Source organism: Peromyscus californicus, unplaced genomic scaffold, assembly GCF_007827085.1.
Source record: "Peromyscus californicus insignis strain IS unplaced genomic scaffold, ASM782708v3 Scaffold_9__1_contigs__length_137607984, whole genome shotgun sequence".
Classification (NCBI taxonomy): Eukaryota; Metazoa; Chordata; class Mammalia; order Rodentia; family Cricetidae; genus Peromyscus; species Peromyscus californicus.
In genome coordinates, this window is record NW_026294617.1 from 67,628,370 (window position 1) to 67,690,115 (window position 61,746).

The following is a 61,746-nucleotide window of genomic DNA, read 5'->3' on the forward strand; positions in this document are numbered from 1 at the left end:
TAAAATCTCACCAATGTAACTGTTCAAACATGAGCTGAACAAGGATGACACCAATGGGCATACCAAAATGGATGGGGGAAAAGCCCATGAGGCCTCACCCTTACACAAAGAACTGTAGGCAACTGAGGAAAGCTTAGGGCAAGAGATGGTCTTCCCCAGGGAAGAGCTCACCAATTGGTCGTCCAGTGCCAAATGGTCAGTCCTGAAAACATGCACACAAATAACATTATACAGACTGAGCGGGTTATATTTAGGAATATACATGCGTGTACATAAACATATACGAATGCACTGACAATTAGTAAAAGAAGAGGTCATGAATTTGAAAGAGTAAGGGGGTATATGGAAGGCTTTGGAGGGAGGAAAGAGAAGGGAGAAATGTGATCATAATCTCAAAACAGCATTCATATACATCACTTTTTAGAAACACAACTGAAGAAAGAAAGGATTTATATGAGCTCATAGTTCAAGGTACAGTTCATCCTGGTCTGAAATCAGAACAGCAGGATCTTGAAGTAGCTGCATCTACAATCAGGAAACAGTAAGGGCCGAATGCAAGGCTGTGTGCTCAACCCCACTTTATGCAGTCCAGGAGCCCCTGTCCAGGGAATGGTCCCACCCACGATTTAAAAAGGTCTTCCTACATCAGTTAACATAATCGACACAACCCCCACAGGCACGGCTAGAGGCCTATCTTCCGGGTGACTCTACCAGGTTGACATTTAACAATAACTATCTTAGAGCCTTCTCAAATGTCTGCCATGAGGCTTTGAGCTTTGGCCACCGCGGCTTGCGTGACATGGGGAGAAGGGAGAAAATATAGGTCAGAGAAGCCTAGCCCACACTATGCCCGCCCGCTCCTTTTCTCACCGTGGTTGTTATAATTGTCTTTATTAGTGAAGCCGTATTATCTGTCCTCTGTGCCACTGAAGTAGCTTCCCAATTAGTCTGTACCCAGTCCTCCCTCTCTCCAGGCCCCTGCTGTCATCTTTTCTAAAGCATAAGGCTGCTGTGACCTGCGTCTAAAGGGTTGGTAGTTGCTCACCAGCTGAGGTCTCCGTGCCTTGGCAAGGTGCCTACAGACATGTCCTTCTCCCTGGCTGACCTTTTCTCCACATCACTAAGACAAGCCGAAGGGCCCTAAATATTGTTACCCATACTGTTCCCACTGTGTGGGACGCCCCTCGCCTTGAATCTGGTAAATTCTTCCACTTTCAGCTTTGATTATGAGGGGCCAGAGGCACAGCTCCATGCTGCCACTGTAGCAGCCTGAGTTCATTTCAGAGACCTCCACCAGGTGAAGCCAGGATTCTGATTTTGCTCCAGAAAAGAATTTCAGGACAAGTCAGAATGAAGCAGAACTGGAGTTTTATTAATAGGAGCTTTGAGGATAGATTTAAGCACAGCTGTTAAAAGGGGAAAAAAGAGAGTACACACCCGAGCATGGGTGTGGGCTTCTGCGTGACTCATGCTTTTTGTGCCTTTGTAATAACCATATATCAGATTTCGACGGCTTCTGAAGTTACATCGAAGGTTGCCAAGGAACCTAAGGGATCATAGGTTGGTTGTCAAGGTGCACAGGACGAGGTCACACGGCAGGGAAAGCCATAGGCAGACATGAAGATTGCATAAGACAGTTGAACGATGTTTTTTCTGTAAACAAGGATCATATTCTTATTTGTGAGATTCCCAGGAAAGGGGCTTGGCCTTTGTGGCAGGGGCTGCCCAGAGCACTGACTGCCCTGTGGGAGTCTGCAGAAGTACACCTGCAAGCAGGCAAACTTGCCTGCTGTCTTGCGCTGCAGAGCCTTCAAAGGGCACTCTCCTGTGTTCCCAGGTGCTGGGGCTCCAGGGTCAGGAGAGTGTAGATGACTTAGATGGCCCCTTACAATTCAGCACTTACCAAAGACGCCACAGGATGGGATCCCTAAGGGACTTGGGGAATGCTTAGGCTTTCACTCCACATTGCAGGTACATATCTGGAAAAGGAGGAGCAAGGCCAGATTGGAAGACCCACATATGCTCAAGTCTTAATCATGTATGGTTCACTGGAATTTGAAGATGTTTTTCTTTCCTTTTTTTTCCATTTGGCAATTTCATATATGTATATAATGTGTTGTGATCAGTTCATTCCTCATATTGTATCATTCTTACTTGAAATATTTCTGTATAAAAAGAATATTATCGGGGCTGGAGGGATGACTCAAAGGTTAAGAACACTGGCTCTTCTTCCTGAGGTCCTGAGTTCAATTCCCAGCAACCACATGGTGGCTCACAACCATCTGTAGTGAGATCTGGCGCCCTCTTCTGGCCTGCAGGCGTACACTCCTACAGAACACTGTGTGCATAATAAATAAATACATCTAAAAAAAAGAATATTATCTCTATATTAGCTCTGTAGGTAGTCTTCACATCAATTTTGTTAGTTGTGTAGAAAGTCTTTTTTTAAAATGATTTATTTAGTTTCATTTTATGTGCATTGGTGTTTTGCTTGTGTGTGTGTCTGTGTGAGGATGCCAGATCCTGTGGAACTGGAGTTACAGACAGTTGTGAGCTGCCATGTGGGTGCTGGGAATTGAACCCAGATCCTCTTGAAGAGCAGACAGTGGTTTTAACTGCTGACCCATCTCTTCAGCTCCAGGTAGGAAGTCTTAACTCTTAGGTGGTGAAGAGATTTCAACCAGACTCCATGGTGAGGGGCCCCATTTGTAGTTCTTAATTTTTTTAATTTTAATTTTTTTTTTACTCTTTTGGATCTTTGGGGTCTGCCATCTAGCTCCCAAATTAATATATAGAGGCTTATTCTTACTTATGAATGCCTGGCCTTAGCTTGGCTTATTTCTAGCCAGTTTTTCTTAAATTCTTCTGTCAACCTTTTGTCTGTGGGCTTTTCCCTTCATCTTCTATATACCTTTCATTACTTCTTACTCCATGGCTTGCATTGTAGTTGGGTGGCTGGCCCCAACATCCTTCTCTCCTTCTCTTGCTCCTTGATCTTCTCTTTCCGGATTTCTCCTATTCATTCTCTCTGCCTGCTAGCCCCGCCTATCCTTTCTCCTGCCTTGTTATTGGCCGTTCAGCTCTTTATTAGACCATCAGGTGTTTTAGACAGGCAAACTAACACAGCTTCACAGAGTTAAAACAAATGCAACATAAAAGAATGCAACACATCTTTGCATCATTAAACAAACGTTCCACAGCAGAAACAAATGTAACACACCTTCAACTAATATTCCGCAGCACCATTCCCTACCCATGCCCTTTTAATTAGATCTGTTTTTTTTCTTTTTGGTTTTTCGAGACAGGGTTTCTCTGTGTAGCTTTGCGCCTTTCCTGGAACTCACTCTGTAGACCAGGCTGGCCTCGAACTCACAGAGATCCGCCTGGCTCTGCTTCCCGAGTGCTGGGATTAAAGGCGTGCGCCACCACCGCCCGGCATAGATCTGTTTTTCTATCTTGCCTCAAGATCAGCTGAAGCCTCCGCTAGGAAGATCTCTGCCCTCCACCCAGTGGTTTTCTCCCTCAGTGCTGCACTGACCTCCATACCACAGCACCCTCTAGAGAGCATGTACATATTTGTCACCTAGAAAGGAAGGGCAGCGGCAGGGACTATTTGATAAAGCCAACTGAGCAGAGTAGGGGCCGTGTAGAAAGAGCACATCAAGGAACTGCCCCAAAGCGATCCCTAGTGTCCCTACCTGGGAGAAACTACGAAACCCAGGATTCCCTGCGGCACGACCGGAAGCGTCCCATCCCGGTGTGACTGCGGTGAGGGGTGGTGTCCCAGAGGCGGGAGATTCAAAACTGGCAGGAGAAGGGACATGGAGCCGTGTGCGGCAGACCGGGCTCGGACAGCCTGTGAGTTCGAGAGGGATCTGAGGGGAGTGGAGCGGGGTTGCTGCTGGTGGGGCTTGGCCTTCGCGGGAGGGGCTGCCCGGAGCTCGGCTCGGTGGGGAGTGGGCCGGTGTGCGCAGGGTAACCGCGCTGCCGAACCTTCATAGGGCGCTCGCCCTTATTCTCAGGTTCTGGGGCCCCAGGGTCGGGGGATGTAGACGATCTAGATGGCCCCTTAAAATTCTGCAGTTACCATACCCGCCAAAGGGTGTCACGGGATGGAATTCCGCACGGAGGAGACACCCCCTCTCAAACTTCTTGGTTCCTGATCACCTGGCCACTTGTTTAAAATGCAGAACCTGGAGGGCGGGCTTGGTGGCGCACTCCCTCCGGTAATTCCAGCAGTTGGAAAGTGGAGGCAGGAGGTCAAGAGTTCATGGTCATTCTTAGCTACATAGTACTTGGAGGACGGCGTGGGCTACCTGAAACACTGCTTTCTTGGAGAGAAACTCAGGTTTCTGGGAAGGGTCAGCGAAAAGAAAAACAAAACCTGCTTTCTTTACCCCATCACCACCAGGACATAAAGAGCAAAATAGGTGTCCACTCACCTCATGAGGGAATGCTAGTTCCAGAAAAACCATTTTGTGGTGGCTGTTGTTTTTGATTTTGTGTGTGTGTGTGTGTGTGTAGGGGGGGGCTTTTTGTGGTGGTGGTTGTTGGTTTTTTGAGATACTGTGTATATGTGCGCGCGCGCGCGCTCCAGGCCCCGCCCATTCCATCCCGCTGAGTCCCCAGCTCATAGCTCTGAGGTGATGTCACTCACTTACGGGTTTATTTTCCATTCTTGAACAGCCAACTCTTGTTCCTTGTAAATTCCCTCAGAGGAACCCATGAGTTTTCTGCCGTTGGCCAGGACTTTCAAATCTGTATTTGGAAGTGTGTGTGTCTGTGGGGTTGAACTTTTATAACTGCCAATTCAAATAAGCCCAGCCCTTCCTGAAATCACACAGCAGGCTCTCCAAGATGAGGAGAGAGCATAAAGAGTGAAAATGACTGCTGCCCAGTCAAAGACAAACCGACCAAGCTGTCTCCTGCTTGTTCGCTGAGCTCATTGTCGTGCATGCACGCAACTCTTCCTCACCATGCTTAATTTTGTGTTGTGTTCCCCATGAGAAACAGAGAGATAGAGACTGTGGCTAAGGCAGAAGAGGAGTGCTATCCCCATTTAAGGCATTCCCTGTTCTTGAGTTTGGAGGTCAGAGTGTTATCTACATTTTGTTCGGCTTGAAGATTGCTTTCCTCCTCGGGTGAGCTATAGAAAAAAGGATAGCGATGATACCTGTGTGATCAATTTTAAAATTCCCTTTGTCCTTCCCTTTAATCTCGTGAATAGTGTGGATCCCTCTGCTGGGCCAGCTGCTCCTCTTCAACCTGCTTGTCATGCTACGAAGCTCGGAACAGTTTGCTTCCTTTGCTAGCCCGAGATCTTATTCATGGCTAACTGCACCCCTCACTTCGGGTTGGAGTTACTCACTTACATGGTTTTCTCTTCTAATAATTGTCTCTGTTCTCTCTCTCTCTCTCTCTCTCTCTCTCTCTCTCTCTCTCTCTCTCTTTTTCTCTCCCTCTCCCTCCCTCCCTCCCTTCCTCCCCTTCTTCCATCTCTCTCTCTCTCTCAGTATTATGTTTTACTTGCATGTATGTCTTTTATATTGCAAGAATGCCTGGGGCCAGTGGAGGCAAGAAGAAGGCATCAGGTCCCTGGAACTGGAGTTACAGACAGTTGTGAGACACCACATTGGTGTGGAGAATTTAACCCAAATCCTCTGCAAGAGCAGTCTTTTTCTTCCTTTGTTTTGTTTGTTTGTTTGCTTGTTTGCTTTTTGTTTTTTCGAGACAGGGTTTCTCTATAGTTTTGGTGCCTGTCCTGGATCTCATTCTGTAGAACCAGGCTGGCCTTGAACTCACAGAGATCTGTCTGCCTCTGTCTCCCCAGAGCTGGGATTAAAGGCGTGTGCCACCACCGCCCGACCTGTATTTTTTTAAGAGTAGAGGTTCACTAGCCCAGGGCGGGACAGAAAGACAGTGAGTGACTGAGTGTTTAATCGTTGACTGTGTCAGCCATACTTCCAAGGGAGCCCCTGTGACGGCACGTCTTTGAGAAGTTAGCACATAATGAAGGGTAAGACTGAAACTAAGGTCCCAGCTGAGGAGGGCTTTGGATAGCCCTGCTGGTGGCACTGAAGGGCGCTCTTGAGGCAGACTTGGGAAAGAGAAAGACAGGAAGATGGCTGCAGAGGAAAGAAGGAGGTGTCTCTGGCGAAGAAGGATGCTCCCTGATAATGGGTGAACTGGGACATGGAGAGTGCTTCTGTGCTCGGAAGGGGCTGCCTGGGGGATATGTTCAAAAACAGCTGCAGAGCTCAGGCTCCTGTCTATTTTTGCTCTTTAAGATTTATTTTTATTTATGCGCATGTGTCTGTGTGTCTATATGCCTTGTGTGTGTGGGTGCCCACAGAAGCCAGAAGAGGGCGTTGGCACCCCTGAAGCTGGTTGGTTACAGAAAGTTGTGAGCTGCCCAGTGTGGGTGCTGGGATCCCTAGCCGAGGCTGCATTCCTTGACTATGTCCCCTCACACTGTAGATGAACGCCTCACGGCCGAGGAGATGGACGAGCAGAGGCGACAGAATGTTGCCTATCAGTACCTGTGCCGGCTGGAAGAAGCCAAGCGGTAAGCAGGGTCCGGAAAGATGGACTCCTTTTGGTCCCCGTTTCCTGCCTCTCCTGTTCCAGGCACCTGTCTCCAAAGCAAATGCAAACAGACAGGGGCTTTGCTGTGGGGAAGGGCACGTTAAAACGTCTTGTCATGCCAGGCATGGTGGTGCACACCTCAATCTCAGTGCTTAGAGGGTAAGAGAACAAAAAGTTCAAGGCCAGCGGCAAGGGGGATGGCTCAGTTGGCAAATGCCTGCTGTGCAAGTATGAAGACCTGAATTCAGACCCGCAGTACACATAAAAAGTCAGGTGTAACAACATGTGCTGTAATCCCAGGGCTGGGGAGGCAGAGGCAGGCAGATCCATAGCGCTCATTGGCTGACCAGCCCAAGCCATTAGTGAGCTCTAGGTTCAAATGAGAGACCCTGCCTCAAAAAACAGAATGGGAAGTAATCATGGAAGATGCCTTATATCAACCTCTGCCCTCTGCATGAATATGTACACACTTGCAGGTGTGTACCCTTATGAACAGGCACACCCCTCCCTACACACACACACACACACACACAGAGTTCAACATCTGCCTCTACTACTACATAGCAAGCCTGAGGCCAGTCTGGACTTCATGAGACCCTGTCTCAAAACAAGACAGAAAAGAAAAATAGCATTTTCTGTTTTTTAAGGCCAATCCAACTATTACACTCTTCCCCCGTATCCTTCATATATAGCTCTGTAGTCTTTGGGTACCTCTTTACCTACCACAGTGTCGTAATGCCCAACTAAATTACCTGTGAATGCCTGGGAAATCAGGAACCAGGCTATTAGCCAGTTTCATTCATTGTCTAAAAAGAAAAATCTGTCTTTCTATAATAAAGTACCATGTACAATGACTATGTATAGTGGAAAATTTAAATTAAAAAGAAGTAAATCTGTTTAATTAAAAGAAGAGTCTAGCCAGGCTGTGGTGGCACACCCGTTTAATTCCAGCACTTGGGAAGCAGAGGCAGGAGAATCTCTGAGTTCGAGGTCGGCCTAGCCTACAGAGTGAGTTCTAGGACAGCCAGGGCTACACAGAGAAACCCTGTCTCAAAACCTACCCTACCTGTATCAGAAGTTTCTCCAGTCCTACCCGGTCCCTGCCCAGCCCCCACCCTGCCCCACAGTTCTGAAGTCATTTATAAAATAATCATTCAGAGGCTTGATATTAATTGGGAATTATATGGCCTATGGCTCAGGCTTCTTACTAGTTAGCTCTTATAACTTAACTCAACTCTTAGTCTATATATCACCACGTGTTCCGTGGCTTTACCTGCATCCCATTGCATGTTGCTCCTTGGGCAGCTGGCTCGCCTCTCCCACTCTGCCTTTCTCCTCTCACTGTCTCCCTTGGATTTTCCTACCTGGCTCCATCCTGCCCTGCCATAGGCCAATGCAGCTTTATTTATTAGCCAATGGGAGCAATACATATTCACAGTGTACAGAAAGACATCCCACAGCACCCACCCCCCCAAAAAAAGAAGAATCTAAAAGTTTACACATGGCACTTGCCTCTTAGGCCTTCTTTAGCCAGGAGCACCTCTCCCTTTTTCGGTTTTTTATGTCCCTGACCTTTTTAAGAAACTGGATCACTGACATTCTGGCTTCATTAGCTTCTTATGTCATTCAGCTTGTGCCCCCAAGCCCCATATTTCCTCTAATGGATGTTGGCTCTTAAAGGCTTGATTAGTGTCAGGGTCAATGGAAGACTTCTTGGTGGTAGCATGTGCTTCACATCACACTTCACAGGAGGAATATAGCATCTCCTTATGCTGCCTTTAGCAATTTGAAGTCTGATGTGAGAGAGAGTTTGTGTGATGGTGGTCTCTATCTCACAAATCTCCCCATTAGCTTTCACCACGCGACTTCTTGTTGGCCCTCATTGGAACCCATTATTGAGGATGCAAGATGCCTGCTTGGTTTTTTTGTTTGTTTGTTTGGTTTCCCCCAGTGCTAGAGACAGAATCCAGGGCTTTATGCAAAACAAAATGACCATTTTCCAATGCTATCATGTCTTCTTCATTAATTAGCTGAAATTTTTTCTTGAGCAATGACTTCCCAGGCTGGGGTGATAGGTCACTGGGTAAGAACACTTGCTGTGAAAACACGAGGAACCAGCATGTAAAAAGTCAGACGTAGCCAGCCTGGTCTACAAAGTGAGTTCCAGGAAAGGCGCAAAACTACAGAGAAACCTTGTCTCGAAAAACCAAAAAAAAAAAAAAAAAAAAAAAAAGTCAGACGTAGCTATGCGTGCCTTAGCCTCAGAAACGAGGAATTGGAGGTGGGTGGATCCTGGGAGCTCACTGGCCTGGCCGCTTAGTCAAAACAGTCAGCTTCAGGTTCAGTGAGAGACCCTGGCTCCAGGCAATAGGGCAGAGAGCAATAAAGGAAGACACCCAGGATACTCCTGGCCTCTGCATATGTATGAGATTTGCATTATGCATCCCTGCACACACTTAAATACCACACAGAGCACACATGCAGCTTTATTCTTTCATCATCTGAGGGCTATTTGGTTACCTTATGATTCATTTTACCAAGGAAGGGCATGACAAATACATTGTGTGTGTGTGTGTGTGTGTGTGTGTGTGTGTTATTGTGTTTGGTGTATGTATGTGAGGTGTGTATAGACATCAGAAGAGGATGTCAAATGTCCTGGTGTGTCTCTCTCCACTTTATTTCCCTGAGACAAGGTCTCTCACTAAACCTGGAGCTAGGCTAGTGGCCAGCATACCCCAGCCATCTTCTGGGGTTTTATGAGGGTGCAGGGGATTTGAGCTCAGACCTGTGTGGCAAGCACTCTGACCTACTGAGTCATTTCCCCAGTCCCTTTTTCTTTCCTTTAAAAATGTTTTAAATTTATTTATTTATTTATTTATTTATTTATTTATTTTTGAGACAGGGTTTCTCTGTGTAGCTTTGCGCCTTTCCTGGAACTCGCTTTGGAGACCAGGCTGGCCTCGAACTCACAGAGATCCGCCTGGCTCTGCCTCCCGAGTGCTGGGATTAAAGGCGTGCGCCACCACGCCCGGCTATTTTTATTTATTATTATTATTTATTTTTGAGACAGGGTTTCTCCGTTTAAGAGTCCTGTCTGGCCGGGTGGTGGTGGCACATGCCTTTAATCCCAGCACTCAGGTGGCAGAGGCAGGCGGATCTCTGTGAGTTCGAGGCCAGCCTGGTCTACAAAGTGAGTTCCAGGAAAGGTACAAAGCTACACAGAGAAACCCTGTCTCAGAAAAAAAAAAAAAAAAAGAGTCCAGTCTGTCCTGGAACTCGCTCTGTAGACCAGGCTGGCCTCAGACTCACAGAGATCCACCTGCCCCTGCCTTCCAAGTGCTGGGATTAAAGGCGTGTGCCACCACCGCCTATTTTTTTTTGCCCCCTGTGGCTGGGCGAGTTCCAGAACAGCCAGGGCTATACAGAGAAATCCTGTCTTGAAAAACCAACCGAATGAATGAATGAATGAATGAATGAATGAATGAATGAATGAATCAGGTGTAAATAAATAAATAAATGAATCAGGTGTCTAGCAGGGATAGAATGAAGCAAGGTATACTTGGCTCTCTTTGGAAACATATCTGTAGTCCTCAGTGTCTGGAGAGTCTACCCAAGGAGTCATTATGCCTGCCCTGTATAGCCACCAGCGGTAAAATGCATTTATTTATATTCCAAGTGTGCTCAGAATCGCCAGCTCACCGATTCTGGCAGCTGCCCACTGAAGCCGGCAGTACCAGTGATGTCGGCCTCATTTTTGCCGAATGCAATTGAGTTTCAGAGTCGAAGTGAGGGAGATGGGTTGGAAAGTCTGATTCTAAGAGGTCTGGCCTTTCTGTCCCGTGTGCTGTTTCATCAACCCACAGGGCCCCTAACGCCCCTGTTATCCTCAGAACTGAACTGTGAGCTGTGGAGATCATTCCCTCAGACAAGGGCTTTCTGCACCTAAGTTTTCAGAACCATGCAGAATGAGAGAGGTGGCAGATTCCTTTTGGGTTGAGTCAGGTATTGTAGCCAGACAGTGAGGGGTTCCCTTACATAACAGGGTAAGAGTCTGGCTACACCTCCTTGAAGACAGGCAGGTGTGGGAACCACTGAGGGAGACTTTCCAGGATGAATGAGGCAAAGGTTGGCTTGTTGAGGCATCTGTAGCGGCTTGGGGGAAGTGAGGAACAGCAAAGCAATAGGGAGAGAGGGGAATTTGGGGTAGGGAAGGAATGGTGCATCAGGGCACTTGAGGGATGGGCAGGTTCTACAAGTACCTGTGTGGCCTGCCAGTGGGTAAGAACTGCTCTCCTGCTCACAGCTGGATGGAGGTGTGCTTGAAGGAGGAGCTTCCTGCCCCAGTAGAGCTGGAGGAGAGCCTCCGGAATGGAGTGCTACTGGCCAAGCTGGGCCACTGTTTTGCACCCTCTGTGGTCCCCCTGAAGAAGATCTATGACATGGAACAGCTGCGGTACCAGGTGGGCACAGTGTGGTTAATCCGTCTGCCCTCTCTCCCTCCCAAGATGCTCCTTGTCACAGCTGTGAGGGTATAGTGACCCTGTATCTTGAGAGTCTGTACATGACCTGAGGCTGAAAAGAAGTACAAGTAATGGTACTAGGGCAGTAGGTGTTTGCCAGTGCCACTCTGCCGGGTGGGTGCTCTGCTGGCAGGGGGTGGAGGGTGGGGTGGGGTACTGCTGCATGGGCCTTAAGATGCCCCGAGGTGCAAATGGTGCTCACTCCAAGGCTCATGGGCTTTGCCACCCTGAAGGGCTTTTCTGGGCATGTGTCCCTTTTCTGCATTCTAGCCAGCCCAAGCCTCCTGTCCTATGCCAGCCTTCCCATTATCCAGCTGGCTCACCCATTCCTGGTGGTTTCAGCTGTTTTTCTGTTCCGTGGGGCGGGGGATCCACAGAATGGGGTCCTTTGGCTCTGTCTACCCTTCCCCCATGAATCTTCAAGCTGGCATCTGAGTTCCACCCATAGGGCACCCTGAAAACTGTAGAAACATTCTCTTTTCTCCCTTCAGGCAACGGGCTTGCATTTCCGGCACACAGACAACATCAACTTTTGGCTTTCTGCAGTAGCACACATCGGCCTGCCTTCGGTAAAACGGGGTGCCAAGATGGTTATCTGTCTGCTCTAAGGGCCCCGTTCCTTGGGGCTCTGTGCCCTCGAACCAGGCTGCTTGGGCTCTGCCTTCACCTCCCGTGGATCCTGGGCTGAGGGGCATCAGCACTGTCCTGTAGTGGAGCGCAGGTGTAGTGTGGGTGGGGCTCATGTCAGCCAGGCACAGAATTTCAGAGAGAAGCAAGAACCTGCCCCATCCCCAGGTGGGAGACTTCCGACTGGAGCCTTAGGTCCGAGACCATCTGTACTCATGTTACACGTCCTTTCCCTCTGTGAACCCCAGCTTGTTTCTCACCTATAAAGTAGGTGTGATAATTCCCACCTATGATGTTGGTAGGAGAATTGGAGGGCCTGTGTAAATTCCCTTTGTAAAGCACTATACCAACTAAGGCTAGGCAGGATTCTGCAGTGTGGGGGTCCTTCCCTGTAGAAGGTAACTATAAAAATGAGGTGAGCTGGGCGGTGGTGGCTCATGCCTTTAATCCCAGCACTTGGGAGGCAGAGGCAGGTGGATCTCTGTGAGTTCCAGGACAGCCAGGGCTACACAGAGAAACCCTGTCTTGAAAATAAACAAACAAACAAAACAAAAACAAAAAGATGAGGTTCGATGGCTCCTCAGGTCAAGCAGCTTGCTGCTGAACCTGACAATCTGAGTGTGATCCCCAGTTGCCACATGGTGGAAGAAGAGAACCAACTCCTGCAGGTTGTGCTTACACACACACACACACACACACACACACACACACACACACACGCGCGCATGCACACATGTGCATGGAAATAGTAGCCAGGACATTTTGGTGGGTGTAGTGATGCAAATCTAAAATTGTGACATTGAGGCCAGCTGCATTATCTAGTGAACCCTTTTTCAACAACAACAAAAGGCATGTCCTGGTGGCACACGCCTTTCAGCCCAGCACTTGGGAAGCAGAAGCAGGCAGATCTTTGTGAGCTCAAAGCCAGTCTGGTCTACCGAGTGAGTTCTGGTCCAACCAGGGCTACATAGACAGACCCAGTCTCAAAAAAAAGAAGAAGAAGAAAGAAAGGGAGAAAAAAAAAGGGTTAATAGCACAGCTACTCAGCTGGGCGCTGGTGGTGAACACCTTTAATCCCAGCTCATGAGGCAGAGGCAGGCGGATCTCTGTGAGTTTGAGGCCAGCCTGGGCTACAGAGTGAGTACCAGGACAGGCTCCAAAGCGACACAGAGAAACCCTGTCTCGAAAAAAAAAAAAAGAAGAAGCTGAATGTATTGTAGGATGTGCTGAGCTTAGGTTTCAATTCTTAAAGGGGCTTCTACAGATCAGAGGCCTCTGCCTGGGCAATCCATGCCTCGTTGGGCCTTCCCTGGGAGCATGGTCAACTCCCCAGCACATCATGTATGTGGTGGAAATCTCAGGTCACGGACCGGGCTCACGGAGACAGAGTGCCTGGGGTGTGTGTTTCCTGGAGGCTATGGCCTGCATCCTCTGGCCCCTGAGGTCTCACCTAGTGGTCAGCTGACCCTGGACACTGGCTGTGTCTTGGCTCAGTAAGCCTTTTTCACATTGGACTGAATGGGGATGGTTATAGAAACTGATTGAGAAGCCCGGCTGTGGTGTTCACAGCTCTGGTTGGAGAGAGGTGCATTGCTCAGCCCACACCTCCTGTCCCACACCAGCCTGGAAGCCTTACTGCACTACCTTCCTCTGTACGGCAATTGTCTGGTTTCTCCTCTAGATCTTCCTCCCAGAGACCACGGACATCTACGACAAGAAGAATATGCCTCGGGTGATCTATTGCATTCATGCTCTCAGGTGAGACACCCCCGACTTTAGTCAGCCAGGTTCTTCTAGGTCACTGGTTCTCAATCTTCCTAATGCTGCATCTCTTTAATACAGTTCCTCATGCTGTGGTGACCCCCAACCATAATATTATTTTGTTGCTACTTCATAACTGTAATTTTGCTACTGTTATGAATTATAAATATCTGTGTTTTCTGATCATCTTAGGTGACCCCATGAGAAGGTCATTCAACCCCCAAAGGGGTCGCAACACATGGGTTGAGAACCACTGCTCTAGGCAGATCAATAGATGGATCAATCAATAGCAATAAATATAAAAGAAAAGAGGGAGGATAGCCAAAAGAGCAGTTTAGGGGAGGGTAAGATTTTAGATCTGCATGGGTATTTACATTCATATGTATGTGGGCACATTCATATGTGAGCCTTGGAAATGAAGGAACAGCAGGATAAAGTCCTTAGTTTGTGACTGGGACATGAATGAATCAGAACCAGGACCCATCAAGAGCATCACATGCAAGCCACTTATTACAAGCAGGGAAGGCCACTGGGTTCTACTCACAGGCAGGTATACCAGTTGGCTGAATCATAGAATGGGACCGTCCAGTTCCTGTGTCCGCTGTGTCATCTCTTTATAACTCCCCTTCCCATGCCCTTCTTTGCTTCCATCCCTGGCTTCAGCAGCTTTGTTTACTGTATCTTCCTCTTGTCCACCTGTGACGTTCCATTGCAGTGTGTCCTCTGTGGAACCATCCAGAGGCTCCCTGTGGCGTCTTATTTCTGTTCTGTAGCTCTTTCTTGTCGTGGCTGGTTATCTCTGTGTACTAGAGTGACTCAGGGCCAAGTGCTAAGTGCTCTTTACTTCTCGGCCTCCATTGCAATTTTACATACCTATTGTGGACAAGGTGTGGAAATCAGTAGATCCCAGTGTGTCCTTATGCCTTCCATTCTTCCCAGTCTCTTCCTCTTCCGGCTGGGATTGGCCCCTCAGATCCATGACCTGTATGGGAAGGTGAAATTCACAGGTAAGCCAGGTCCTTCCTCTGGTTCATAGACTAAGCAGGGGCATGGGGATTCTGAGCCTAATGAAGAATACCTCTGGTACCATTGCAGCTGAGGAACTCAGCAACATCGCCTCTGAACTGGCCAAATATGGCCTCCAGTTACCAGCCTTCAGCAAGATCGGGGGCATCCTAGCCAATGAGTTTTCAGCCGATGAGGCTGCAGGTAGGGCTTTGCCCTAGAGTAGGACATGGGAGCATGGGATGGGGTGTGGGTGGGGGACAGGACATGGGATAGGACGATGACAAGCCTTGTAGCCCTTGGATGGGCTTTGGCATCTCTTATATCCACAGGCAGAAGGGTCAGGCTCCCTGGCGCTACAGTTAGCTGTGCTCTGGTCTGGGTCCTCTCTGGCTTCTTGACCTTGTTCTCCTGCCCCTCCAAGTCCACGCAGCTGTTCTTGCCATCAACGATGCAGTGGAGCGAGGCGTGGTGGAGGACACTCTGACTGCCTTGAAGAATCCTAATGCTCTTCTGGGGAATCTTCGGGAACCTCTGGCAGCGGTCTACCAAGAGCTGCTGGCCCTAGCCAAGATGGAGAAGGCTGCCAATGCCAGGAACCACGTAAGGAGACACTTTGGGATATAGAGGGAATAAGTTGAGAGGCCTGGGGAGTCTTAAGTAGAGTGAAGACTCAGTTTGTCCTGCCTCGAGTTCCAAAGATATGCCCGTGACTTAGAGAAGTAGGGGAGGAGCCTGGATGATGTCTGTTGAGAAAGAAGGCTGGAGAAGAGTCTGGATGGCTGAACTGGCTCTGGAATGAAGCACGAGATGAGCCTAGCCTGGGGAATCCACAGGATGATTGGCTTAACTGTTGGTGCCAGGGCTTAGCCCCCAGGTTCTCCTCCGAGGCCTAAGCAGACTGGTCTTTGGCCTGGCCATTGATCTACAGAAGTGAGTGTGACAAGGGTAGGGAGGAAGATCGCAGTGTCTCCGAGTCTCTCCATCTTGCTTTTGCAGGATGACGGTCAAGAACAGGACATCTATGAGTCCTGCCTCACCCAGGCAGAGATCCAGGGCCATATCAACCTTGCCAATGGTAAGAGATGACTGGGAGAGCCTGGGAAGCTGGGAGATGACTGCTTTAATAAGCCCCATGACCTTATGTGAGCTAGTTCCTGCCTTAGGGAAAACTCATAGGCCAGGGATTCTATGCCCTGCTCTCTGGCCACATACCAGGGAGCTCCTATGGGATGGAAAATTATTATTAAGACAGAGGCAAATGGACAGGCCTTTCAGCTCCCAGTGCTGGGGGTGGATGTTTGGATTAGGGTCCTTCAAGAAGGGAGTGTAGCTGGGAGTAATACCACACACCTGTGATCCCAGCTGTCAGGGGGCTAAGGCAGGAAGATTAAGAGTTCAAGGACTCACAGGGCCATATTGTGAGACTTTCTCAAAAGAAAAGGAAGCAGGAAGAATAGAAGGAAGTCTGAGGATAGATGGAGTAGGGAGGATGGTGGACAGAGGGACAACCTGAAGACTCACAACGAGAGGCCGTTGGCCTGCTAGGATCAGGGTATTTTCAGGGTCACTCAGGAACAGTGAGATGGGAGGGCTATGAAGACCAAGAGGAAAATGTAGCCTGGACCACAGGAGCTCACTGTGTCAGAGGCCAAGGATAGAGGCAACTTTTGGAAGGCAAGAAGAAGGCAAATTCCCAGGATTGGCTGGGGATGGTACGAGGTAGTTTTCACACACTTGGAATTGGGCTGTTTTTCAGTCCAGGGGGCTCTAGAAGTTGTTGATGATGCTCTGGAGAGACAAAGCCCTGGGGCCTTGCTTGAGGCCCTTCAAGATCCTGTCCTGGCCCTGCAAGGGGTAAGAAGAGATTTGGCTGGCTGGTACCTGGAACAACTGAGTTCGGACAGAGAGCAGAAGTCACAGGTCAGGCTCTGACTAACACCTGTCTGCCTGTAGGGTAGGAAATGCCTTTTATGTGCATATCATCACTGACTCCATTTTTAAATGGCTGAATCATCCCCCAAAGCATAGTGGACCAGGCTGTCTGCTCTGCTTAGAGTCTCAGACTGGGAGGGAAGGACCAGGCCAGTCCATTAGGTAACGATATGCTTCTCATTGCTGAATTGGGGTCTTGATTTATCAACTTTATTTTCAATGCTTTGACCCCCCTCCTCCTGTATTTTTCATGCATGTATGTCTGTGGTTTAAGTGTGTGTCTCTATGTGTGTTCACACGGGGGAGGGCAAATGTGTGGGCGCGTGTATAAGAGGTCCAACATTGATGTCAAGAATCATCCGAAACCACTCCTCCACCTTATTCACTGAGGCAGGTTCTCTTAACTGAGCCCAGAGCTCACCAATGTGGCTAGTCTCACTAGCCAGGTTGATCTGGGAATCCTGTCTCTGCATCTAAGGCTGGAATTACAGGCAAGGCTTGCATGGGTTCTGGAGATCCAATCTCCAGTCCTTGTGCTTACGTGGGAAGCACTTTCACCAGGGAGCCATCTCTAGCCCTTAATGCACTGCCTTTCTGTTTGATGTTATTTATACTCACATCTAGTCTGTTGTTATTTTAGACATATGCTGGGTTTAAAAAAAAAAAAGAGAGAGATAGAAAGGTAGGCCAGGTCCTTCCACCTGAAGGGAGAGGCAGGACTGAGTCCTGGCAGCTCCTGATGCACGTTCATGGTCTGGGGACTCTCTTCTACTGCACCTCTGCCCTCTTGCAGGAGCTGGGTCTGGTGAGGCTTCTAGAAAAGGAGGAGGTCCAGGCTGGGGTGGCTGCAGCCAATGAGAAGGGCGATCAAGAGCAAGCCAGTAAGTCATCTCCAGGCAGGGGTTGGGGGTCTGCTGGCTCCTGGTAATGTACCTTGCTCCTTTACTGGCATATGTATTGGACGAAGCAAACAGCCGTCCAGTTCCAGGCCTAACAAGGAACTTTACTCTTCACCTCCTCTGCCTTCTGCATCCCCAGAGGGACGAATCAAAGGAAAGATAATGACGTCCTGTTGCCACTCAGAACCAGGCTCCTTCTGGGGAGTTTGCCTGTAATTTTGTTTCTTCCTGTTTATATTTCTTTGGCTTCTGAAATGTGATTTCTCAGGTAAGGACAAAACACATTCTAATTCAGTGTCCCTTAAAAAAACATTATATGAGCCAGGCAGTGGTGGCGCACGCCTTTAATCCCAGCACTTGTGAGGCAGAGGCAGGTTCATCTCTGTGAGTTCGAGGCCAGCCTGGCCTACAGAGTGAGTTCCAGGACAGCTAGGAACATTATATGTACGGCTGTAATGGCTCAGTGGTTAAGAACACTTGTTGCTCTTGCAGAGGACCAGGGTTCAGTTCTTAGTACCCACATGGTGGTTCACAATCATCTGTAACTCCAGTTCCAGGGGATCCAAACTGGATCTGCAGGCACGAGACACATGTGGTACACACACATACAGGCAGAACAATCCTACATGGATGATAAAAGAAACAAAACAAACAAACAAACAAAATGATATGCAGCCAGGCGGTGGTGGCGCACGCCTTTAATCTCAGCACTTGGGAGGCAGAGCCAGGCGGATCTCTGAGTTCAAGGCCAGCCTGGGCTACCAAGTGAGTTCCAGGAAAGGCGCAAAGCTACACAGGGAAACCCTGTCTCGAAAAACCAAAAAAAAAAAAAAAAAAATGATATGCAACTGTAACTGTGTATTCAGGGTGTGGATGAAGACAGAGTCCTGGGGCAGCAGCTACTGGGTGTGTAGTTTGGCCTCCACGTCAGGTTTGAAGTCACTCAGTCACCATATACCTCTGAGTAACAGCCTTCAAGTGGCAATCTCTCCCCGGACTGCTCCCGGCTGCTGCCTGCCCTGGGAGCCCACTTCATTTCTGATTGTTGTTGCCAGAGCGATCTTGGTGCAGATCTCTTAGTAGAAAAGCTTCGGCTCTCCACTCTTGCTTTGTTTTGTCTTTTGAGATAGGGTCTTACTGTGTAGCTCAAGCTGGCCTGGAGCACAATGTGATAGTTACTTCGCTTCCCAGGGGTAACCCTGAGTGCTTCTGTCACAGATGTGCGCCACCACACCCAACTGGCTCTTCCGTTCTTTTTTGAAGATTTGTTTATGCTGGGCGGTGGTGGCGCACGCCTTTAATCCCAGCACTCAGGAGACAGAGGCAGGTGGATCTCTGTGAGTTGGAGGCCAGCCTGGTCTACAGAGCTGGGGCTATACAAAGAAATCCTGTCTTGAAAAACAAACAACAAAGATTTACTTATTTTGTTTTTTTTTTTATATATTTAAGTCTATGAGTGATTTGCCTGCATGTATGTCTGCACCGTATACATACATTGCCCATGGGGACCAGAAGTGGAGGCTTGGGACTGGAGTTATGGGTGACTATGTGCCACTGTGTGGGTGCTGGGAACCGAACTGCCCCTCACAAGAGCAGCAAGTGTTCTTAGTGGCCGAGTCATCTCTCCAGCCCTGACTCTTTCATTCTTTATCTCACACTTTGGTTCCACCCCCTGGGCCTGGCAGGTGAGGCCTTCGGGTGCTCCCCCCTTGCTTTTCAGCTCACATTTCACCCAGTGCAGCTGAGCCACACAGGCTGTTCTTCCTTGCTCCCTTCCCAGCCCCTGGCCTCCAGGCCTCCGAATGACATTCCTCCCACATTTCACCTGTCAGAAGCAGGTGGAAACGTCTGCAGAGCTGTCTCCAGGGCTTCTCTGTAAAACTGTCTGCTTGCTCCCAGTCAGAAGCCCCTCCTCAGCACGGCCAGAGCTGGGGTGGGCCCACTTCTAGCCTGGCCTCGTCAGCTGGGCACTGCAGGTCTTGGCGTGTCCTTATTCCCCCCCCAACACGATTCTGTGCTCCTCGGAGCGGGTGTCCATTTCTGCTGGCACTTGACTGGCCCCAGAGTACGTCAACTCAGCACACTTGTGTGCTGTGGCCCTTTAGCTTCCTCTACCCCCTCTGGTGTAAATGGAGCTGGCTCTGTTTCTCTGCACTGTCACCAAGGCTTGGTCCCCAGAGCCCTTTGACTTACTTCATCTTAGTTATGCACCATCACCACCTGTCAATCCACGCTCGCTGCCTTGGGAACTCACCGCTGCTGTGACAGCCGCTTTTCTGCTGCATTCTAACCTACGCAACTTCTGGGCCCAGCGCTTTGCCTTTCACAGAGCACCTGTTTTTCAGGGTAGAATTTCACTGTGTAGCCCTGGCTATCCTGGGACTCACTCTGTAGCCCAGGCCGGCCTCAAACTCGCAGAGCTCTGCCTGCCTCTGCCTCCCAAGTGCTGGGATAAAGGCGTGCGCCACCACTGCCCGGCCATAGCCTCGCTTTTAAAGTACCCCATCCGCCTTTCCTCCGGAACATTTAGAAATGCATTTTGAATCTAGCAGAATGGCGGTCTAGAAGTGTTACAGAGCCATTTCCCATAGAGATCCCAGCAGAGCCTGGCTAATAAGGAGAGCAGAGAAGACAGGGAGCACTCAGCCTGTGGGATTTCTTGCTGTCCTCTGCAGTGCTCCAGGCGGTGTGGAGAATCAACAGAGCCATCCAGAGGGGGGTGGCCACAGACACTGTGAAGGAGCTCATGTGCCCAGAAGCCCAGCTGCCCCAAGTGTACCCCTTTGCCTCTGCTGTGTACCAGCAGGAGCTGGCTGTGCTCCAGAAGCAGCAGCAGGGGGTAAGTTCTGGGGCTCCCAAGCAGCTCAGGGGGTGGGGGGTGGGGGTGGTGCTCAGACAGTAGGATGGGCAGGGCTGCTTCCTTAGGAGCATCATGGCAGCCAGTAGCGCCACACACACTCGGCGTGGGCAGCAGCCCTGCCAGGTAAGTGCTGGTTTTCTACTTCAGAGGTAAGAAGAGGGTCGCAGACGTTGAGTGCTTGCCTGCTCGGCTGACTGGCAGTGCTGTGGCTGAATTCAGAGCTGAATACACTGGCGGGACATGCTTTAACCACGAGGCTGCCCCACCTCACTCCTGTCCACACAGCTCTTCTGAGAGTGAGGCACGAGCTTTGCTTCGGGTCATCCCTGTCAGCTGCAGGAGTTAGAGGCCACCCAAGGGAGGGGCCAGGCAGAGGTGGAGAGAAGAGCAGATGATGTAGGTGGAAGAAGATTGTACAGCAGTGACCAGGAAAATGGAGCAAGCAGTGCTGGGGGAAGTCTGGGAAGGCTTCCTGGAAGAGACTCCACAGTGAATTCCCCCAACAGCAGGTGTTTCTAGAACACTTAACTTCAGACATGACCCGCACACAGCAGTGTCTTCAGCAAGGGTACAGGACAGCACCACAGAAATATGGGGTGAAAGCGTAGTACTGAAGGATGACCTGAGAGGCCTGAGTTTAAATCTAGCTCTGCTACTTCTTAGATATGTGACATTGGCAGTTCATTACTTTCTCTGCTTCTCGGTTTCTTCATAAATGGTACCAACCTCACAGGATTGTTTCAAGGACTCTGTGAGTTAGCATATGTTGCTTGGAGAAGTTCCTTAGAGAAGTAAGTTTTAGCCATCATTATTGTTGTTTGTGGCTCTACTTGTAAAATGCAGGAAGAATGCTCCAGAAAAAGGGAGCCGTCTAAGCAAATATTTGAAGGGAAGCCAGAAAGAAAGTGGGTTGGAAAATGGGGCCAGGGCCTCTGACTATCTGACTCTGTGTCTGTCTGTCTCTCTCTCTGTCCATTTTGGCTTTTTGAGAGACAGGATCTACATAGCTCATGCTGGCCTTGAACTTATGGAGCTGATTATTCTGCCTCTGCCTCCCGAGTACTGGAACCACAGGCGTTCCTCCCTACAACTGGTTTCATATAGTTCTCGATATGACATGGGACCGGAAGGCTGTTGGCAGAGGTCACGTGCTGAGTGTAGGCTCTGCAATCAGGCAGGCACCATTTAACCCACATTACTAGCTATGAGCTGGGCTGGGAAATGGGGCTGTCAATGGTACATACCTCATTTGGCTTAGTTGTGGAAATTAAGACGGCACTGTGTGTGGTCTTCATGGTTGTGTTCACGGTAAACATCCCCAGGTGTAAAGACTAAACGTTGGTGAATGAATGCGTCCTAGGTGTTGAGCATGAGTAGTGTCGGTGCATGAATGTGGCCCAGGTGTTGACATGAATGGTGTTGGGGAGTAAATGGAGCTCCTGGAACTTGGGGATGGAGATGGGATATTGGAGAGTTGGGGTAGGCTGGCTCCAGTAGACCCCCAACTCCCTTCAGCTCTCTTCCTCTACAGGAGCTGGGCCAGGAGGAGCTCTTTGTGGCTGTGGAGATGCTCTCAGCTGTGGTTCTGATTAACCGGGCTCTGGAAACTAGAGATGCCTGTGCCTTCTGGGCCAATCTGGTGAACCCTGCTACTGGCTTGGCCCAGGTCGAAGAAGAAAATGCTCAACGGTGAGCCACGTGTCAGAAGTGAAGGATAGCATGAGTGCAGCCGACACCGGACAGCAGCCTTCTGTCCGGCACCCGCTCTGGTCCCAGCCCCTGGTCCTGTTCACAGCAGCCTTCTGTGCGGCACCCGCTCTGGTCCCAGCCCCTAGTCCTGTTCACAGTCCTGTTGCCTCTCCTGTGTTTCTTCCCCAGTGGGGGAGCACATGGTCATCCAGTTTCCTCTCCACTTTTTCAGAGCAAATGTTTGAGTGCCTACACACTGCCAGATGCCATCCTAGGTGTTGAAAACAGTGACTAAACCAAATCCCTGCTCTTGGCAAGCATACGCACAAGCAGGAGTCATGATGAAAACGGGACAGGGTGGGAGAGGGGCAGTTTTCCTAGTCACATAGTGTAGTGATAGATGGCTTTTGAGAGAGGTTCATATGGAGAAGGACCTAAGGAGCCTGAGTTATTCCTGTGATGCTCATCAGGACAGGAGAGTATCTTTGATGCACTCACAGGACATCAGGGGGAGCCTGGGAATAGCTCAGTGGTTGAGTGCTTGTGTGACATGTCTGGGGCTCTGGTTTAACTTCCCAAAGTTCCAAAAAACTAAAAACAAAGACTACCAGGAAGCCAGAGTGGCCAAATGGAGTGCTGCAGGAAGGAAGTGGGTTAGCAGAGACCAGCCAATGTCCTCAAGCATGGAAGGCAGCTATGGGGTGTTCAGCAATGAAGGAGTCCATTGGACCTGCTTACCAAGATCGTTCTGGCTGTGTGCTGAGACTCCACCACAGGGCCCGGGCCAGGGCAGAGCAGCAGGGATGCCTTTTAGGAGCGCTGCTACACCCAAGGGGGAAGTAGCAGGCATGGGAAGAAGGCGGCAATGTGAATGTGTTCTGAAAGCAGAGGGAACAGGGGGGAGATGAGTCAACAGATGTTTATCCAGAAGGGACAGGCTGAGGCACAAAGATAGACGGAGGGGATGGGGATGTCTGGCATTCAGGGGGAGATCCTCAGCAGTCCCTAGGGCCTATGAGGGATGTAAGTATGCTTTAGGGATTCGTTAGTGTAAGTCATGAAAGGCCTGGTGAATGGCTGAGATCTGGCATGAGGGCACAGAGGGAAGAGAGGACTGAAGCTTGAGGAACTCCATGTTCCACACAAGGGCCTCAGAACAGCATGTAAAGGGAGAAGACACCCTGTAAATTGTGGTGGCCTGGGGAGGAGCCTACTCAAAGCTTTCTCCACTTGTGGCTGTTCCCACACCACTCACATGGCTGCTCACATCACTCCTCTTCTCTGCTGCTAGTTACTTCGATGCCCTGGTGAGGGTGCAGCAGCTTCGAGGACTGGATAGAGCCTTCCTGAGCTGGAATGACCTGCAGGCCGCCGTGTACCAGGTCAATGCACAGGTCCAGGAGGAAACAGAGCGTGAGTACCCCCCTCGGACAACCTTGCCCTCAGTCTTGAGTCTGGGACTGCTGCTCATCTAGATGTCCTCCGCAGAGGTCCTCGCCATCAGCCTCATCAATGAGGCTCTGGACCAGGGCTTTCCTGAAAAAACCCTGTCTGCCCTGCTGCTTCCAGCAGCTGGCCTGGAAGACGTCAGCCTTCATGTCGCACCTCGGTATCATCTCCTCCTCGTGGCAGCCAAGAGGAAGAAAGCCAAGGTAAGGTTAGGGATAGATGGCTGGGTTAGACACTACAGCAAGGGGATTGGCCTCGGGCACTGCCCGGCATGCACTCTGAAACTGTTTCAGCCTCGTGGATACAGACTCTGAACCGGGTGAGGCACAGGCAGGATTTGACTGTTATAGCAAAGTGTGGACTTCATTCCAGGACAGTGTGGGAAAAGAGCAGGCCTAGAGATCGGGTGACTGGAGTCCCCACTCTGATCCCCAGTGATCATCTGATCTTGAGCAGTCCCTCAGTATCCCTGGGGTGTGTGTACTTACCTGTAAGACTCTACATGCTCTGCCCTTGCACCCCGTGCTGCGAATCCCGTGAGCTAACAGTGGAGCAGGGGATTCGAACTGACACACCCTGCGTTGTGTGGCAGCAGAATGAGGCTGAGACCTGGGGCCCTGTGCCAGATGACTGAGCTCGCATCCTGCAGTCTCACCCTGCAGCATCATGGAGCCTCCCTGTGCTGCCATCCCCCCACCCCCGCAAACCTGTGACAGGAACGAGCTTCTCTCACGGCTGTTGGGTTTGGAACCACGGCAGGAGTGCTAGTCGGCATTTATTGAGTTTACACTCTGTGCCCGGTACTGCTTGATGTGCCTCACAGGTACTGATTCATGAGGCTGGAGAGCTGACTCGGTGGTTAAGAGTGCTTGATGCTGCTCCAGAGGGTCTGAGTTCAGTTCCCAACACCCACCTCAGGTGGCTCACAACCCCAGATACAGGGGATCTGAGGATCTGATCCCCTCTTCAGGACACTTCATTCACATGTACACACCTCCACACAGATATATACATATACACCTAACTAAAAATAAAGTTCTCTAGAAAAATGAATTCACAAGAAAAGTCCTAGGAACAATACCTGATAGCTCACACCTGCAGTGAGTCTGAGGTTGGCTTGGCCTACAGACCCTCTTAGAAAAGACAGGGCCGGGTGGTGGTGGCGCACACCTTTGATCCCAGCACTCGGGAGGCAGAGGCAGGCGGATCTCTGTGAGTTCGAGGCCAGCCTGGTCTACATAGTGAGTTCCAGGACAGGCTCCAAAGCTACACAGAGAAACCCTGTCTCGGAGAAAAAAAAAAAAAAAAAAAAGAAAGTAAAGACAGGCAGGCAGCTGAGAGGAGCGCATTGAGTTGGGTTGGGTTCGGACTGACCACAGCAAGCACAGGCTTCCTTGACCTGTGGACGCAGTCTTCCTACTACTTTTTGGTGACAAGAAATGTGTAGCCAGGAGCCATAGAGTAAGAGCCGGGATCTGGCTAAGGGCTGTGACCTGAGGTAGAGGGAGATAGGGAGGGCTGCAGGGTAGGTGTCCCCAGGCGTGGCCGAGACACAAGGCTAGCAATAGAGCTGTCAGAAGGGGCTGAGTACTGAGGGTACGAAAGCTGGAGAGAGCCCTGAGGCCACACCGAGCCTGGCCTCATCTGAGCCATGCTCAGATTATGAAAGCAGAGTAAGAAAAGAGCCTCTGAGCATGGGGTCATGACTCCACAGGGGAGGGAGAAGGGAGCCTTCCCAGCTGCTTCCGGTGTCTGCTCTACTTTAGTTCCCTGCTGGGCTTGTGGGAGCCTGGGGATACCTGTTTGGGATCTTGTGTTTTTTCATCTTCTTTTTCTATTTGCCAGGTGACAGGAGATCCTGAGGCTGTACTGTGGCTGGAGGAGATCCGCCAGGGAGTGGCCAGAGCCAATGAGGACACAAACACAGCCCAGAGAAGTAAACAGCCAGGCACCGGGAGGGTGGAGCCCCACCCCTGTCTCGCCTTAGCCATAGGAAGCGCCTTTGCTTGCTGTCTATTGCTGGATAACACCGTGGATGAGAACGCCCTGGGGGGGCAAAGGGTTTAGTCTTACAATTCCACATCCCAGTCCGTCATCAAGGGAAGTCAGGGCAGGAATTCAAGACAGGAACCAGGAGGCAGGAACCAAAGCCGAGGGCATGGAGGAGTGCTGCTTCCTGGCTCGCTCCTCATGGCTTGCTCAGTTTGCTTTCTTAAACACCCCAGGACCACCAGCCCGCAGGTAGCACCGCTCACCATGGATTTCCACATCAATCATTAATCAAGATGTCCTACAGGCTTGCCCATAGGCCAATCCAGTGGGAGCATTTTCTCAATTAAGATTCCCTCTGCCCAGATATGTCTAGATTCATGGCAAGTCGACCGAAACCAGTAGGCACAGGGGGGCAGGACAGAATTGGAGCAGGAGGGTTCTTGGCCCACAGGGTAGATTTGCTGGCACACAGCTGGACAGGCGATACTCAAGAGTTTAGCTCCCACGGGAGCCTGTCCCTAACTGCTCCCCCTTCTCCTCACTGCTGCTGCTTCCCGAGTACCGCTGCGCCACCCTTGGCACTCCCCATGCCCTCCATCAGCCATGGCAGCTGTGTGTGTCTCCTGACTCCGACCCCACTGGACGGGACAGGGCTCGTGGGAGGGACCCCAGAGGACTGACTTTTCTCTCCTGATGCCCATCAGTAGCCCTGGGTGTGGCTGCCATCAATCAGGCCATCAAGGAGGGCAAGGCCGCCCAGACAGAGCGGGTGTTGAGGAACCCCAACGTGGCTCTCCGAGGGATAATTCCCAGCTGTGCTGACAGCTACCAGCAGGCCCTGGAAGAAGCCGTGGCGAAGAAGCGACGTCCTGGTAACCGCCCTGACCCAACCTTCCTCCGCTGCGTCTAGCCACCGCCTCTGAGCCCTCTTGGCTTACTCGAGTTTCTACTCAGGGGACACAGCCTTCTGGGTCCAACATGACATGAAGGATGGCACGGCCTACTACTTCCATCTGCAGACCTTCCAGGGGACTTGGGAACATCCTCCCAGCTGCCACCTCAATACCTCCCGTCTAACCTGGGAGGAGATCCAGGTTGGCAGGGATTGTGCGTGGGGAGAGGCTTCTACACACAAAGGACTCCTATTGGTGAAATTATTAAGGCCACTCCGCGTAGTTAAAAGGGAGGTTTATTTCGTGGTAACTCACAAATGAAGGGATAGGTAGCAGGGTCTGGGAAAGGTGTGGCGCAGTCCGGCGGTGTTCTCTGGAGAACTCTGCTTGGTCTACCTCCAGCATCCAGGGTCCAGGGAGCACCGGCACATCCTGATCTCGGGTCTTTAGGGTCCTCTCTCAGCCCCGCCTTGTAGGCGTGACAGTTACCGAAGCCTCAGTGGGGGTTGGAACTTCCAGATCAAAGCTGGAATGGCTACCCACTACAGACTCCTGTCTCCACAGTCAGTCATCACCAAGGTCACCGCTGCCCATGACCGCCAGCTCCTCTGGAAGGCCAACGTTGGCTTTGTCATCCAGCTTCAGGCCCGCCTCCGGGGCTTCCTTGTCCGCCAGAAGTTTGCTGAGCGTTCCCACTTCCTCAGGACCTTGCTCCCAGCCATCATCAAGATTCAGGTGGCAGCCTTGGCTTTCCCCAGGCCTGGGAAGATTGGAAATACAGGGTGTCCACCCTCCTTCCCTTCCCCTGGGTGGGGTTGGGATGATTCTTGGACCTCTAAGCAATAGTGATAAAAGGTGTGGACTCTGTAGCCAGACTACTGTGGTTAGAAGCCCAACTCCCTGACCTGTTAGCCATGTGGCCTTGTAAGCTGTTCTTTCTTTTTGTGCCTCAGTTTATTCCCTTCTCCCCCGCAAAAATGGGAATGGCAGTATCACGTTACAAGGTAGTGAGGACGATTTATAAGACAATATCTAGAGTGTTTCTGTACAGAAAAGCAGGACACGAGAACCAGTTATTGGCATCATCATCACTACTGGGGGAGAGTGAAGGGGGATTCGAACACTTTCTCTGGAACAGGAGTTGTGAGGAGTCATCCCTCTTCTGCTTGGCAGGCTCACTGGCGGGGTCATAGACAACGGAAGACTTACCAGCAGCGGCTGCAGTACTTTAAAGCAAACCTGGCTGCGATAATCAAGGTAACGACAATGGTCGGGATGGTTCCTTTCTCTTGAGGGATCCTCAGAGCACTTCCGTCTTCCCTTACCTCACCCTGGACTTGATTGCCCTGGCGAGGGTCTGAGGGTGGGTCTCAGCCTGACGTTCTGAATGTAGTGTCTTTTCTCTCAGATCCAGGCCTGGGCCCGAATGTGGGCAGTCCGGAGGCAATACCTCAGACGCCTTCGATATTTCCAGAAGAATGTGAGTGCTGCCCCTTCCCACCTGTCTTTACTCACAGATCAGAGCAAAGTGACGAGGACAGCCACCCTGTTCTCTTGTGTCCATGGTAGGTTGACTCCGTTGTGAAGATCCAAGCATTTTTCCGAGCCAGGAAAGCCCGTGATGACTACAGAATGTTAGGTATGCTGGGGAGATGGAGACCTGGAGCCAGACAAGTCCGGGGGATCCCTTTGGGGGATGCAGGCAGGGGCAAGGCCATCACAAGTTGTCAGAGGTGTGCAGAGCCCCCTCCTCCCAGCACCAGCTAGTTTTGTCATAGGCAAGACTCCTCTAACCAGGTACTTTCTGAGCAGGCCTAGCATATCCATCCCCCTGTGGTGGGCTCTTTCCCCTCCCTGAGCTTCCAGCTGTGCTGTTTGCCTTGAACTCCCACCTCCTGGCCTCTGTAGCATAGACACACAGGCCTGGCAATCTTTCTGCTGGAGCAGTAGGGGGTCACCAGCTTCCTGCCCTCTATTTTCTATAGTTGGGCACACATGTAAAGTCTTAAGGACGCGTGCGTGCGTGTAAGCCAGAGATTAATGTCAGGTGTCTTCCTCTATTGCTCTCCACTTTATCTTTATCTTCACTGACCCTGGAGCTTACTGATTTACTAGGCCTGATGGCCAGAAAGCACCCAGGATCCCCCTGTCTCCACCTTCCAGCCTGAGATTTCAGGTCCTTATGTGTGTGCAGCAAGAACTTTCCAGTAGAGTCCTTTTCCCAACCTAGCCCGTGTCCTGCAAGTCCGGAGTCCCAGCCTTGTGTGGGAATTAGCATACAGGTCCATCTCCATGTTCATCTCCTACTCTGGATTCCTGGAGCAGTGTCTCACTACTTAGCCCTCCTCTGGCCAGTGGCCTCTGGCAGTCAGCACAGGCTGCTCTCCTCCCTCCCACCATCTCCCCTGCTGTGACCCTGAGCTCACTGCTCTGCCTGCCCTTTATCTTCCTTCCTTCCCTTCGGTTCTTAGTGTTTCTGGGGGAAGTATTCTTCCAATGCCTCCTCCGACTTCCTCAGCCCCCCGAATCGGCCACTTCCTGTGTGGTTTGGTGGCTTCTGTGTTGAGGATTCCTTCCTATCAGAGACGCGGTCACCTGCCATCATTTCTGCAGCCATTTTAATCCACTAATCCCGAGTCTAAGCCGATTCTCGTTGGCTGATCTTGGTGTCCGTGGGGTTGAGGTCCTGCTCCTCGGTGCCGATTGGAGCGGGCTGTCCAGCTGAGCAGTTCTGCTTCTTGTCTCTTCCACTAACCCCTTGTGGCTCCCATTGCCTGAGGTCCAGCCACAGCACCTTCTAGCCCCTCCGCCCTTGATGCCCTGAATTCTCACACCTTGTCTTAGGCTCCTATGGCTATCATAAACACCATCACCAAAGGCAACTTGGGAGGAAAGGCTTTATTTTGGCTTACACTTCCATGCTACAGTCCAGCATTAAGAGAAGTCACGGTAGGAACTTGAGGCAGGAATCTGGAGGCGGGAACTAAAGCAGGCGCCATGGAGGAAGGCTCCTTACTGGCTTGCTCCTCCTGGCTTGCTCACTTGGTTACTTATATACCCCAGGGCCACCTGCCCAAGGATGGCCCTGCCCACAGTAGATGGGACCCTTCCACATTAGTCATTGATCAAGAAAATGCCCCACGGACTTCCCTACAGGCCAGTCTGATGGGGCCATTTTCTCAGTTGAGGTTCCTTCTTCTCAGATGGCTCTAGCTTGTGTCAAATTAACAAAAAGCAAGCGTGCCCTCATTGTGCTATACTCCAGCCACAGGGCACGTTCAGCTTCCCCTGACCTCTGCTGTTGCCCTTTCTCACCTCTCACCTGGTAGTGGGTGGGGCTGCACATAGTAGGTGGGACCACAGCCTCTGACAGTGTTTCTTTGCTCTCCTGCAGGAGTAGGGTCCACTTTTGTTTCCCCAAGCTCCCTCACGCTTGCCCCTCTCAAAGCAACAGCCATCATCTGCCTAGATCCTCACTTGATTCCCCCTAGCCACAGGGTCTAGATTCGTTCAGCCTCTAAATCTGACTGTTTCAGTCGTTACCAGCTGGGTAACCTAGGCCAAGTTACCTACCCTCTCTCTGCCTTTGGAAGCTCATCGGTAAGCTGGATACTACAGTGTCTGACCCATTGAATTTTTTTTTAAAAACACTTAGGTTTGGGGCTGGAGAGATGGCTCAGTGATTAAGAGTACTAGCTGCTCTTCAAGAGAACCCAGGTCCGATTCCTAGCACCCACAACTGTCTGTAGCTCCAGTCCCAAGGGATCTGATGCCTTTTGGCCTTTGTATAGTGCACAGACATATATGCAGGCAGAACACCCATACACATAAAATAAGATCAAAACAAAAACACTCAGACTCAGGCCTGGTGGCACCTGCCTGTGAGCCAGCACTTGGGAAGCAGGGTGGGAGGGTGGGGGGGGTTATCTTAAGTTCAAGGCTAGCTGGGCTGCATAGCAATACTGCCTGAGAAGCACCAAACCAGCAACAAGACACAAGGAATCCTGCCTATCTCAGTGAGCATTGCATGTATTGTCTTGTTTCCATGAAGCTTAGCTCAGAGGCTTCTTTGGGGGGTTTTGTTTTTTCTGACCTCTCCATTGAAAAGTGACCGCCTTAGCTACCTATACCCCATCCCAGCCGTGGACACTCCACACAAGTGCTACATGAAGCTGGCAGGGCTGTGACTGGCAGGTCAGGGGCATGAGGAGCAGGTCAGCCCAGCAGGAAGAGGAATGGGCGAGATAGAATGAGGATGCCTTTGAAGAGCATGAAAAAAGTGCAGGGGGACCTGGTTTTGGTGGGGGATGTCACTGGGGAGGCCCACATGCATGGTGCATGAGGGACAGAGAGGAACAGCTGTGTCGCTCCTAGGTGGGAGACAAGAGGTAGACCTGGCAGTTAGAAGAGGCTGGGATCGGGCACAGGGGTCCTCGTGCAGCAGGTACTGGCGAAGAGGCTTTATGACAGACACTCCCTGATCCACGTCTCCCCGGCAGTGCACGCACGCCACCCTCCCCTCTGTGTGGTACGCAAGTTCGCCCACCTCTTGAACCAGAGTCAGGAGGACTTCTCAGCTGAAGCGGAGCTGCTGAAGCTCCAGGAAGAAGTGGTCAGGAAAATCCGGTCTAATCAGCAACTGGAGCAGGACCTCAACCTCATGGACATCAAGATTGGCCTGCTGGTCAAGAAACCGGATCACCCTGCAGGTGAGAGGCCCCCTGGGCCACCCCTTTCCCAATCCACCTGCTCCTGAGAGAGAATCCTTACTTCATTCTTCATCCATTCTTCAACTAATAATTCAGTCCTTTCCAAAGGAAAGGTTGGTTCCCACCTGGCTCAGGTCCCTGTGACGGTGGTCCTCTGCCCTTGTGATCAGCCATTGGATGTGTGTGTAGTACAGAGCCCGTGGGAGAATGGGAATGACTGAATCTGCTGACTTCTATCGAAGGGGCTATAGGTGATCAGTTAACCTTGAAGTTGTGATCAGTTAACCTTGAAGTCTGTTCCTCTTTAGCTCGTTGGAATAAGGAGTTGCTATCACCATCCCATCTCCCCCCCCCCACCCCCAGAATGCAGAGACAGATATGAAAGCTCTGTAAATTACATTCAGATAAGGAGTAGCAGGCCAATGATGCTGTGGTGTCTCCACCCCCAAGGTTGTACATTAGTCAATAAGAACTAGTAGCAAACACAAGTAGACACAGTACCTCTGCCTGGGAACCCAGAGCTCTTTGAAGACTCACCCATGAAAGCAGAGATGCCAGATGGAGTTGTAGGGGCCCTCTCCTCTCGTGAGCCCTGGTTCTTCCAGACTCTGAGTCTGGACCATATATCTCATGGTTGGTACCAGTCTGGACGGGTCGATTTGCCCCTGCTCCCACATCTAGGAGGTGGTATCCCACTGTAAGAAGCTGACGAAGAAGAATAAGGAGCAACTCTCGGACCTGATGATCCTGGACAAGCAGAAGGGATTGAAGTCCCTGAGCAGAGAGAAACGGCAGAAGCTGGAAGCCTACCAGCACCTTTTCTACTTACTGCAGGTGAGCAGGACTCGCCGCAGAGGAGAGGCCTTGGTGGGGGAGCATTTGCCTTGTACGCACAACACGGGGGTCAGGGGGACACGACAAAAAAAACAAAAAAAACAATTTAAAAAGCCAAGAAGTCTCCATCACCTCCTGAGCTTGAGGCCTCTTTTACCCTTCTCCATGCCCTGGGTCATGCCGTCCCCAGGGACAGAGCCTACCTCTCCCCATTTGTATGGACTCTTTCCAGTGCCCTGGGAAGGCGATACTTTCTCCATGTCAGGAAAACCTTTGTAACCTGGGTCTGATCGCTAGTTCTCCAAGAGCATTCCCAGCCCTCTGTCTCCCCGATTGTTCGCAGACTCAGCCCATCTATCTGGCCAAGCTGATCTTTCAGATGCCTCAGAACAGAACCACCAAGTTCATGGAGGCTGTGATTTTCAGTCTGTACAACTATGCCTCCAACCATCGGGAGGCATACCTTCTGCTCCAGCTGTTCAAGACGGCGCTCCAGGAGGAAATCAAGTAGGTTCTCCTGACTCAGGAGCAGGGGGTGGGGATGCGGAGGGCATCAGAAGGCCATTCTTCTCCTCAGCTTATCGGAGGAATGTAAGGACAGCTCTGGAACAGCATGGAGGGAGGGTGTGGGCTGGCCCTAGCTGGACAACACCTAGACAGGGGGCCTCCCTTGGGGTGGATACTAGAGTGGGCTTGAAAAGACAAAACTCTGGAAAAGGAAAGACACGACGTCCTCCTTAAAGCAGGAGGCCAGTAACCTATTGCCCCACAGGTCAAAGGTGGAGCAGCCCCAGGATGTGGTGACAGGCAAACCCGACAGTGGTGCGGCTGGTGGTGAGGTTCTACCGCAATGGGCGGGGCCAGAGCGCTCTGCAGCAGATCCTGGGGTAAGGTTTGTCCAGGATGTGCTGGAAAGACAGGGCGGTCCAGCATCCCACACAGATCCTGTCCACATCTACAAGAGCTGGATCAACCAGGGGGGAGGCCCAGACTGGCCAGCGCAGGTGAGCCAGCAGCGGGGGAGCACGTGCTTCGATCAGGTCACTGCAGATCGGTAGAGAAGCCTGGGTGTGTTTGAAGGTGACATGCAGAGATGACACAGGCCTGCAGGAGATTTGGGCCCTGGCTTTCTCTGTCACCCCAGCTGCCAAGGATGATTTGATAGTAGCACCTGGGTATCTGCTTTTGAGTCTGACATGTCTCCCTGCACTTTTCAGCTGCTCTGGGGCTCCTGAGTCCTCCCTCTTCCCTCTGTGTATCCTCACTGCTGCAGTCCTCCCTCCCTCTTCCCCCTGTGTATCCTCACTGCTGCAGTCCTCCCTCCCTCTTCCCCCTGTGTATCCTCACTGCTGCAGTCCTCCCTCCGTCCTCCCCCTGTGTATCCTCACTGCTGCAGTCCTCCCCCAACCCCCCCATCCCCCACCCCGTGTGTGCTCACCTCTGCAGTCCTCCAGGTTCTGCCCTTTCCTCTGGCCCTTCCTCTTGGTGCACGGGTGTGTCTCGAGCCCCTCTTGGTGCGCGGGTGTGTCTCGAGCCCCTCTTGGTGCGCGGGTGTGTCTCGAGCCTCGCTGGAGAAGAGCAGATAGAGAAGAGCTGATGGGGAAAGTCAGGAAGGGAGGCAATAGAAGAGGACACCAGCTTTACCATCTCTCTCTGCCCACAGCTGTCTCCCCTATGATGTCACTCCTGAGCAGGCTTTGAGCCACGCTGAAGTCCAGAGACGGTTGGACATCTCCCTACGCAATCTCCTTGCCATGACTGACAAGTTCTTTGTCGCCATCAGTTCATCTGTGGATCACATCCCGTAGGTGTCCCTGCCTCCCCCAGGGCTACCAGTTTGGAAGGGGAGAGCAGAACAAGTGACCTCTGAGGGGAGGGATAGCAAGGAGGAGACAGAGGTGCCGGTCGGGGTCAGATGTGTTGAAGCCCTTGCCAGGGAACTGAGCTGGGCGGGTCTGTGTGGCTGGTCAAAGAGAAACCCAAAATGGTGACAAGTACTATTGTCTGAGGACAAGTGAAGAAAAGACGGGGCTCTTTGGCCCACAAAGCCAAAAAAGGGTACTATTTTAGATTAGATGCTAAAGTACTTCATAATTACAGTCCTCCCTCCATGCTTTCTTTTTTCTTCTTTTCTTTTCTCTCTCTTTTTTTTTTTTATTAGGCGGGGTCTATCTACATAGCCCTAGCTGTCCTGGAACTTGCTCTGTAGTCCAAGCTGGCTCAAACTCACAGAGCTCCACCTGCTTCAGCCCTCCCCAATGCTGGGATTAAAGGCCTGCGCCACCATGCCTGGCCCTTTTTAATTCTTTCTTTCTTTCTATCTATCTATCTATCTATCTATCTATGTATCTATCTTTTTGTTTGTTTGTTTGTTTGTTTGTTTGTTTTTGGGACAGGGTTTCCTGTGTGAGACCAAGCTGGCCTCAAACTCAGAGATCCACCTACTTCTGCCTCCTGAGTGCTGGGACTAAAGGTGTGTGCCACCATCTCCTGGCAAGTCCTTTTTTATTGTAAAGATTTTTTAAACGTGTATGGGGTTTTGCATGCATGCATATCTGTGCACTGTGTTTGTGCCGGGTGCCCTCAGAGACCAGAAAAGGACAACAGATCCCCCTGAGACTGGAGTCAGGTGGTTGTGAGCTGCCAGGTGGGCGATGGGAATCTTTCTCTGTAAGAGCAGCCACTTATTAACCACTGATCCATCTCTTCAGCCCCCAGTTCTCCTCTTTCTTAAGAACTGGCCACTAGGCTGGAGAGTTGGCTCAGGGGTTAAGAGCACTGGCTGTTCTTCCAGAGGACCCCGGTTCAATTCCCAACACCCACAGTTCACAGCTGTCTGTAACTCCAGTTCCTGGGGATCTGACACCCTCATATGGACATACATTAAATAAATAATTCTTTTTGGCCGGGCGGTGGTGGCGCACGCCTTTAATCCCAGCACTCGGGAGGCAGAGCCAGGTGGATCTCTGTGAGTTCAAGGCCAGCCTGGGCTACCAAGTGAGTTCCAGGATAGGCGCAAAGCTACACAGAGAAACCCTGTCTCAAAAAACCAAAAAAAAAAAAAAAAAAAGAACTGGCCACTAACTTGGAGGTAGAGGCAGGGTGGTCGGAACTATAAACAAGCCTTATACTTCTCAGTTTGAGCCCAACCTAATGAGACCCTGTATCACAATAAACAAGCAAACAAAAATCATTGAATAGGCCGGGCGGTGGTGGCGCACGCCTTTAATCCCAGCACTCGGGAGGCAGAGCCAGGCGGATCTCTGTGAGTTCGAGGCCAGCCTGGGCTACCAAGTGAGTTCCAGGAAAAGGCGCAAAGCTACACAGAGAAACCCTGTCTCAAAAAACCAAAAAAAAAAAAAAAAAAAAAAAAATCATTGAATAAATGTTTTGTTGAAAAATATTTGAAGCCAGGTAGTGGTGGCACACGCCTTTAATTCCTGCTCTCAGGAGACAGAGGTAGGTAGATCTCTGAGGTCAAGGCCAGCCTGGTCTATTGAGTGAGTTCCAGGACAGCCAGGGCTACACAGAGAAACCCTGTCTCAAAACAAAAGAAACAAACAAACAAAAAACCTTGTCTAATGAAAATGTGAGCAGGTAGGTGTCCTCTAGATCCAGCATCCAGCCACCGGCCTCGGTTCTCAGCGCTGAGGGCAGCTGAGTACCAAAGGGGAAACAGCCCCAAACCCAGAGATGGACTGATGCTTGGCAACTGGGAGTAAGAAAAGATTGCTTGACGTCTAAGAAGGGAAGTACACAGCGAGTTATAAATCTGCTGGTAGCCGGTAGCGGAAACAGCTTTTAAACGGAGTCTGGTTAGCTTTGCGGTAGCAAACCCATCACAGGAGTGACAGAGAAGTTCAGCACGTTGGAACAACACTGCTACCTTCACAAAAACCTTGTGAGACAGAGCTCACTCTAGTCGTCCCAGCCAGCGGACAGATGTGCAGATGGGAAGGAAATGGCCGAGAGTGGATCTCTGGTAGGCAGGCAGGCAGGCCCCGCCCCAGCCCAGACATGCTACTCAGGACCTCCAGGAGCTGGCAAAGTTGGCTGCCTTGGAGGTTCCTGGGCCGTCAGGTACCCAAGAGACAGCATAACGTGCATCTGTGGAGAAGATGGGAATACTATAAGCAGAGGTGGTCTGTGAGGAAGTGAGAGGGCCTCAGAGAAAAGGGTCCTGAGCTGGATGTGCTGGCACACAGCTGTACCAGAGGCACTTGGGAGGCACAGGTTGAGATCCTGAGTGTGAGGCGTGCATGTACTACTGCACGGCAAGACCCTGTCTCAGAAACAAGGAGTTGGAGGCAGGGAGAGCTTCAGGGGGCCAGCAGGGCCCTGTACCTGGTCCTGACACAAGGATGGGGGAAGGGCAAAGGCCCAGGGCCGAGGACTGCTGCAGGGAGCACCAGGAAGAAGAGGGAATGTGTGGGCTCCGCCCTGGTGTGGCCGAGACGGGGAGAGAGGCAGCCAGGCTCTCTACCGTGAGTCCCGGGACAGGGACGGGAAGGGCCCCACGTGCCTGTTTTGTTCCTGAGGTATGGGATGCGGTATATGGCCAAAGTCCTGAAGACAACCCTGGAGAAGAAGTTCCCCAGTGCCACGGAGAGCGAAGTCTATAAGGCAAGTGTTGTGTCTCCTCTACCACCTCCAAGACCCTCCTTTGCCCGATTTTCCGGTGATGCACAGACAGGCAGGATGACAAACTATGCTATAAACATCCAAAGAAAGAAATGGGGCCGGGCGGTGGTGGCGCACGCCTTTAATCCCAGCACTCGGGAGGCAGAGGCAGACGGATCTCTGTGAGTTCGAGGCCAGCCTGGTCTACAGAGTGAGTTCCAAGACAGGTGCAAAACTACACAGAGAAACCCTGTCTCGAAAAACCAAAAAAAAAAAAAAAGAAAGAAAGAAATGGGTCTCGTCCTATAAACAGAGCCTGGCCTACCACTGTGGACTGTGGAGCTATGGCTGTCAAGGTGGCTTCTAGAACTTTCTGGAAGTTTCTCCTCTGCACTCAGGTGGTTGGGAACCTCCTGTACTACCGCTTCCTGAACCCAGCTGTGGTAGCCCCTGACGCCTTCGACATTGTGGCCATGGCAGCAGGCAGCACGATGGCCGCCCCACAGCGCCATGCCCTAGGGGCCGTGGCTCAACTCCTTCAGCATGCTGCCGCTGGCAAGGTCTTCTCCGGGGAGAGCCAACACCTTCGAGTCCTGAACGGCTACCTGGAGGACATGCATCTCAAATTCAGGTCTCGGTCCTGGCACCCTGCCCCTCCCCGGTCCTCTCTCCACTCCTCATGGTTCACATCCTGCTCTCCTCTCTAGAGTCTGAGGAAGAAAATCCCAGAGGTACAGGGAATAGGGAGCCAGGGGCCAGCAGGAGGCCTCCCAGGGGACAGAGAAGACCACCCAAAGCTAGTCTGGATGGCACACTGAGACAGAGGGAGGACCAGATAAAAGCAGGGCAGGGACTGCTGGCCTAGTCCACTCTGACATACCCTCTCTCTGGGATAGGAAGTTCATCTACAGAGCCTGCCGGGTACCAGAGCCAGAGGAGCGCTTCGCCATAGACGAGTACTCAGATATGGTAGCTGTGGCCAAACCTGTGGTCTACATCACTGTCGGGGAGCTGATCAGCACGCACAAGGTAAGGGGTCAGCACCGGAGGGCGAGGCTGACAGTCCGAGAAGATCCCTGACCCCCAGAGCCAGGCCTGGTTCAACCCTGCACCTCTTTCCTTCTACCATCCATAGCTCTTGCTGGAACACCAAGACCAGCTGGCCCCGGATCACCAAGACCCTCTGCACCAGCTCCTGGAGGACCTTGGGGAGCCACCCACCACCTCTGACCTCATCGGTGTGTGCTTTCTTGGCATGTGGAGCCAGCTGGGCCTTCAAGGATGGCTGTCAACAGGCAGCTCATCATAGGGACCCCCCTCTGTCGTTCTCTGTGACTCATCTGATGGGCACAGACTCACGGCCTTGTGTGGGCAGTGCACAGATACTGATGCTTGAGGAGACCAAACTATGACAATGACCAGTGCAGTCATACACAAGAGATGTGGAGGGGAGGGCCTCTGGGGTCCTGCTGGGTCTACATGTCTAGCTCTAGAGCTCTGGCAGTGGAAGGGAAGTGTCCGGCGGGATGCCAGGATCTCTAAACGGCAAGGCCCAGCTGGCACCCAGGCTGAGATCATACAGAATCCCAGTAGAAGTAACTCAAGTCCTTCCACAAGTGTCAAGGTTGAGGGCATGGTGTGGTCCCATGGGACAGGGTGGGAGGGCTTCCTGAAAGATGTGTACAGAGGACCTCTTCTGCTGTGACCTCCGTCTTTGCGGGCCTGTCCCACTCATCTCTTACCCCGTCTCAGGTGAGAACATAGCCACAGATGGGCAGGTGGATCTGAGCAGGCTCGAAGTGTCCCTGACCCTCGCCAACAAGTTCGAAGGGCTGGAGGCAGATACTGACCACACCAGCAACCAAAGCCTGCTTCTGAGGTGGGTGTGCGGCTCTCCCAGGGCTCAGTGTCCCTGCTGCCTATACGGTGGTCCCACTCAGAGACGGCCATCAGACCTTCTTATTGCCCTACCCACCCCCTGATCTGCTAAAAGTTCTCCCTGAAGCCTAAGTCACATTGGTCTCACTGAGAATAGCATCAGCTGTTCTTTGGCAACCTCTCAGCCTTTTCCTTGGAGTCCTAGCTGAAGGCACAGGGATGATCAGGATCCTGGAGCAGCAGGTGTTTGCAGATTCTGCTGCTGCCCCGATGCTTGGGTTTATTTACCTTTGGAGTCAGGATCTCCCATTGCAGCCTCCCGAGGCCTAGATTTGCTCTGTAGTCCAGGCTGACCTCAAACTCCAGGTAATTCTCCTGTCTTAGCTGAGATTAGAGACATGAGCCACCGTGCCTGGCTTGACCAAAGGCTTTTCAGGTTAGCGTTTCACCTTGGGCACAGGCTACTCCAGGTGAGGAGGGGGCTCAGATAGAAGCCTCCTCTAAAGTCCACGACCCAGAGTCCACAGCCCGTGGGAGGTGGAACCAGGTTGTCATGCCTGCACTAATGATGGTCAGAAGAAAAGCTGAAACTTTTTTTTCTCTAATTTACTTATTGTTGTGTGTGTATGTGCATGACTAGGGGAGCACATGTCATGACACATGTATGGAGTTCAGGACAGCTTTGTGGAATCAGTTCTTTTGAAAGATTTCCATCTTCACATGAGTTCCGGGGGCGGAACTCAGATCACCAGGCTTGCATAGCAAGGGCCTTTACCAACAACCATTTTACCAACCCAGGCCAGGAACTCACTCTTCACACTTCTGCAAAAGCCAGTCAGGAAGGACCACCCAGGGCTGGGCTGGTCGCCGGGCCAGTTAGCGGCACAGGCACCGGCACCGGCACCGGCACCATCTCCCCCCCCCCCCCCCCCCCCCCCCCCCCCCCCCCGAGGCAGCTTCTCCACTCATCCACACACTGTCAGAGACAGCCAGGATGTGGCTCCTGTTCCCTCAGCAAAGGTCTTAGAGTGGGTAACACAAGCGGAAAGCTACCCAGAGGAGGGGTCAGGTGCCTTGAGAATCAGTCATGGGGGCTAGCAGGAGGAGGTGAATACTTGGGCTGAAGGATCAGAGGAGGCCAGCTTGAGGGAAGGTATTCTAGGAGATAGCACCTCCCCTGGAGCCTCTCAGGCTTCAGCGTGGGCATCCCTAACAGCCCAGGGGCAGGATCCACTTCCCCTTAGTTCTTTGGCCACCCTGTCTGGACCCTTCCTGAACCTCACCCTGTCCTCCCTTGTAGCACCAAACAGATGCTGGCTGACCTCATCCAGTTCCACCCTGGGGATTCCCTCGAGGAGATCCTGTCCTTCTCAGCTCCCAGAGAGCAGGTGAGTAGCCGGGACAGCCCATAACAGCTTAAGTCTTTAACCCTCCCTCTCCCCCCCAGCACTGCCTGTTCCTCTCAGTCTGCTACAGAGGCCCTGCGGCTAGTAAAGCCAAGCCTCTGACCTTGACCCCAGAGGCCACAGGCTGAGGGGAAAGCCTAGACAGTCTGCTCTCTTCCTGCCCCCTCCACATGCTGGGGTTCGGGTAGTGCTGAGGGGCAGTCTGTTCTGAGAACCCTATAATGGAATTGCTCTGGAAACAGGGCGAGTTGGAGGGTCTGGAGGCGAGAAAGGATGACAGATGGGTTCCTTGTTGGGTCTGGAATAAGGGCAAAGCCAGAAGTCCCCTAAGTAACGGTGGCAATGGCATGTAGAAGCCTGTCCCCAAACAGCTAGGCAAGCTCCACACACACCTCATGCCCATAGGATGCCACGATGGGTTTGGGAGACTGTCAGCAGCCAGTGTCTCCTTGGTCTGTATGTGTCCTCTGGGGCCACCTGGGATCCACAAGGCACTTCCGTGTGTCATCGCCTGTGTGTTCTCCACCTCCCCCCACCCCCAGAGGCTAGGCTGGGAAGGTGGCATCTTTTCTGACAGCACACAGGAGTGTACACAGGACCCCCCCGAGCTCTGGGGCTTGTCCTGGTCTGCAGTAGGATGTAGGGCCTGGGACCTCCTCAGCATCTCTGCCCCCTCCCCAGGAAGAGGCCCATCATCGGCTGATGTGTTGGCGTCAGGCCTGTGACACCCAGAAACCAGAGTCACTTCGACGACACCACTCGATGATGTCACACTCCCTCCTGCCACTGGCAGAGAAGCAGCGGCGTGTCCTGCGGAACCTGCGTCGGCTCCAGGGCCTGGGGCTGGTCAGGGCCAGTGACTGCTATCAGGGACTGGTGGATGAGCTGGCCAAGGTGATAACCCAGGCCAGGACTACATGTGGCCAGATGCAAAGCCACTGTGCTGGCATTACAAAGGCAGACTTTTCCCTGGTGGGTGCCAACCCCAAATCGCCACCAATGTGAGGAAGGCCCAGGGTTCTTTTTCAAGGAATGGTCCTAAGGTTAAGTGGGCAGATTTCCTCCAAGCTCTCTTCCACTAAAGCGCGGTAGCCTTAGCCAGACGTAGTATAGTAGCGCACGCCTTTAATCCCAGCACTGGGGTTCCAGGACAGCCAGGGTTGGTACATAGAGAAACCCTGTCTCAACAAAACAGCAACAAAAAGATACGGTAGCCCGGAAAGAAGCGCTGAGTTTGTGCCCTGGGTGTTAGGTGTAGTGTCCTTTTGTCTCTTAGGTAGAACAGCGTTCCGGTACTGGGAATGGAACACATGCTAGGCAGACACTCCACCCTGAGCCACTCCGGCCCCAGGCCCTCTTCCTGTTTTCTCAGACATCTTCACGGCGAGCTAGGGAGGTGTGCTAGGACTTAGGAGAGGCTGCTGACCTGCTTCCTCATCCTCATCTGCAGGACATCTGCAATCAGCGCAGGCAGCGGCAGCGGCGGAAGGCAGAGATACTGAGACTCCGGGCCACGCTGCAGGGCCTGGATGCAAAGACCACCTTCTACGAGGAGCAGGGTGACTACTACAACCAGTACATCCAGGCCTGCCTCGACCACCTGGCCCCCAAAGCCAAGTAGGTGTTGTGAACCCCACCCTAGCCCCTGGCTCCCCCACCACCACCTGTCCACCTTGGTCCTGCTGTCTCCCAACCCTGGCTAGGAATCACCCCCAATACAGCACTGCCTGCTGCTAACTCTGGCGTTGGTGGCTCCCTCCTCACCTTCCACAGCAGAGAGGCTCCTCGGGGCCTGGCATCTTCCTGCCAGCCACCAAGAGCTGGCAGCCAGTATTGAGTTTATCGGACAAACTGTCTGGGGCCCTCTTTTAAACAGGAGTTCTGGGAAGGGGAAGAAGCGGCCCTGTCTTCATTACACAGCTGCCCAGCTCCTGGAAAAGGGCGTCTTGGTGGAAATTGAAGATCTCCCTGTCTCTCAGTATGTGTCTTTGGGGGGCAGAATGTCAGACCCTTCCTGTCTCCTGGGAGGGACAAGGCTAGGATGAAGCTCTGAGCAGGGCACCGGGTTGGAAGAAAGGTGGGGAGATGGGACATCTTCAAGCAGAGGCGAGGAGGGTGGTAGACGTGTTCTAGCACTGGGAAGGATGCCGGGAAAGCATCCTGGAGGTGAGACCAGCTTGGGAGGGCCAGGCAAGTAAGAAGAGATTAATTAGGCAGAAGTCAAACTAGGAGAAGACAGAGAGCAGGCCCCAGCAATGGGGCACAAGGAGAAGCCGGGGCTGTCAGGGTCGCACACGACCCAATGAGCAGCCTCAGGATGGGGGGGGGGGGGCGGCTCTGAAAAGAGGAGCCCTGTGTTGACTCCTGTTCCTGACAGCTTCAGGAACGTCATCTTTGACATTACCCCTGGAGATGAGGCGGGAAGGTTTGCCGTAAATGCCAAGTTCCTGGGTGTGGACATGGAGCAGTTTCAGCTCCACTACCAGGTGAGGCCCTTACAGCCCCTGCTGGGGCTAGGCCCGTGGGTGGGGGTCTGTAATCCCAGCACCTCAGAGGCTGAGGCAGAGGGATCAAACCTTCAAGGCCCAGGGCTGGCGATGGCTCAGCTCATCATACCACTTACCTAAAGAGCCTGTGACTTGCCTTTTGATCCCTAGGCCCACCCACGTGGTGGAGGTAGAGAACTGACTCCTGCGGGTTGTCCTCTGACCTCTGCACGTGTACTGTGGTGTGCGTGACCACATATATGCACACACACACAAATATAATTAAGTAAGTAGATATAAGACCAAAAAAATTTCTTTCATTTCAAGGCCAAACTTAACCACAGAGTTCAAGAGCAACCTGGGGAATTTAGTGAGACATTGTTTCAAAACAAAAATTAAAGCTGGGATGGTGGTATACTCTTTTAATCCCAGTTCTGGGAAGCAGAGGCAGGTGAGTTCCAGGCCAGCCAGTGCTACATGGTGAGAACCTGTCAAAAAAAAGACACAAGTGTAAGATTAAAATTAAAAAGAGAAGCCGGGGTGGCGGGTGGCAGGTGGCACACGCCTTTAATCCTAGCATGGCAGACCCGTGAGGATCTCTGAGTTTGAGGCCAGCCTGGTCTACAAAGTGAGTTCCAGGACAGGCTCCAAAGCTGCACAGAGAAACCCTGTCTCGGAAAAAAACCAAAAAAATAAAAAATTAAATTAAATTAAAAAGAGAGCTGGGGATACATCTCAGTGGTAGAGTACTTGCTTAGCATGCATGAAACCCCAGGTCAAATCCCAACACTGAAAAACAAAACACCCTTCCCACTGCTGTGCCCTCCAGGCGTTAATTAGGGGACAGCTCTCTGCCCTGCCTTGTTTAATCCCTAGCCACTCTGCAGTGTTTACCCGTTTTATAGGCTCTGAGGCTAAAAGGTTAAGAAGCTGACCTCAGTCCCAGCTAATGTTCAGGGAAGCAGTGATTTCATTTTTATTTGAAATGCCTCGTGTAGCCTAGAATGGCCTTCGCTAGCTGAGGGTGACCTTGGATTTATGACTGTCTTTATCTTGCTTCCTCCCAAATGCTACGATTACAGTGTGCACTACAGCACCTGACTTCTGGGGTACCAGGGCTTCACACGTTTTAGGCAAGTACTACTCCAGCTGAGCTACAGCCCCAACCCCGTATTTTTAAAAAATTGTTATTTTTACATGGGTTCTGGGAACCCGACTTAGGTCCTTGACAAGCACTTTGCCAACTGTATTATATCCGGCTCTATTTTCTGTTGCTGTTATCGGGGTGTTTGGGGGTGCATGTGTGGAGGTGTACTCACGTGCACATGTGGAAAACAGATGTTGACATTTGGAGTCTTCCTCTACCATTTTTTTTTTTAAGAGGCGGGGTCCTGAACCTGGAACCTGCTAGGTCATCGTTTTGAGTACGTTGGCTAGCCAGTGAGCCTCTGGGGTCTGCCTGTCTTGGCCTTCCTGTGCCAGGGTTATATAGCACACACCTCCCCGGGTGCTGAAGATCCAAACTCAGGTCCTCACTCAGCATGCACTTTCTCTGATGAGCCACACCCTTAGCCCCCCTTATTTTTTTAAAGTAATATTTGATGGATTTGTGGGTGGATGAGTACCTACACCTATTCGTGTGCAGAGTCCGAAAGAGGGATTGGATCCCTTGCAGCTGGAGTTACAGGCACTTGTGGGACATGGGTGCTAGGATCTGAACTTTGCTCCTCACAGCTGAACAGCAAGTACTCTCGATTCCTGAGCCATTTTTCCAGTCCATATTTTGTTGTTTGTTTGTTTGTTGAGGTAGAATCTCCCTCTGTAGGTCAGGCTGGTCTTAAACAGGCAACCTTCCTGTCTCAGCCTCCTGGCTTACAGGTTTATGCCACCACATCCAGTGAATCGGTGGTTTTATCTTATTTATTTATGTATTTAGCTTTCTTGTTGTGGGGGAGGGGGGGATGAGACAGGGTTTCTCTGTGTAGTAGTCCTGGCTGTCCTGAAGCTTGCTCTGTAGCCCAGGCTGGCCTCGAACTCACAGAGATCCACCTGCCTCTGCTTCCTGAGTGCTGGGACTGAAGGCATGCGCCACCATTGCTTGGCTTTAGCTTTATTTTTTTTTTTTAAGATGGGGTTTCACTCTGTAGCTCAGGCTAGCCTCAAACACACAGAGCTTTGCCTTCTCTGCCTCCCAAGTGCTAGAATTAAAGTTATGCTACCATGCCCAGCCCTATTTATTGCTTGGCTTTTTTTTTTTTTAAGATTTATTTTATTTTTTATTTGTGTATATGTGTGTGCACACCCATTCAGATGCCCAGGAAGCCCAGAAGAGGGTGTTGGATCCCCTGGAACTAGAATTACAGATGGTTGTAAGCCACCTGGATATGGGTGCTGGGATCAAACCCAGATTCTCTGCAGGAACAGCCAGTGCTCTTCACTACTGAGCCATCTGTCCAGACCTAGTTACTGTTTTCTCGCTTGTTTGCTTTTGAGAAAGGGTCCTATTCTATGACCCAGGCTGGCCAGGGACTTGTCACTGCCCTCTTGCCTCGTTGTCCCCGGGGCTGGAGTTACAGGTGTGTGCCAGCACAACCTGATTCAGAGCAGTGATTTTCAGTACTGATCTCTGTTGTTTGCCTTGTGAACAAGAAACTTGGTTTCAAGTCCTGGCTCTCTTGGCCTGACATTTGGTCCAGTCACTGGGCCTGTTTTCCTCATTTGTAGAGTGGGCTTTCCACGCCCTGCTTCAGTGGCCGGTGCTCCTGGCAGCCCTAAGGCTTCCCGACAAGTGTTTCATGGGCTGGCTGGGCCACTCCCAGAAGCTCATAAATCCCGCCTCCCTGTCCCTTCCCCCCTAGGACCTCTTGCAGCTGCAGTATGAGGGTGTGGCCGTCATGAAGCTCTTTAACAAAGCCAAAGTCAATGTCAATCTTCTCATCTTCCTCCTCAACAAGAAGTTCCTTCGGAAGTGATGGCGGCCGTGGTGCTGCCCGGCCCGGCCTCTCAGCTGACAGACTGCTATGCCTTCACATTAACCTGCTGTGCTCCTGCAGATCAGGCTCAGGCCTGCTCGTGACTCACGGTTCTCCACCCTTCCTGCCCAAGAGGAATTGTCCTGCTTGGCTACAAACACTAGTGTTTCTACCCGGGTGAAGTGGGCCTTGCTTCCAGGTCCAGCTGTATGGCTTTTCCCACACATCTGGCCCCAGCTCTGTGAACCAGAATCCTGCACTCGTTCCTGGAAAGGCCTTCGAGGGGGTCCTCCCAGTATCTGCAAGTCCTTGCAGTGCTGCCGAACAGACTATCTCCCTTTCCACAGACTGCCAAAGCCGGGGTCGGGCTGTCTGCCCTGCCTCCCATTAATAAGCCCTGGGCACTGCGGTCCCCTCCAGCCCAGGGCCTCTGTGCTGTGCCCCCCACAACCTCTCTTCTTCACATCCCAGTGACTGGGGGGTAGCATTTGCTGGTGTCTTTCATGGCAGCTGGATGCACACCTCAAATCTCATTCCTTCATTTATGGTCTGTTTCTTATGTGTGTCGGTGGGGTATTTATTCTAGCCTGATTGTTGTGTAGCCTTAATCATGGTTTTAATTCTCACTTTTGAACTCAGAGAAAGAGTTCTCGTTTCCCCCTCTAAACTAATGTCCATTCCATTTTCCTCTCCCTTATATTCATGTCTCTCGGGGTTGGAGCAGGGAGTTGGCGGCTCCTGGCTGCAGGAAAGAGCTCATTGTCTCAGCTTTCTACAGGCCAAAGGCGTTCTTACCATCTTGTCACCTCAGAGCTGACTTCCAGGTGGTTCCCATAGATCTGCAGGCCTGCCTTGGCCACTCTGTCCACCCCACACTTTCCAGCTTCTTGCCCTTTCTGCCCTCTAAACTTCCTCTCAATAAAGCCAGCTGTTAACCCACATCTGTTAACCCCGTGTCATCTGTGGTACAGCCCTCAAGTTCTGGGGTGCAGTTTCAGAGAACTTAGGGATGCATCCCTCGGCAGCCTTCTACCTGCCCTGGGCACATGCTCATTATGCCTGCCCGCCCAGGCTTGTACAAGTGGAGGATGTGGTGTCTCTTTCTTCTCACCCCAGGGGACAGAGGAGGAAAAATGTTTAGGTTGACTCTGTCTCTGTTGGCCACTCTAGCAGCTCAGGCTGAGATGAGCCCAGTCCAGACTCCATCCACCCATTTACACAGCTCTCACTGGTGCCGTGCCTAAGCCTGGACATACGATCTGAGCCACAAGTCCCCTTGCCATGCATAGAGAAAGCATCTCTGCTTTCAGGAAGCTGCTGGGGCCTGTGGGGGGAGGAGGAGACAGCACACACCTGCCTGACATTCCACAGCATCTCTTGGGCCCCCACATTTTCCTGGCACAGCCTGCCTGCCCCTACTCCATTCCATTCTGTCACTCAGTATCTGTCTTGCCGTCACATTCAATCTCACTCAAAGCCTCTTCCCCCTTAACATGTCACAGTAAAAACTTCAAGTGCTGCCTTGCTCTGGGTGACAGTGACATATACCAGGATCCTAGTTTCTACGCATGCACAGTCATTAAAAATCTCACACTCACCAAGGAGCTCTGCCGTTGTCCTGCTGCAGGACACACACACACACACACACACACACACACACACACACTGAGTCACGAGCTTAGCCACACATACCACGTGGAGAAATGTCACAGTAGCTAAGCTGTAAAGGTCATCACAGGACTCCATCGGGGCAGTCCCTTGCATCTGTCCCTGAGACATGTCACTCACTCCACACTCCTTCACCTGGTAACAATCCCGAATGAGCTCAAGTTAATCAATGTCCTTGCCAACTTCCAAGGCCCAATTTGAGATACGGGGCTGAGCCTCTGGGTGGGAGTATCAGAAATTTAAATACAAAGTGCTAGCAAGCAGAAAAAGTATTCTAATCCAGGCATCTCAGCACGGGACAGTAGAGGCAGTCTATTCAAAACCAGCCCTGGCTACACACCACGTTCAAGCCCCAGGGGCTAAGGACGTAACTCAGAGGGTGATTGTCTACTACACCCAAGGTCTTAGGCTGAATCCTCAACACTGATGGGGGAAAGGGGGTGACTTCAGTAGATGGTCCTGAGAAAAACTGGAAATTCACCTAAGAATGGCATTGAAGCCTAGGACCTGGTCTTACGCCATATGCAGATACTGCTTTTTGAGACAGTCTCACTGCCTAGCACAAGCTGGCCTTGAACTTGTGGTCTTCCTGCCTTAGCCACCCCAGTGTTGGGGTGGGGAAATTCACTCAAAGAGGTTCATGAAATCTAAAAAAAAAAACTATAGAACTCCAGAAGAAAACAGACTGGGCAAGGGCTCAGTAGGGAGCCTGCCTAGGAAGCTCAAAGCTCTGGGTTTGATTCCCTGCACTGCATGAAACCAGGTGGTGGTGGTGTGCACCTGCAATCCCAGCACTCTGAAGGCAGGAGAATCAAAAGTTTGTGTTAACTACATACCAAGTGCAAAGCTACCCTGATATACACGAGACCCTGACATGCGCACATGTGCACAAACACACATACACAAACTTAAATTTTCCTTACTCTGGCATGACATTTTTTTTTTTTTTTTTTTAGGAAATAAAGAGCAAAGCAGAGTAGACAAGCTGGCTTTACCAGCCTGAGAAATGGCGCTTTGAAGGACATTTTCAAGATAATGAAAAGACATGTCGTGAGGCGCACTTATAAGCCCAGCACTTGAGAAGCAGGAGGATTGCTCCTCGTAGGAGCTCAGCCAAGGCTGCAATAGTGAATTCCAGACCAGAGTGAGATGTGTCAAAAAGGGGAGCAGCAGCCGGGTGGTGGTGGCGCATGCCTTTAATCCCAGCACTTGGGAGGCAGAGCCAGGCGGATCTCTGTGAGTTCGAGGCCAGCCTGGTCTCCAAAGTGAGTTCCAGGAGAGGCACAAAGCTACACAGAGAAACCCTGTCTCAAAAAACCAAAAAAAAAAAAAAAAAAAAAAAAAAAAAAAAGGGGGAGCAGCAAACAAAGCGAAAACACTCCCAAAGAGCATCGGGCAAGGAAGGAGGTGCCTTCTGAGATGTTCATCGGGAATTGCCAAGCATGCGCAGCTCAAAACCATCATGAAGGGACAGATGGACACAGCATTTGTCTCTGTGCGTCCAGACTGCAAATAGCATGTGACCAGCACCCGACACTCCTATTCCTGTGCTCTCCCTGCCACAGTGTCCTGTTACCTCAAACTTATGAAGGACACCTGTCCCTGCTGGGATGGCTAACACAGGGTAATGAGGGTGTAGAGGAGCTACAATGTGTGTGTTGCTCCTGGGAGTCATGTTGGCAGCTCCTCAAAACATAGTAGAGTAGCCCAGCAAATCCACCCCAGAAAACTCAAGGCCAGGCATAGTAGCGTACGTTTTTAATGCCACTACTCAGGAGACCGGGGCAGGGAGATCTCTGAGTTTGGGGTCAGCCTGGTCTAAAAAAGCGAGTTCCAGAACAGCCAGGGCTACACAGAGAAACCCTGTCTCCAAAAACTGAAACAAAGTATATGTTGAAAACAAGCTAGAGACACCTGCTGCTCATCTGGAGGAGCTGGGTCCAGTTCCCTTCCAGCACCCACATGGTGGCTCACAACCATCTGTAGCTCCAGTTCCAGATTGGTGCCCTCTTCTGGCCTACACAGATACCAGGCACATAAATACATGCAGGCAAAACACTCAGACACGTAAAAACATACAAACCTTAAAAAAAAAGAATATTGAAAACATGTATTTTCAGGTATGTTTCAAAACTCTTCCATAAGTATTCATGTCAGCATTATTTATAATAACCACCAACTGGTAAATGGATAAACTCAAGGTGGGCTGTCCACACAGCGGGGTATTGGCCATTAAAAGCAGCAGGGTCCTGAAATACAGACAAAGCTTAACAACAGGCTGGCGCACATGCCTTTAATTCCAAGCACTCAGGAGAAAGAGGCAGGCAAATCTTTGAGTTTGAGGTCAACCTGGTCTACAGAGAGAATTCCAGGACAGTTCAGACTACACAGAGATACCCGCCTCAAAAAAAATTTTTTTTCTTTTAATTAAAAAAAATAAAGTGCTCACTTTGGCAGCACATATACTAAAATTGGAACATACAGAGAAGATTAGCATGGCCCCTGTGGAAGGATGATACGAAAATTCGTGAAACATTCCATATGTAAAAAATACATAAAAATTAGCACCAAACGGTGGTGATACACACCTTTAACCCCAGCACTCAGGAAACAGAGGCAGACTGATCTCTGTGAGTTTGAGGCCAGCCTGGTCTACATGGTAAAACAGCCAGGACTACACATTGGCGCTCTGTCCCCCGCCCCCAAAATCCTTTTCTCTGTATTTATTTATTTTTGTAGGGGGGCACGTGCATGCTATGGTGATCACTTGAAGGTTAAAGGACAAGTTTCACTTCTCTCCCACGACGTGGATTCCGGGGATGCAACTTGGTGGCTAGGCTACCCACTGAGCCTTCTCCCCAGCTACCCAGTAAGACCCTCTCTCAAAAAATACAAAACAAAGATATCACAATCAAACCTATGTGAGTGCTTTTCTTAAATTCAGGTGCATTATGCAGCATTTCCCAGAAATACTGGCCCTAGAAATAGGAAACCCTTTTTATTCTTATATTTCCGTGTTCTGAGGCTTGCACATGTCTTCCTGCTCACTAAGCAGGCCGTCTCCAGTTGAGTGGCCGTCCCCAGCCCCTCCAACCCAAAGGTACTTTCTCTTCTCTTTTGATTCACTTCAAACAAATGAGCTAGTACATATGCTGTTTCAGCATAGAGAACTCCAGCAACTCATACAAGAGTAAAGTTCAATCTCCCCGCCCCCATCTTCCTCACAGGTGACACTGTGGGCAGCCTGGGACAAGCCTTTCAAGGCCTTCCTTCCACACGCTTGCCTTCACGTGCATGCTCAGATCATGGCTAACTGTCGTTCCCAAATGACTGTATTTTCTCTGTCACCTGCTCCTACCTTCTGCTTGAGGCAGTGGCTCTGGCCTCCACTCGAGAAACTAGACAGCCTAGTACCCCCTGGTAATGCTGTGTCCTCCAAGGCCAGTCATTGCTATGGTTTAGATCTGGTCTGCATCCTGCTAGGGTTTCTGTGCCCCAATTTAATCCCCACTGTGTGGTGTTAAAAGGGTGGACACTGGACTGGAAGCATAGCTCAGTGATAGGAAGAATGTGAGGCTCTGGGTTCAATCCAAGGCCCCCAAAAGAAACAGAAAAGAGGGCAAACTTTACAATGGCCACGGTATTTGGGAAGTGACTAGGGTTAGAGAGGGACACTTGAGTGGAGCCCCATGAGTGACTTTCCAGGAGACACAAATGCAAAGTTCCTATTATTGCCATCTGATGTCCCGGGCTATGTTGGGACATCCCTAGCAAGAAGACCATCATGAAATGTGGCCAAGATGTCCAAAACTGTGAGCTGAAAACCAACAGGACTGTTATTGTTTACAAATTATAATCTTATGGTATTGTGTCATCATTTTGTTTGTATTTTTGACAAGTTCTCACTATGAAGATCAAGCTGGCCTGAAACTCACTGTGCCCCTTGCCTTGGCCTCCTCCCAAGTGCTGGGCTTACAGGAGTGAGTCACTATGTCCCGTTGATACTGTGTTATTAGCAACAGAAAACAGGCTGACGCGTCATTGAAAGCAACAGCGAGGAGCTAGAGAACGTTAAGAATGCTAGAGCGTTCTAAATTAAATCTTCTCTTTAAAAATGTGTTTAGTGCTGGCCACAGTGGCACAAGCCTTTAATCCCAGCACCCAGGAGGCAGAGGCTGGTGAGCCTCTGTGAGTTCGAGGCCAGCCTGGGCTACAGAGTGAGTTCCAGGACCGCCAGGGCTACACTTGAAAAAACAAAAACAAACAAACAAACAATAGCAAAAATGCTAAAAGTTAAGAACTCTGACTGCTCTTGTAGAGGACCAGGATTCAATTTCCAGCATCCACGGGGCAGCTCACAACCAGAAGATCCACTTCTGGCCCCTGAGGGCACTGCATGCACATGTTGCACATACATACATACATGCAGGAAAAACACCCATGCACATAAAATAAAAAATTTTGCCGGGCGGTGGTGGTGCACGCCTTTAATCCCAGCACTCGGGAGGCAGAGCCAGGCGGATCTTTGTGAGTTCGAGGCCAGCCTGGTCTACAGAGCGAGATCCAGGAAAGGCGCAAAGCTACACAGAGAAACCCTGTCTCGAAAAACCAAAAAAAAAAAAAATTTTTGGCCGGGGCAGCAGTGATGCACGCCTTTAATCCCAGCACTTGGGGGCGGGGGGGCAGAGCCAGGTGAATCTCTGTGAGTTCGAGTCCAGCCTGGTCTACAAAGTGAGATCCAGGACAGGCTCCAAAGCTGCACAGAGAAAACCCTGTCTCAAAAAACAACCAAAAAAAAATTTAAATATTAAAGTAAAATTGAAGGCAGGACTAGTGATTGAGTCCTATAACTCTGGCTACTGAGAAAAGCTGTTGGGACAAGAAGTCAGAAGCTCCAGGCCAGCCCGAATTGTCACAAAACAAGGGTCTGGAGAGATGGCTCAGCTGTGAAGAGAACCGGTTGATCTTCCAGAGAACCCAGGGTTGACTCCCAGCATCCACATGTCAGCCCACAACTCTCTGTAGCTCTAGCCTCAGGGGATCTGAGGCCATCTTCTGGACTCCTGGGCACCAGGCCCTCATGTGGTACACAGACATACGTGTGGACAAAACACCCATACACATAAAAATAATTTAAAAATTTTTTTTGAGACAGGGTCTCTCTACATAGCTCTGGCTGTCCTGGAACTTACTGTGCAGAACAAGCTAGCCTCAAACTCAGAGACCCACCTGCCTCTGCCTCCTGGGTTCTGGGGTAAAAGGCATATGACACTGTGCCCAGCACTGCATATATTTTTAAAGAAAAATGAATTCACATAACACTGTGCTAGGCACAGTGCCTTTAATCCAGCACTTGGGAGGCAGACACAGACGAATCTGAGCTCAAGGCCAGTGTGGTCTACAGAGTGAGTTTCAGGACAGCTAGAATTACACGGAGAAACGCTGTCTCAAAAAACAAACAGACAAACAAACAAACAAAAAAAACCTGCTAGAGATCTATAGCTCAGTGGTCAAGCATTTGCTTAGCATACACAAGACTCAGGGTTCTATTCCCAGTGCCACACACACAAAGGCAAGAGAATCTCAATTAAGGGGGGAGAGAGATAGAGAGAAAGGGAAACGGGAGAGGGGGCATAGGAGAGGTAGAGGAAGGAAGTAGAGGGAAGGAGGGTAGAGAAAGGGAAGGGGGAGGCAGAGGAGAGGAGGAGAGAGGAGAGCTTGCCAACATGGCCGTCTGTATGGCTCCCTCACTGCATGTGGTGACCTGCACAGGGTGGGACCAGGACGTCATGGAGCTAATGGGACTGTAGATTCCATCCTCATCCTTCGAGAACTTTGGGTTTCTCTGAGTTGTCTCAGCATCTGCCTTAGAGGAGTAGGAGGTTTGGTCTCACCCTCGCTCACCAGTGTCCACCTGCACCATCCTGGGTACCTTTGCTCCAAACCTGACCCCAGACTCTGCCCCTTGCCTACCACTGAGGAGGGTGTTTTGCTACAGTCCTGGCACTCCACCAACACATTTGCAGCCCCCTCTTGAATTTGACTCTAGTGAGATGTCTTCTGCAGGGGCTACAAGCAGAAGCCCCATCCATCGTTTCCAGACAACGGTGGGCATTCTGCTGCTTTGTTTACGATTGCTGTCACTTTTGCAGCCCCTTGTGAGGAACTCTCATATGATCATAGCACTAACGAAGCCGTGGCTCAGAGAGGGTCAATGATTCACCCATGTCACACAGCTAAAAATGATGCAGCAGGGATTGGATCCCAGAGCGGTCTGACCCAGCCTTCTCACCTAGCCATTTCTAAATCTGAGATCCCTATGTGCCCAGACTGGATTTGTGTGTGTGTGTGTGTGTGTGTGCATTCTTCATTTCTTTCTTTCTTTCTTTTTTTTTTTTTTTTTTTTTTTTGGTTTTTGGTTTTTGGTTTTTTCGAGACAGGGTTTCTCTGTGTAGTTTTGGTGGCTGTCCTGGATCTTGCTCTGTAGACCAGGCTGGCCTTGAACTCACGGAGATCCGCCTGGCTCTGCCTCCCAAGTGCTGGGATTAAAGGCATGCGCCACCACCACCTGGCTTCATTTCTTCTTTTAAGATTTATGGGGGCTGGAGAGATGGCTCAGAGGTTAAGAGCACTGGCTGTTCTTCCAGAGGTCCTGAGTTCAATTCCCAGCAACCCACCTGGTGGCTCACAACCATCTGTAATGAGATCTGGCACCCTCTTCTGGCATGCAGGGATACATGCAAACAGAACACTGTATACATAATAAATAAATAAATCTTTAAAAAAAAAAAAGATTTATTATTTAGAGGCCAAAGAGATGGCTTAGCAGTTAAGAGCTCTTGCTGCTCCTGCAGAGGACTTGGGTGTGGTTCCCACCACCTACATGGTGACTAACAACTGCCTGTAACTCCAGGGGTGGGAGATCAGATGCCTCTCCTGACCTCTGTGGACTTCTGCATGCATGGCATTCATGAAGGCATACACATATAGACATAAAATATTACTTTTAAATGAAATATGTTTATTATTTGTGTATGTGTGTGCATGTGCATGTGTCCTCAGAGTTGGAAGAAGGCATGGGATCCCTTGGAGCTGGAGTCCTAGGTGATTTTGAGTCACCTGATGTCTTACTTTTCTTTTTTTTAAGATTTATTTATTATGTATACAGCCTGCATAGATGCATACACACCAGAAGAGGGCACCAGATCTCATTACAGATGGTTGTGAGCCACCATGTGGGTGCTGGGAATTGAACTCAGGACCTCTGGAAGATCGGTCAGTGCTCTTAACTGCTGAGCCGTCTCTCCAGCCCCAATGACTTACTTTTCTATTGCTGTGAAGACACCACGACCAAGGAAAAGAAAGAGTTTATGGGGCTCACAGTTTCAGAGGGTGAGTCCATGACCATCATGGCAGGCAGCATGGCAGCAGGCAGGCAGACATGGTGCTGTGGCAGTAGCTGAGAGCTTACATCTTGATCCAGGCAGAGAGAGAGCTAACTGGGAATGATGTAGGCTTCCGAACCTCAAAGTCCACTCCCAGTGACACACCTCCTCCAACAAGGCCACACCTCCTATTCCTTCCCAAACAGTTCTACCAACTGGGGGACAAGCAGTTAAATATATGAACCTATAGGGACCATTCTCATTCAAACCACCACATATGACCTGGCTACTGGGAAGTGAACTACTCCAGTCCTCTGGAAGAGCAGCAGGCTTTCTGCCATTATTATTATTATTATTATTATTATTATTATTATTATTTTGATGACACCTTCACCATGGTGCTTGTAAGGTCTTGTTCTAAGTGTGCTTCAGTGTTATGGAGTGTATACTGTGTATGGATGTATTGCTGGTGCAAGAAAAAGCAGAATGGCCAATACCTAGACAGGAGGTATAGGTGAGACTTTTGGGGACAGAGAGGACTCTGGGAAGAGAAAGATGGAGAGGCAGAGCAAACAGGATGTGCAAGAGGAGAGGTAACAGCCACGAGCCATATGGCAGAGTGTAGATTAATAGAAGTGGGTTAATTTAAGTTATAAGAACTAGTTAGAAACAAACCTAAGCCATAGGCTGAGCTTTCGTAATTCATAAGAAGTCTCCATGTCATTATTTGGGAGCTGGCGGGACAGAGAAAGACTCGTTACACTTCAGTACTTCACCAGCAGCTTGCCACTGTGATCGTGGAGTGCTGGCTCTCTTCCCACGCGATGGTAAGACCCAAGCTGTTTTTTTCCTGATCCCTGCCCTTTACTCTCGTCTAGGTGCATGCAGTACTGAACTGCAATCTCACAGCTACTTTCTGAGTTTTGTTTTGTCTTTTTGAGACAGGGCCTCACTAGCTTTGGCCTCTCAACAGTCCTCCTGCTCCAGCCTTGGGAAAGCTGGGATCCTAGGCACGAGGGGCCATCTGGCCCCACAGCTCCTTGTTGCTGGGTGGACGTGAATTTACTCACTGGCCTCTGTGACCTTCTGGTTTCCTTGTCTGAGAAGCCTCCAAGCCTCGGTGAACAATGAGGTGGTATAAAGCAGGGTGCCTGGTACAGAGCAGGAAAGGAAAGGAAAAAACACTTAGACCCATTTTGTCCCCAACTCTTTCTCTACGTAAGAGGCTCTGTCACTGCCTCATGTGCCCTCAGCAATTAGCCCTGGCTTACTTAGGTCTGGAACATGTGAGACCATGACTCCAGCTTCCATCTCCTCTTAGAGGATGGGGTCACGGGAGGTGGGGGCCATACCAGGATGAATGGCAGAGACTGGTCGCTAGCGGGTGCCCCATGGGGGAACTCATTGTCACAATAAACCCGCTGAGGTGCCAGCCCACTGGGTATGCATACCCAGTACCCCTCGGGGTTCTCCCATACTTTGACCAGTGGATTCTAGCTGCTTGGTAAAGGCCTGTTGAAGAAACATGTTCTCATCAGGAGAGAAACTGAGGCAGTAAAAGACAGCAAGAGAATGGCACAGGCCCTGTTTCAACATGGAGAGACTTTGTGGCATACATCCTGCTAAAGACACAGCCACTTGAGTGAAGGCCGGGCGAGGAAGAGCACTCTGTCTTCGGTTGATTCCGCGGGCCCTCCAGCTGATGGGCCCTGCCCATCTGTGCCACAGTGCGGCCAGTCTGAAAATAGGAGGTGGCCCGGTAGCACAGCCTTTGATCCCAGGCCTCAAAGGCTCAGGTAGGAGGATCACAAATTCCAGGCCAGCCCCGGTGACAGGGGAAGACCCTGTCCCTTAGAACAGCAACAAAGCTGGCCACAGTCACGTGCATCTGTAATCCCAGTACTCGAAAGCCTGAGGCAGAAGGATAACTAGGAGTTCAAGGCAAGTCTGAGCTACAGAGTGAGATCCTATCTCAAAATAAGACCCCACCCCACCCCACCCCACCCCACCCCATCCCCTACACAGAGACTCGCAACTGAGAGGAGGGATGGGCATAGTGCTGGAATTCCAGCACTCTTGGAGAGTAGGAGAATCAGAAGTTCAAGGTCATCCTCAGCTACATATTGAGTTTGGTACCAGTCTTGACCATAGGAGACCCTAAGTAAGTAAGCTAGTAAAATAATAAGTAAACCAGGAAAGGTAGTGGTGTGGTAGGGAAGATAGATTCGAAAAGTACCAGAGATGCAGTGTATGCTGTACTTACTCAGGGGACACATCCAGCTGCTTCCAGCCCCCACCAGCTTCTACCCTCTTTTCTGCAGGAGTCACCCTTTGGCCTTTAAACAGAACCCCTCCCCACCTTTTCAACAAGCAAGCACTCCATCCTGGGCTACACTGAAGCCCAGGTCTGTGCTTAACCTCATAGTTCCTGTCCTAGCTCTCAGTCCTGTGGGTGTCTAAGGCACCACCTACTGTCACCAAGTTAGAGAGGGCTCACACACTTCTTTCTCAATGCTTGATGAGCTGTGGTCATCCTTGCTCTGTAGCTATGGGGAGTCAGGAGAGAGCTATAAACTTGGCTCACCCAGCTCTTTGCAGTCTCCTTGCTCACCAACACTGCCAGGACCCCTCTATATGCCTTCTGTTGCTTGGTAACCATGCATCCTCCCCATCCTACAGCAGTACCCTGGAAACTCTAGTGGTGATGCTGTAGGAAGAGCCTTGCTGGACCCCACAGGACCTGATGAGCTACTAGTAGTCGGTATGTGGAAACATGATCCAAAAGGGCCTCAGTGTGAACGGAGCTGCTTCACATCCAGGCCCCATACCACCTCTGGCGCTTAGCCTGTTTGGGCATGTCACCTTTGGTACTTTCACATCTTGGCCTGCATTTCTGGGTCTGTACCTGGGGACTCTTCTTCACTCGCTCAGGCTGCACTTCTGTCATTTTGGCTGGCTCTTGTCAACACACACACACATTTCCAAGGCTCCACCTGTCAAGCATGTAGTAGCCAGCCCTCACACCACTTCCCACCAAGGACCACTGTAGCCAGCCCATGACGTCTCAAAATGAGGACTACAGCTCCTGGGCCATCTTCCCACATCCCCCATGGTGGGAGAATCCCAGGAGGAAGACTCAGGAGCATTGTTTCTCAGCCAGCAGTAGGCTCTCAGAGAAACCACACTGGCCTTAGGGCCAAGCAGACCAGGGCTGGGCCCTGACTAGAAAGACTTGCACCCTCACTCCCTTCCTTTATGTGGGCAGTCCTGGGAGGCTCAGTGTCTGTGCCGGCCAAAATCTCTCCACCCAGACCTTCCACCAACCAGTAGCAAGTACCCTCCAAAGGCATGGTGCTTGTCTAGATTCACCTGGCTGTCCTCTGCCATCCAGCCTTCCTGGGTCATTGATACTGGGTTTGACAATATTTTTTTGTGAGTTAAGGAGCTGGACAGAGCCGGGTGGTGGTGGCACACGTACCTAGTCTCCACACTCAGGAGGCAGAGGCAGGAGGATCTGGAGTTCGAGGCCACCCTGGTCTACAGAGCAAGTTCCACAACAGCCAGGGCTACATAGAGAAACCTTGTCTTGAAAAACCACTGCCTACCTTCCCCTTGCAAAAAAAAAAGGTGGACTGAGAGGTTAGCCCAGAGCCAGCTGAGACAAGACACTGGCAGGCTGAAGGGACGTACAATGGGGTGGGGCAGTTAGCTCCCAGCAGACTGGAGGGGTGAACTGTAGTGGGTAGCCTGCAGGCTGCCTTCTTCTAGCTGAGGAGGTCAGCAGATAGCAGACAGCAGGTACTTTTAGTCCCGGGCCAAGGGATCTCACCAAACCCCATTGCCTGATGCTGTTGCAACCTGGCGAGTTTCCCAGCTCTCCTGGGTCCCCAAGTAGAAGGGCTTAATTTAGCTCACTCCCCAACTTAGGTTTGAATAATTAAACAGAGTGGACAGAAATAGCAGCTGGACAGTGAAGATGGGTTATTTTGGGGTTTTCTGGAACACACTGCTCCTGGTGTCACCCAACCTCTATAGAGGGTGGAGCCAGCGCCGAGGCTGCTGGGAGATTCCTGTGGGGAAACCACCTCACTCTTTGGGCTCCATGGGCTGTTAGGGCTGCTCTGAGCCAGAGGAGAGTCTCAGCTCTCCTTGGGCCTCTTTTTCAAAGATGAGTTGGTACCACTGCCTCCCGATCTCAGTTATTCCCAGGCAGGACGTGCCCTCCGGTGTCTGTCAGGCCTTCAGTCTTGGAAAGGGTGACAGAAACTGACAAGGAGCTCAGTGAGACAGGCTGGACAAGGACTAGGTGGTCTCTAACCACAAGAACCTGGAACCAGGTGACAGGAGGCTCTGCACCCTCACCACAGGGAGCGAAGGGTGTGTGTGGGGGGAGCAGAGGTGGAAATAGGGAGGAAAGAATGGCAGCTGAGGGTAGGGGTGGGGGAGAGCAGGGGTGGGGCTTCAGAAGAGAACACCCAAACTGAGTTAGTATCCAGCCAAGACGTTTCTGCCTGAGACATTGCATTATATATCTGTAATTACCCTCTATGCTGAAGTCAGATTGCAGATTCGGGCCATCCTGGGCTACAGAATGAAAATGAAGGCTGTGAATCTCCTGGCAGGAAGAGGTACAGCCTCCCGTGTTTCCCATGGCTAGCTGAGGCACCTTTTAGCTACAGAACTGAACTTCAGCTCTTGAGAGTTAAAACCTGCCATGATCATATTACCTTCTCCCTCGGGATAATTTCAGGGTGGGAATGTAGTTCAGACTGGGGAGACACTAAAGTCATTAACTTTTTCTTTTTATTCACTTAACAAGGTGTGTATTGTTTTGTTTTAGATGATGTCTCCTGTAGCATAGGCTGGCTTGGAGCGCATTCTTTATGCAGTCCGAGGATGACTGTCCTCGTCACTGTGATGTGGTGTCACTTTGGTGCTGTGACGAAACACCATGACCAAGGGAACTTATAGAAGAAAGCATTTAATTGGGGGCTTGCGTACAGTTTTAGATGGTGAGTCCATTATTAGCGTGGCAGGGAGTGTGGCAGCAGGCAGGCACGATGCGGGAACAGTTGATCAGAGCTTACCTCCAGATCCACAGGATGGAGGCAGCAGAACGAGAGAGAGAGAGAGAGAGATTGGGTCTGGGCCTAGGGTGGGGTTTTGAAAGCTCAGTGCCACACCTCCTAATTCTTCCCACATAGTTCCAGTAGCTGGGGATCAGTCATTCAAACATATGAGCCTACAGAGTCATTCTTATTTTTTTTTATAAAGATTTATTTTTATTTTATGTGCATTGGTGTTTTGCCTGCATGCATGTCTGTGTGAGGGTGCCAGATTCCCTGGAACTGGGATTACAGACAGTTGTAGGTGCTGGGACTTGAACTCAGGTCCTCGGTATGAGCAGCCAGTGAACTTAACCTCTGAGCCACCTCTCCACCCCAGAGCCCAATGACCCACCACAATGACTGAATGCTTGATCCTTCTGGTGCTAGTATTTATTACAGGTGAGCACTACCACACTTGGTTTATGAGACATTGAACCCAGGCTTTGGGCATCTAGTCAAACACTCTGAAAACTAAGCTAACAAGAAATCTTTAGGTAGGTATAGTGGCGCTCGCCTTTAATCCCAGCACTTAGGAGGCAGAGACAGGTGAATCTCTGTGAGTTCAAGGCCAGCCTGGTCTACAGAGTGAGACCTTGCCTCAAAAAACAGAAAGAAAAATAAAATTTATTTTTTATGACTTTTTTTGTGTGTGCTGGGGAGGAAAGACAAGGGCCTCTCATCACTTATATCACGAAGCTACATCCTCAGCGTTCATGCAACAAACTTTTAATTAAAATGTATCGTTGTTTTATTTTTATAATTTTATTATTTTGCCTAAGGCATGCCTATGTGCTGTCTGTATGCCTGGTGCCAAAGGAGGGTAGAAGAAGACGTCAGATCTACTGGAACTGGAATTACAGACAGTTGTGAGCCTCCATGTGGGACCCTAGACCCTCTGGTCCTCTGGAAGAGCTGAGCCATCTATCCAGCCCTTCCTCAGCAGGCCAGGCTGGCCTTGAACTCACAAAGATATACCTGCCTCTGCCTCCCAAGTACTCAGGTTAAAGGCATATACCACCATACCTAGCCTGATTTTTTTTTTAGAATGAATTTTAGTTATATGTCTGTGTGTGGGTAATATGTATGTGAGTCACCTGATGTGGGTGCTGGGAAATGAACTCAGGTCCTCTGTAAGAGCAGTAAATGTTTTCTTTTTCTTCCTTCCTTTCTTCCTTCCTTCCTTCCTTCCTTCCTTCCTTCCTTCCTTCCTTCCTTCTTCCTTTCTTTCTTTCTTTCTTTCTTTCTTTCTTTCTTTCTTTCTTTCTTTCTTTTTTTTAGACAGGGTTTCTCCATACAGCCCTGGCTGTCCTGGAACTCACTATGTAGACCAGGCTGGCCTCAAACTCACAGAGATCCACCTGCCTCTGCCTCCCAAGTGCTGGGATTAAAGGTGTGCGCCACCACCGCCCGGCTAATAAACGACTTTTAAAGGGTTGTGTGAGATGGCTTTCTGGGTAAACGGTGCTTACCATCAAGCCTCACGAATTTGAACCCCACAGGTTGTGTCCTCTTACCTCTTCATGCAAGCACGCTGTGTGTACGCTCACGAACAGAGTAACTAACGTAGAGGTAATGAACAACAAAAAAAGAGCTTAGCTGGGCATGGTGGCACACACTTTAAACCCCGCACTCTGGAGGCAGGGGCAGCAGGATTTCAGTGAGTCCCAGGCCAGTCAGGGCTCCACAGTGAAATGCCGTCAAACACACAAGCCAAAAGCTTTCGCTGAAATTGCCCTATTGAATGCTCACAGCAGGTAACACTGTCCAAGGTCAGTCAACTAATCAACAGGAGAACCAGAGCTGGGACCTAGCTAGGTTCCACTGCATATGGCTGCAAGGTGCGAAGGCAAGAGCCGCTCAGTAAATGCTGTATGCAGCCAAAAAACAAGATCACCTGGCACCTGAGTGTGTCACAGGACAAATAGGAGAGCCTATGGGCAAAGGTGAGTCTGCGTCAAGATTCTCCCATCCAACGAATACTTAACTGTCTGCTCTGTCCTGTACTCTAGACGGAGGCACAACACTGTGGACAGACACACTGAGTAGGGAGAGGGAAAAGACTGAACTGATGGTTTTTGGTTTTGTCGTCCATCCCGTCCGCCCCCCCCCCCCCCCCCCCCCCCCCCCCCCCCCCCCCCCCAGGATCTCACTATGTCTGTCCTGGAACTCACTCTGTAGACCAAGTTGGAACTCAGAGAGATCCGCCCGCCCTGCCGGTGCTTCCACCGAGCTAAAACTCATGGTTCTTGGGTTTTGTTTGTTTGTTTTAGTTTTTCAAGACAGGGTTTCTCTCTGTAGCCTTGGCTGTCTTGTAACTTGCTCTGTAGACCAGGCTGGCCCTGAACACATAGGAGATCTGCCTGGCAACTCATGATTCTTAAAGGCCAAGGCGGTCTCCAGCTCCTGGGTTTCTATCCCAGATAAACAAACCCAAACGTCTCGGGGAATCTAAAGGAAAAGCTTGG

At 50.8% G+C, this 61,746-nt stretch overlaps 1 protein-coding gene and 1 non-coding gene across 2 annotated transcripts; both read left to right on the forward strand.

Moving 5' to 3' along the window:
- The first annotated feature begins 3,806 nt into the window (after positions 1-3,806).
- On the forward strand, positions 3,807-46,061 carry Iqgap3 (IQ motif containing GTPase activating protein 3). The gene is given in 42 exon segments (XM_052731149.1): positions 3,807-3,858; positions 6,478-6,565; positions 10,889-11,045; positions 11,597-11,674; positions 13,414-13,490; positions 14,433-14,500; positions 14,589-14,702; positions 14,923-15,101; positions 15,498-15,576; positions 16,258-16,421; positions 17,227-17,314; positions 20,008-20,171; positions 21,724-21,881; positions 23,173-23,294; positions 23,370-23,533; positions 25,176-25,266; positions 26,027-26,194; positions 26,277-26,416; positions 26,780-26,950; positions 27,389-27,472; positions 27,624-27,695; positions 27,785-27,854; positions 30,715-30,905; positions 30,907-30,924; positions 31,606-31,758; positions 32,102-32,265; positions 32,531-32,567; positions 32,569-32,646; positions 32,649-32,735; positions 32,737-32,762; positions 33,422-33,562; positions 36,297-36,381; positions 36,777-37,009; positions 37,275-37,407; positions 37,514-37,616; positions 38,131-38,257; positions 39,557-39,644; positions 40,344-40,556; positions 41,113-41,279; positions 41,539-41,640; positions 42,040-42,148; positions 45,007-46,061. Coding segments are annotated over 42 exon segments (4,902 nt in total). The 5' UTR covers positions 3,807-3,821; the 3' UTR covers positions 45,121-46,061.
- Positions 46,062-49,229: 3,168 nt separating this feature from the next.
- On the forward strand, positions 49,230-49,335 carry LOC128106759 (U6 spliceosomal RNA). Its single transcript, XR_008216819.1, has one exon. It is a non-coding gene; the product is annotated as a U6 spliceosomal RNA (small nuclear RNA).
- Positions 49,336-61,746: the final 12,411 nt, after the last annotated feature.